Source organism: Arvicanthis niloticus, unplaced genomic scaffold (genome assembly GCF_011762505.2).
Source record: "Arvicanthis niloticus isolate mArvNil1 unplaced genomic scaffold, mArvNil1.pat.X pat_scaffold_615_arrow_ctg1, whole genome shotgun sequence".
Lineage (NCBI taxonomy): Eukaryota > Metazoa > Chordata > Mammalia > Rodentia > Muridae > Arvicanthis > Arvicanthis niloticus.
The window spans coordinates 1-64,768 of NW_023046232.1; the positions used below are offsets into that span (position 1 = coordinate 1).

At 47.5% G+C, this 64,768-nt stretch overlaps 1 long non-coding RNA gene across 5 annotated transcripts; it reads left to right on the top strand.

The window, feature by feature from the left end:
- Nucleotides 1-16,725: 16,725 nt before the first annotated feature.
- On the top strand, nt 16,726-42,201 carry LOC143433798 (uncharacterized). Of its 5 annotated transcripts, XR_013070348.1 has the most exons (7): nt 16,726-17,011; nt 20,529-20,582; nt 26,536-26,691; nt 29,504-29,607; nt 30,502-30,683; nt 31,165-31,240; nt 33,628-35,859. It is a non-coding gene; the product is annotated as an uncharacterized LOC143433798 (long non-coding RNA). The 5 variants fall into 5 exon arrangements; XR_013070346.1 differs by lacking the exon at nt 26,536-26,691; XR_013070347.1 differs by lacking the exons at nt 26,536-26,691; nt 31,165-31,240; nt 33,628-35,859 and adding an exon at nt 39,135-42,201.
- Nucleotides 42,202-64,768: the final 22,567 nt, after the last annotated feature.

Genomic DNA, 64,768 nt, shown 5'->3' on the forward strand with positions numbered 1-64,768 from the left:
GATTATTACAATTCTGGAAAAGATGTTCACTGACTGGGCGGGCGAGATGTGAGAGTGCTAAGTTACCAATGGAGACAGTTCCAGATGCTGACCCTGTTCCGAACCCCCACTGGGAAGCACTGCCAGACCCAGGGTCCCCAAGCTCATCCTTGGCTGATTGAGTTGGCCTAGACCCTGTGGGCCTGGTGCTGGTTCCTCCTCTGGTTCAGCCTGAGCCAGTAGCCTAAGGTTGAGAGCGGACTCGTGGTCTGCCCTCTCCCTGTGTGCTGTTCACGGAGTGTCCCCTAGCACAGGAGCAGCTCATGAAGATGGTCAAGTGCTCCAGAACTAACAGAACTGAGCGCTAAACCATTCAGGAAGTTAGTGGGCACTTTACAGGAAGGACAAGGGTGGAGGCATGTGATGGCGTCCGTTATATATCAGGGCAAGTGGCTGGATGGTGCTTTATGTAGGTCCCAGCCATCAAAGTGAATTCACCAGCTTATTCCACAGGGGACCTCTAAAGTCGGCTCTTCATATCCCTTGAGTGCTCCCCGAGAGGGCTGGCCTAGAGGTGGTTCCCACCGAGACATGTGAAGCCACCAAAAGAACTCAGGAGGTCACAGGAGCTTACTCACAAGAGCCTGTGAGATACTAAGGGTTTCCTTATGGTGACTGTCCAAAATACTCCTTCAGCCTGGCCCTCTGTAAGGCTTGGTTGCTGGGAACACCACAGGCCTCTGTCCTAAGAGGAGGTGCCATTAGTCCCAGAACAAACACCAAAATATGGAAGGATCTAGAACTTGCTCGTCTTGGCTCAGTAGACAGACTAGAACCCAGGCAGCCTTGCATTGTTGGTGGACTGGGAATCCTCTAGACCGACAGGACACTCTGGAGCCTCAGCCAACTCCAACGTCAGAGCAGTTTGGAACCCAGCCAACCCAGCATTTTGCTTGCTACACAGAACAGAACATTTGAGTTCAGCCGGGGAAGGGTGGCAAGAGAGTTCCCAGGAAGGCTGAGGTGTTGAATTTGCTGACTCACCTTTGCACGTGGCTCTGACCTCTTTCTTGCTAGAGCCTAGTGTGGACCCTTAGCTATCTGCCCTGGCACTTGATCTCCTGACTGAGTCACACCTGTGTCCAGGGATTCTGCGTGCCCCCTCACACCCCCACAGCTAAATGATCAAGTTTTTTTGGAGATCTCAAAGGAGCTATGGAGCTCAAGGGTTTCAGCAGGGGTAGGGTCACCAGGCAGTAGGATCCTGAGTTCTCATTGGTTGACTGGTCAGGGTGGCCTGCATGCAGGGGAGTGTCACATACCCCACCCAGAGACACAGAGACAGAGACAGAGAGACTGAGCGCCAGACACAGTGTCCTGGTATGGAAGGACCCTTGGATCTGCTCTCCCTGTGTCCTGGGGAAGACATTGTCACCAACAGCCTCCAGAGCCCTGAGGAGTTACATTTGTCAGTTGTACCTCTGGTTCTTCAGGCTCAGGCCTCCACACCCCTAACCACAGGCTCTGACCTGCTCACTCCCGTCCTTCAGGCAGCCTTACCCTTTATACTGTTCCTCTGGGACAGGCTGGGCTGTGTCCACAGGGTGAGAACAAGCAATGGCATTGCCATGAGAACATAGGATGGTATGGATTGGGAATACCTAAGAAGGGGAATCAGGGGCTCCAAACCTCTCAGCTCCTGGCAGCTGTCATGCATGGATGTGACTGGGAGTGGCCGACTTGGACTAAGCAGGGAGTGGGTGGCTGTAGGACCGGGAACAGGGGGAGGATTCTTGGAACGGGGCTGGGTAGTTGGTGCAGGCAGAATGAAAGTTGGACTCAGCTAGCTTGTGCAGGCCAGCATAGTCAGTCTCCTATCCCCTCATTACCCCGGTTCTCCAAGGCTTTTTTAGAAACAGCTCTCCCAGGGCTGGACAGATGGCTCAGTGGTTAAGAGCACTGACTGTTTTTCCAGAGGTCCTGAGTTCAATTCCCAGCAACCACATGGTGGCTCACAACCATCTGTAATGGGATCTGATGCCCTCTTCTGGTGGGTCTGAAGACAGCTACAGTGTACTCATATCATAATAAATAATCTTTTAAAAAAAAACAGAAAAAAAAGAAAAAGAAAACAGTTCTCCCAAACTCGGCTGTCAACCAGCCGCTGAAGGACACATGCTCACCTCTCTTCAGCTCCCAAGCTAGTTTCCTAGCTGCTTCCAACTCATTTAGGGCTCCTGGTTATCTAGACTAGCTTGAGATAGCTTAGCCTGCACAGCACTTAGCAAAAAACAAATGCTGCCAAGTGGAGGCACTAACCCAGGCTCTAAAGTCAGGTTCCTCCTCTGTGGAATAGGTAGGGAGAGGCATCAGGGACTCCCCTAAGGCCTTCCCACGGGCCCTGTGTTGTCTGTAGCACTGTCTTTCTAGGTAATTGTGTTCCTTCCCACTGCCAGCCTCTCACTGGGTATGCATACGCTGTGATAGGTATGAATACCTGACCCTGGCTTGGACCACATGATCAGGCCTTGGGGTTGTGTGCCAGCTTATAGTCCACATGCAAATACACACTCCCTCTTGATGTCTCTTCCTGACGGGTCCTTAAGTGAACAGCTACAGGGCACTTGTGACTTCACATCTCCCAGTTGCTTGCTGTGTTAGCTGGCAAGTGTCACTGTCTGGATCTGCCTGAGACTGTGACCTGTGCCTGTTGGCCGAATGAATGTGCTTTGTGTGTGATGTTGGTTGAGAACCTGTGTTCCTAGAGACTTGTTGGCATGCTTTTAGCAGGAGATGTGTGGCTAGGGGCTGGAGGGCTGGGTAGTTGACACATGGTTTGTTGGGCACGTCCTTCCGGCATGAGTGTGTGTGTTCAGCTTGGACCAGCTGGTTTATGTGGCTGTCTGTGTCTTGTCATGGTTTTCCAGCCCTGTGGGAGGTGTCAGTGGGCCATTGGACATAGCTGGATATGTCTCTTAGCTAGCTGTGGCTTGTGAATATGGCTGGAGTGTGTGGCACAAGGACCCTTATGTATGTGTGTGTGCTGGCAGTTGTCAGGCTTGGCAGGGTCTCAAAGTTACTGGTGGCCTCTTGCCCCTCCAGCTGAGTGACCCTAAGGAGTGGGCAGGGCAGGTACTCAGCCCTACCCTGCCCATATCTCCATCTTGCCTGTCTCTCCCAGAATAAGCCGTCTCTTCAACGGCACGGAGCCCATTGTCCTAGACAGTCTCAAGCAACATTATTTCATCGACCGCGATGGGGAGATTTTCCGCTACATCCTGAGTTTCCTGCGGACGTCAAAACTGCTGCTTCCAGATGACTTCAAGGTAAGTCCGCAGCCGGCGGCGGCCCCCTGCGCTGCCTGTGTCGTGGCATTACACAGGGGACGCTGTGACTTAATAAATGGACCCACGGTTGTCATGGCAACCGCAAAAAAGTTAACCGATGAAGCCGAGGGCTAAATCAGTTTTTCTAAACTCGTTTTGCTTTCTCACATCTTCAGCGTATTTATCAGGGTGTAACAACAATTAAGCTCTGGCACTTTACCCCAGGTTGGTGTTGGCTGTGCTTAGGGACTGCTGTACGCTGGAATAGAGTCCTTAGAGGTCCCAGTGTCTGTTCCTCGTTGGCAGTCTGCAGTGGGGAAAACCCCTGAGAGCCCAGGTGGTCACCCTTTAAACAAACATCACTCCCAGGACTCAGGGGGGGAGCTTGTCCTAGGTGGCTGATGTGACTCCCTGTGGGCCTGCATTGGTGCTGAGCCCCATTGAAATACCAAGACTCAAACTCAGGCCTGGCTCTCGCTGGCAAATGTCTGTCTGTCTGTCTGTCTGTCTGTCTGTCTTTGTGCTTCCTTGCTTTGAGGCTTCCTGTAGTGACCACTGCACCAGCAGCTCTGGGGCCCTTTTTCATCCAGCCTAGTTACTAAAAGGCAACAACTGAGTTTGGTCTGAAAATAGACCTACACAGGGGGAAGCCATAGGCTTTGCCCCTTCCAGTTTAGAAAATAGAGGTTGAGTCTGAATTGCATGGGGCCAGTACTTCAGAAATTGTGTGTACCTGCTGTGGCGGCCCATACCTTTATCCCAGGCCTTCTATGCTGTAGGCTAGCTAGCCTGGCCTATAGAGTAAGACACTATCTCCCCAAAAAGAGGGCAGGGCAGCATCAGCAAGTGTAATGGCACATGCCTTCATTCCCAGCACAGGAAGGAGGTAAAGCATGGCTGGGGCTTTGTAAGTTCGAAGCCAGCCTGGTCTCAAAACCAAGAAACAAAAACAAATAAAACAAAGTATAGTCAAATGATGGGGAAACCTAGCCTGGCTGGGTTTGAAACAGTGTTGCTCTGGGGGGTGGGGGGTGGGGCTGGCAGAAGAATGGTGTGGACTATGTGAGGAGCCTGAGGAGGGTCTGGGATGGCACTGGAGAGAATGTCTGGAGCCCTGGGTTTGTGGACCAGGAAGGGAAGGGGGAGGAGGAGGCTGCTGTGATACCTGGATCTTGGTGGGTGGTTCAGCATTTGGCACCGCTGAAAGTAGGGAAAGATCAGGTTTGCAAACCAGATCATGCCGGCTCTTGTGTGAGAGAACAGGGAACAGGGGCGGGGACAGGAGGCTGGATTACATATGTCACTGTGTTTCTGGTTTGCTGGGGGCAAGGCAGAGACTAACGTGTAGGAAGAGGGTGCAAAGGCTGTGAGTGTGGGTTATTGGGCCAGGAGGGTGTGCCCAGCTTGTAGCTTGAGCCCTAAATCAGTTAAGTAAAAGTCTAGACATGGAACGTTCTAGGCTGTGGGGAAAGATTTAGTGTAAAGATGTCACATAAAACTCTAGGAGCTGGTGAGAACAGGGAGAGCAGAGGCCTGGGATGGAGCCCCAGGAGTCTTTATGGAAAGCAGGCAGGCAGGGGTCACAGCTCACTGTGGGCCTGGATGATGGGTTAGGATCCTGGGCCTCTGGGGTCAACAAATAGAAGCACATTGGGCTTTCAGGGTAAGCTGTGCTTTGAGAGTTGATCTTTCCTGTCTTTGCTGCAGGACCCTCAAGAGTCACCACCTATAGATGCACTAAGCCTGCCTTATGAACCATGGGCACAGGCCACTTAAAACTGGGACTGTCGTTGGTGGGCATGGGGCTAGTGCCAGGGTCTGAGTGAGGGACAGTTGTAAGTGTCGTGCTTGGTAAGGAGTAAGCTTTGCTTTTAGTCCCGGGGACCTTGTTGTGTTCTCTACCTGCTGGGCAGGGACAGGAACTCCAGATCTTCTGTCCTTTAATCCTCACAGTGTTCCCTGTGGTCCGGTGTTTATATTCATTGTAAAGAGGGGAAGCTGGCCCCGGACAGGCCAGTACCAGGCTCATAGGCCTTGTGGCTGAAATGCACTCTATGAAGGTCTGCCTGGGAGCTGGGCAAGGGCACAATGACCTCAAGCCAGCTTGGTGTCGTCTCTGAGTAGATTTTCAGGAAAGCAGCATATGCCCGGCTCCTGCTCCTCTAAATTTAACTTCCAGCTCTTTCTGTCTCTCTCCTTCCCTTCTTCCTTCCTTGTTTCCTTCTTTTCTTATGTTTTTTTTGTTTGTTTGTTTGTTTTGTTTTGTTTTGTTTTAATCTGAGACAGGGTTTCTCTGTGTCACCATACCTGGAACTCATTCTGTAGACCAGGCTGGCCTCAAACTCAGAGATCTGCCTGCCCTGCCTCCCAAGTGCTGGGATTAAAAGCGTGCGCCACCACCGCCCGGCACCTTCCATCTCTTTCTGTGATGTTTCTGTTGGCCATGCAGTTGAAGATCCAGAAGAGAGTCTCGACAGATGCTCCCCAGCCTTCCTTTATGTTCTTTATGTTCACACTCTTTATGTTCGGGGACAGTCATTGGAGTTGTATTTGTTCATCGTACCGTGGAAATGCCCGTCCTTGTCCACATTGTGTTCTGGGAATTATGATGTCTGTGTAGAGGGAAGGTGCCCCGCTGGGGATGGGATGAGCCACCAAGATGGACTGCTGCCTGCTTCCCTGACACTCTGTGGTTTCCGGCAGACTTCAACTCCTGTAATGAGGAGGCAAGGTACTACCAGCTGCAGGCCCATGGGTGCGCGGCTGGAGCGCTGGCAGCAGGAGCAAGCAGCAGCGGCGTCGCAGCCGGGCCTGTGACTGCTGGTGGTGCGGGTCACCCCTGACCTGGGTGAGCGATCGCACTCAGTGGAGAGAAGGCCCTCATCGAGGAGGTCTTCCAGAGACCGGAGATGTCATGTGCAACTCTGTCAACGCTGGCTGGAACCAGGACCCCACGCACGTCATCCGTTTCCCTCTCAACGGCTACTGTAGACTCAACTCGGTGCAGGTGAGGGCCATAGGCTGCCACCCCAGGGTCCCCAGGATGCAAAGAGGTGGGGGGACACAGTCCCAGTAAGAGAATGGACCAAAGCATACAGAAAAGGCAACAATGTGTTGATGCATAATTTATGTCTTGCTCATAATTAAATGATGGTGCCTGGGGGATGGACTTAAAAAAATTGATCTGTACTTTTCTTTTCCCCTAAAAGGATGTTCTAAAAAAAAAAAAAAAAAAAAAAAAAAGGCCCAGTAGTATTTCAAACAGACCATGCTTCATTTAGCATGCAGAGGCTGACTTTGGATTCAAATTAAACCCAGGCACCAGGAAAGGCAGGGAGCCTTCCTATGAGGCTGGCCCTGGGGCCACTGGCAGGCTACAGCTGCCCAGAGCTCTTCTTTCTTTCTGAGACTTATGTGTCCTTTCTGGGTCTTATGTGTAACCCAGGCCAGGTGCAAATTTGAGCTCTTCCTGCCTCAGCCTCCCAAGTCCTGGGATTACAGGTTGCACCCACACACCCTACTGTTTATCCCTGGACTGGCTTTACCAGGGAGGTTGAGAATAAGAACTTGGAAACAAAAATGATGTAATAGCCCTGTTTCTGAAAGTGTTTTCCTGACTCAGAGGCACTTAGATTTTGGGCTTAAGACAGAAAAGACTCTTTAGTGAAAGCCCCCCTCCCCACTTCCTGAAAAGCTATGGGTAAGACTTACTAGTTACAGGACATGGATATAAGACCAGCCCTCACCTTCCCAGAGACATAAATTCAGGAGGCCATGTAGGCCCACAGAGATGCATACTCTGAGAGGGCTCCCCCTCTTTCCCTCCACCTAGAAGTCCTATGAGCTGATAAGCCCTCCGGCCTCAAACCATCTGGGACTCAGATCCAGGAAGCAGGTGGCTACCCTGAGGCTAGGGGGCAGGGGCTTTCCATTATTGGAGCAGGAGATTGAGAGAGGGGGTGCCTGGGGCTATGTGTGTGTATGAAGATGGGGTGGGACACACCCTAGATAACCCCTTTCCTTCTGTACTTCTCTGTTGTACACCCCTGAGAATAATTGTGGGGAATAGCCTGGGTGGAATAGCAGAACCCCATGCTGGGTGGATACATTAAGGGGTCCCTAAGCCTGACTGTGTCTGTCCCTCCTAGGGTAGGATCTAGCTGGTGGTACAGCTAGGACCTTTGTCAGTCCTGGGACTTTGTCATTGGGACTCATCAGAAGGTAGCTTGCTCTGTCTGGCACCCGATTGCCCACCAGGCCAGGCAAACTCTGGCGGCTGGCCACTGCTGACCTCTTACTCTTCCCCTGCAGGTCCTAGAAAGGCTGTTTCAGAGAGGGTTCAGCGTGGCCGCATCCTGTGGGGGTGGTGTGGACTCTTCCCAGTTCAGCGAGTACGTCCTTTGCCGGGAAGAGCGGCGACCACAGCCCACCCCAACTGCTGTCCGGATAAAGCAGGAGCCCCTGGACTAGGAGCTGCCTCGGTGCCCACCTAAGACCCCTCGGTCCTGGGGCAACCCCAAGGACGTGGAAGCAGTGCTGAGGAGTCCTGCCTGTTTGTGCTTCACAGTGGGCACAAGACTGAGGGCGGGAATGGAGGGTCTGAGCTCACCCCTGGGAATGCCAGATGCAGAGGCAATGGGATGAGGGGTGCCGGAGGCATGCCCACGGAAGGACTGTTGGTGTGACCTGCAGATGCTGCTGCTGCAGTTGTGCTGCCAGCTTCCCAACCCTCCTGCTCCTCGGCCTGGTACATCGTCCTCTGCTGGGCCAGTCACTCCAGAGCGGCTGTTTATTCTCCACACTTGGCAGACATATTTTTCTACAGTATTTAAAACAGAACTAACTGTCGCCGCACAGGTCGGCAAGGCTAACGAGGACCATCGCTGCTTTTACCTGGTGCTCAGTTCTCAGTCCAACTGTTCATCAAGCCTTGCAAAGGATGGGCTGCCGGCATTGGGGCCCAGGTGCCTGCTGAGCTGGGTCTGTGGGGACAGATGTGGGGGTGGCGGTGCTACAGGAGATGGGACAGGGTCCTCCAGGGGGCAGGGCAGCCGGGAAGAGGAAATGGGGGCTATGTGACTCTGTGACTTTTATCTGAGACACTCTGCTGCCACCCGTGTCCCAGACTGCACTTGGTGCACACCTGACCTGCTAATGCCCAGGGACTTCCAATCCCAACTGACTGTGCTCACATCTGGGTTCTTGGAGAAGTCTCCGCCCACCCAGTCAGCATGGGGGCCACAGCTTATCTCAGGAATGGGCCCTTCTACCAAGGGATCCATCTGTCAGCATCACTCTCTGGGTCCCCAGCTCAGGGAACCACCCTCCACCCTAGCTCTAGTTTTTCCATTCATATGCACATCAAGTGTTACTGAAATGTTCTAAACCAGCCTGTCTCTAAGGCCCAGACCTAAGCTTACCTAGTGCTCTTAACCCCAGATTTCCAACAAGGACTGGTCCCGAGAGGTCCTCACAGATCTGCTCTCTCCCAGACGACAGGCCCAAAAGATGGATACCCTGGCCTTGTCACATCTCCCCTAGCTCCTCCCAAGTGGAGGAACCACAGAGAACTGACAGATGGGGTGCCCTGGCCGGCACCCCCTTGTGTATAACGCCTGTAGACTTGTATATGACTCCTTTAATATTGTAAAGATGCCGATGTACAATTGTTCTGTGTTTGTGTAAACACACCGCGTTCCTGGTTCATGCCATAAAGGACGCTATAAAGCAAAAGACTGAGGCTCCATCCTGTGCAGAAGCTGCAGCCAGATTCCCACACTTGACTTCTGGAAGAGAGGGTTGGGGGCAGTTTCCTTCCTGGGTTCTTGTGGTTCAGATCGAGGAAGGAGCAGCTTTTGGTGGGAGGCATGGGGTCACAAGCTTGCTGTTATTACTGCGTTTGGGTGTTTTCATTACTTCTGCAGATCCCCTCTGGGCTACAGGGATTCAGAATTCTGATTCTTAGCCCCTAACCAGATGCAAAACTGAGAGGTAAGCAGGTTTCTGCGGGTTTCAGACCAGGCTCAAGGGTCTTGGATTTTCACGTGGTATTTTAACTGGAACTGAGTTGATGCTCCTCCTCCTCTTCTTCCTCTTCTTTCTCCTCCTTGATGTCTGGGTTTTTTGTTTTTTGTTTTTTGTTTTTTGTTTTTTGTTGTTTTTTTTTTTTTTTTTTGAGGGAATTTGCTGTGAATCCAGGCTGGCCTGGAACTCACTATGTACTCCTGATTGGCCTGAGACTCCTAAGTCCTGGGATTGCATCTGTTTGCCATATCTAACTTGTTCTTTTTAAATCTCAACACACGTACACAATGGTATGAGAATCTCGGGCCAGCCAAGGGACAATGACTGTGCAGCCAGCCTGCAAACAGACTTGCGTGATGTCCCCTTCCAGGGAAGGAGTTAGAACATGTCATAGAGGCGTCTGATTTTAATGAGCTTTTTAAATTTTTTTTACTCAAAGTCCTCTATGTTTAATAAGCTCACGAGGATTCATTTTACATGCTTGCCAAGGGCCACCAGCCACAGGGCTTGGGGAGTACACAGCACCCTACGTGGCCACAGAGCTGCCTTTCCAGTGTAGAATCTCATTTGCTGGTCAGACTTGTTAGGCTTCTCTGCTCAGCAGCATGCCTACAGCTGACACATCTGCATTTTGGCATCAGGCAGGTATCTGAGAGGAGGAAAAGGGTTGTGTTTGTTAGCAAGGAAGTCGTGTGGAAACACCTAATGCCCTGTGTGTTTACGGATTTTTTTTTTTTTTTCTGGCATAACAGCTAGCGTGAGTCCTGAGGGGTGGAGATTCTGTAGTTCTTTCAAGCTGTCTTTTTGTGCAAGAAGTTGGAGCAGGGTATGGTGGGTACTCCTGAAATCCCAGCAGTTGGGAGGTGAATGCAGGAAGATCAGGAGTTCAAGACCATCCTCAGCTACTTGGGAGACTGGGACAGAAGGATCACAGAGTTGAAGGTCAGCCTAGGCAACTTAGTGAGAGCCTGTCTTAAATGGTAAAGGGGGCTGGGTGTGCCCAAGGACCCTACTATCTCTCCTTGCTCCCCAAACAAAATAACAAAAACAGACAAGGAAGTATGATTTTTTTTTTTTTACAACAACCAAAGCATCTAAATTTCCAGGGAAATACTATGTTCCTATGGTGATCTTATCAAAATATCCTTAACCTACGTGATCAATGCACCCTCTCCTTAAAGCACAGACTGAACATCTTACCATAATCTCTCTATGAAATACCAGCACCACTCTCAGGGCTCCTCTGTAAACCTCAAAACTAATTATTCTCTATAAGCAGCTAGACAGAGAGAGCTGGGATCATGCCACCTCCCACCAAACCTCTGCTGCCAGAGCCAGGGAAAGCTATAGCAGGTGGCCCTACCACTGCCCTGTGCATGAACTCAAGTTCACAACATTAATAATACCTCTTGGAAAGTGGGTTTTTTTAAAAAAAGCTATTACTTGATTGTGTTCCTTAGAAACAATAAAAGATATTTTGTAAATGATAACTGCAACATTGTTTCCAGCCACTCTGAGGCTGGAAGGCTTGGGTTCTACAGAACCTTGAATATGGAGTCTCTGTTCAAATGCCAGGATTCCCGAGCTTAAGCTCCTGGTGGGAGTCTGGCCCTCAGCAGCTGTGGAGTCTGCCAATGCCAAGTGTGTGTTCTGCTGGCAGGTGTCACTGTGAGTGAACATCTCTGGTACCTTTCCCAGATCCCAGCCTTAGACTCCAAGGGTACAGGGACTGATGAGTCTCTTTATGTCTGGTATTGGTATGAAAGCAAAGGGTCTCCTACAAACATTTGAGTGCTTGATCCCAACTGTTGGAACTGTTACTTGTGGAAGGAACTTTAAGGACATGATGCCTAGCCACGTGATCAACTCACACTGCCCCCATTGCCAGGCCATGGTGGATAGTGCCCACGTGAGCCAAGATAACCTCCCTTAAATTGCTTCTGCCAGGTCACAGTGATGAGTAAAGTAACTAATTTGTGTGTGTGTGTGTGTGTGTGTGTGTGTGTGTGTGTGTGTGAGAGAGAGAGAGAGAGAGAGAATGTGTGTGAGAATGTGAGAGGTGTGAATGTGTGTGAGTGTGTATGTGTGTGTGTGAGAGGGTGCTTATGTGTGTGTATATATGAATGCTTGTGGATGTGAGTGTGTGTGTGAGAGAGTGTGTGTGTGTGAGAGACAGAGAGAGAGAGAGAGATCCAAGCCAAAAAGGGAACTGAGCAAGCCTTTGAGAACCAGGGATACAAACTACTAAACCCCCAACCAAGAGAAGACTAATGCAGCCTTCTACAGAGGCCCCAGATTTCCCCTTTGAGTTCTTTGGTGATGTCTGTTTGACAAGATGGTTCTAACTCGTCACCCATCCTGACTCTGGAGACAGTAAACACTTGCAGTGGCTCAGAAAGATACTGCAGGCCACACAAGATGCAGTATCTCCTGTTAGGTCTCGAAGACATCTACGACAAATCTCACTTAGTACCTGTGGCCCCTTCCCAACACTTCTTACCTCAGCCCCACTTCCCCAAACCTCTGAGGGCCTGGCCTTCTGCGTCCTTCCCCAAGCCTGGTCCCTATGTAATGCAGCCATTTGGGCCACAACAGGTGGCCTGTGCTCTCTTGGTCTGTCTGCCTCTCATTTAGTCTGCCTGCTTTGATCAGCCTGGACACTTTCTTCCCTCTGTCTTCTTTCTCCCTTATATCTGTAATAAAAAATCTCCAAACTTTAGAGTAGGCATGCCCCCTTCTTCTATTTCATGTTTGCATTCAGTAACTAAGTGATAAGGTGGGGCATACAGCTAGGCATCAACAGAGAAATGTCAGGACTAGAGGGACCAAATAATACAGGGCTCTGGATAAAACCAGAAGTGCAACATGGGCAAAGCTGACACATGATACCGATGGTCTTAAGTGTCCTTTCCTGTCCCTATGATAAAATAATCTTGACAAACGCAACTCAGGGGAGAAACCTTTCATTTGGTTCACAGTGCAAGGTTGCAGTCCAGAACAGTGGGGAAGTCAAAGCAGCCAGAACCTGAGGGAGATGCTTCTGTCAAATCCATAGTCACAAACAGATCTGATGAGTGCGTGCCTGGCCAATCTCAGCTCACTCCTTTTTATTCAGACCAGGGCCCTGCCCTAGAAATAGTGCCGCCCACGTAGAAGATGGGTCTCTCCACTTCAATTAAGCTAATTAAGAAAGTCCTTCATAGGCATGCCCGCAGGTCAACCCAATCTAGAATATTCCTCATTGAGACTCCCTTTCCGTGTGATTCTAGACTGTGTCAAGTTGACTATTAAAATAACAACCATAGCAGTTTTGTTTCATCTGTAACAAGGATGTGGCAGTCTTTTTTTCTGCCCCTCAACCTGCAAAGCAGAGAGAGGGCTTCTACCCTCTGGAATTTTGCCCAGTCCTCTGAAGATGGGCAGAGCTTAGTGACATTGAAAAATCTCAGTTACTAGAATTACAGAATCAAACAAAACTCAGGCTGTTCACTGCCACAAGTTTTGATGGGTTTGTTTGTTTTGTTTGTTTATTTTTTTGTTTTTGTCTCAAGATAGGATTTCGATGGGTACCCCTGGCTGACCTGGAACTCACAGTGTAGACCAGGCTGGCCTTGAACTCACAGAGATCTGCCTGCCTCTGCCTTCCTAGTGCTTGGATTAAAGGTGTGCGTCGCCACTGCCCCTCAACTGCTATGGAGTTTTAGATTGTCTGCAAATGGATGTCCTTAAAAATATTTGTAAAAAAAGCCAGGTACGATGGTGCACACCTTTAATCCTAGCACCCAGAGGCAGAGGCAGGAAGAGCTTTGTGAGTTCCTGGCCAGCCTGGTCTGCATATCAAGTTCTAGGCCAGCCAAGGATATACAGAAAGACCCTGCTCAGATAGAGGGGTTGCGATGAAGAAGAATTGTAACTGTTAACAACAAAGAAATGAACTCAGTGTAGTTCCTTTCATCTCAGTGCTCCCGGTAAAGGCAGGTGGATCTCTGTGAGTTCAAAGCCAGCCTGGTCTAAAAGAAAGAAAGGAAGGAAGGAAAGAAGGAAGGAAGAAGGAAAGAAAGAAAGACATACACAGAGAGAGATTGAGAGAGAGAAAGGGAGGGGGAGAGAAGTGAATGATTTTATTTTGAGGCAGGGTCTCACTCAGTAATCCAGGTTAACCTCCAACTCTTTAACATCTTAGTTTCCTTGATGCTGGGTTTAGAGTTGTGTGGGGCCACTTCCAGTAAGAAACAGTTTTAATATCTGTTCATCAAAAGCAGCTCTTGCCTTTATGGACACAAGGTTTCTCATTAGGCTGTCCAAGGTTTGTTGTTAGTATCCAAGGAAACCTTCAAAGATAAAGCTTTATCGTTAAACAGGAAACCCAAGACAATCTCCCTGCTTTATTTCATAACTTTGCCTGCATCTGAGGAGGAGAGTCAAGGGCACCTGCTCACAGAAAAGTATCAGCTGCATTTAGATGAAAATTGCTAAATTCACCAGCTGGCAGAGAGGCCTAGAGAAACTAGGCTCCCAAAAGGAGCTGAAAGGACATCCTGACAAAGCGCTGTGGTGACTTGGGTGTTCTCTGGAAGACTCAGGAGATGATGCCATGTGGAACAAGACAAAGATAAAGGTGTTGATATCACAGGGTTTCTTCCTGCCAGGAGTAAGCTCAGCACTGCTGTTCTCTCGGAAGCATCTGCATTTGTTTCAATGGTGGCCCAAAAGGGACACAAACCCAAAGATTTTCAAGTTAAAGAAAGATAGCTGACTGGGCATTTTATCTCATCTTTTTAAAGTAATGTATTTATTTTTATTTTATGTGCTTTGGTGTTTTGCCTACATGTATGTCTGTAAGAGGGTGTCAGATCCCCTGGAACTGGGGTTACAAACAGTTGTGAGCTGCCATGTGGGTGCTACGAATTGAACCCTGGCCCTTTGGAAGAGCAGTTAGTGTTCTTAACTACTAAGCCATCTCTCCAGCCTCTCATCTTGTGTGGGGGGGGGGGAGGGGGACGACATCCAGTTGGGTGGCTCAGTCATCACCCTCACGACCCTGTGAGTTTTCAGCAACAGTGAGACCCCAGCTCCAGGGCAGCCTGTGTGGTCCCTATTACGGTTTGCCCGTGGTGGAATGACTCCCACAGGCTCATATGTTTGAACACTTGGTCCCCAGGGGATCGTGATGTTTGGTGAGGTTGTAGAACTTTTAAGAGGCGGGGCCTCAGTGGAGGAAGGGAGTCCCTGGAAGGGATCTTGATGTTTGTAGAGAAACACTTGTTTGCAACTAAGCTTTCTACTTCCTTATGTACCTAGACGTAAGAAGAAGCCATACCACACAAGCTTCTGCTGCTGTGCCTTGCTCACCATGATGGGAATCCTTCTTTCCTTTTCTGTCATAATGATGACCCCACACACACACACCTCTACAACCTCCATCCTAGACTAAACCCTTAGATTTGCAAGCTCTGGATAGTGGCTCTTTTCCCACAAGCCTCAAAGCTTAGCAAACAAGTCACCAGTCTGATCCCCAGTGAGCTCCCCAAACCTCAGAGCCACTGTTTTGGACCAAGTCCTCAGTCCTGAGAAGGGCTCCTCTGAGGAGATGCATCCAGGCACGGCTGCCCATCAGTAACTGTTTATCCCTCAGAGGAAGGATGTGCTAGAATTTATGCTGTTTGAGGGTGAACCATTCAACTATAACTTGAAAAGTGGTGTTGGACATTAGTTATCAGAAGGGGACCCTGCTATAGCACAGACCTCTGTAATGCCTGTTATGGTCTGGATATGAAGCTCACACAAAAGACTCAAGTGTTAAAGACTGATAGCACTATGTTCTAAAGATGCAATCACCAGGGTATGGACTTCATCAACAGGTCAGTCCCTGGATGGATTCCTAGATGGATAGGTACAGCTTCGTGGAGATGGGTTCCTGTAGACATGACTTTGAAGGTTGTATCTTGTCCCTGGACTCTTCCTCTCTGGCTCCCTCTGCTTGCCAGGTGCCATGAGGTGAGCAACCCTGATTTTTTTTGTTTGTTTTGTTTTGTTTTTTTGAGACAGGGTTTCTGTATGTAGTCTTGGCTGTCCTGGAACTCACTCTGTAGACCAGGCTGGCCTCGAACTCAGAAATCCACCTGTCTCTGCCTCCCAAGAGCTGGGATTAAAGGCGTGCGCCACCACCGCCCTGCCCTAACCCTGATCTATTTTGCCCTCTTTGTTGTGACACTATGCCTCACCACAGGCCTGCAACCATGAAGGCTTGTCTTACGTGGGATTTCCATTGCTGTGAAGAGACACCAAGAGTTGACCAAGGCAACTCTTATAAAGGACAATATTTAATTGGGGCTGGCCTGCAGGTTCAGAGGTTCAGTCCATTATCATCAAGGCAGGAACATGGCAGTGTCCAGGGAGGCACAGCGCTCGAGGAGCTGAGAATTATACTTCATGATCGGACTGCAGCCAGGAGAGACTGCCTTCCAGGTGGCTAGGAGGAGGGTCTTTGTCAAAGCCCACTCCACAGTGACACACTTCCTCTCACAAGGCCACACCCACTCCAATAAAGCCACGCCTCCTAATAGTGCCACTCTCTGGGCTAAGCTTATTCAAACCACCACAGCGGTCACGTGGCTGTGGATGTGAAGTTTGAAATGCTCAGGTGAAGTGAAATTTTCTTCTACTGTTGGCCAGCTACTAGAGAAACGACAGCCCATGAAGCTAAGGGAAGGCATCTGTTTGTCCACGTGGATTATTTATTTCCCATAGTTTATCGGAGGTGGTATCAAATTATGCAGAAGAGAAACCATATTAGAGTTTTTAAATTTGACATATCACTCAACACAGATGATCCCAGATTACATGTGTGTATAAGACGAACAATCTCTCAGGCTCCAGGATTGGGGTGGTGGAACACACAAGAAGAGAGACTCCAGACAGGCTCCATTTTGGAATTTTGTCTTTATTTTTATCAGAACAGCCAGATGTGATCGCCACCCTTTGTGATCCATGAGGTTGTTGGGGGGATAGTGTTCCCTGATCCAAATCCATGACTGAAGAATTACAGTTGGTCATGGGAGCTGACTCCTAGGAGCCACTCACACAAAAATTACAAACCAGGCTGGGAGTGGCAGTTCCCAACCTGTCATTCCAGCACTTGAGAGAGTGAAGCAGGAAGGTTGACAACAGTTCGAGGCCAACCTGGGCTACATAGTGAGTTTCAGGCCAGCTTGGGCTACAGAGACCCCCGACTCCACAAAAGAAAACATGCCGAAACAAAACAGAGATCAAAAACCAGGACAAAAACTTCAGGAGTAGAGCTAGAGCCTGCACGGGCAAAGACCTGCACCTCTATGTTGAGGCTTTTGAGGGTGCTGATCCGATCCGGCCCACAGGAGGACACAGGCCATGTAGGTCGCTGGCTGAAGCTGCTGAGGACCAAGTAGACTGGCTACTCGAAGCCTCTGTCTAGGATGTCACCAGTGCATTCTCCTCTGTGTTCTGGATCGGGTCCAGAGCTCCCGAAGTGGCTGCGGTTTGGGACGAAATAGGCTGCAAGGGCTGGGCTGGGCGCAGGGCTGGGCGGCTACCCCTGCGGCGGACGCGGGCCACGCCCTCTTGGACGCGAACACACCCCCATTTCCCGGGGCCCAAGGAGACACGCCTGGCCCTGCAGACAAACAGGAGGCAGATTTGTACGAGTAAGTACAAGGTCCTGGAATGCTCGCCCTGTTACCACACACTATACCAGAATAATTGGGAGAAGGTTGTGCAAGAAGCTGGGGTGTGCAACGAGATCTCCAAGTTCCCATCCCCAGAGTTGGGGGGGGCGGGGCGGGGGCAGAAAAGGGGCAGCTTGGAACAACAGGGCGCCACCTTCCGGAAGCACAGATGCCTTGCTGTGGCAGGGGCACAGTGTGGCTTTGCGAAAGGCTATAGAACCCCGATCCCTGCTGAGAGTTGGTAGAGGGGACCACGCCCACCGCCCCCGGGTGGCTGTGGCTGCTGTAGTGGCATGGGGCCCCGCCTGGCTGTGCCTAATGAGGCATAAAACAGTCGCCAAGGCCTCCAGGCTGGACGCACACCAGGTCCTGGGGGCGGGAATGGTGGGGGTGCTGGGGAAAACCCCACCCAACAGACTCCAAAGACTGACAACCCCTGCCGCACCCCAGGGCCTATGCCTGGCCAGCTGGGCTGCATTTTCAATCCCACGGAGCCCCCAGAGGTGGGTCCAACCCGGAGGCCCAGTGACTCACTTCCCCAGGCCCTTAGGCCTCAGTGGAAGGTACCTCCCTCTCTTCTCAGGCAAAGCCTCCTTTGTTCTCTTGCTGGCTTCTCTTCACAACCCTTCTCCCTTCTTTGCCTTGCAAACTCAAGTCCTGCGGTGTTTCAGGGGTACCAGCTGTGATCGGGGTGGAGCTGGCACAGGCAGGCACCTCTAGAGTGGTCCCGCTTTGCAGAAGGCTTGCCTATTCCCTCTGTCCCCTTGGCTCTCCCACCGCCCCAGACACTCGGGAAAGCCCCCACCTCCAAACACAGGTTGTAGGTATGCAGCTTGCTAGGGAGCAAGGCTGCTGGATAGGGACCAGAAAGAGGGGGAGGGTGGTTTGGATAGCTCATCCCAACAGGCACCACCCGAGCCGCTAAACTGGCCTTGGCACTCATCTTACATCAGGGAGAAGTTTCGAGTGCCACCTCACTCTCCTGCCCCCATCCCCTCCCATGAACCTCCCCTAGTTCCCATGCTCTGGTGGAGGGACCATGTGGAAAGGCAGGCCTGAGAGGGGAATTCATTAAGTCACCTCCCGGATACACAGCCTCTTCTTCACTCTCACCTTCCAGTTCCCTTTCCCCTCCTGGCTATGTGGGAGGTTTGTATCCAGAAGGCTCACACCCATAGGGTGGTGCCCAGCTGTAGAGCTGACCAGGCCTGCACTAAGAGACGCTACCGGGACCTTGCCACCTGCCTGGTTTGATTTGAAGAATTAGAAGAAGACAACTTCTTCTGTTATTACTATTATTATTATTTTATTGAGAACCTCATATATGGTGTGATGGTTTGAATATTCTTGACCCGGGAAGTGACAGTATTAGTAGGTGTGGCCTTGTGGGAGGAAGTGTGTCACCATGGGTGTGGGCTTTAAGACCCTCATCCTAGCTGCCTGGAAGCCAGTCTTCCACTAGCAGCTTTGGATGAAGATGTTGAACTCTCAGCTCCTCCTGCACCATGTCTGCTGCTGGATGCTGCCTTGATGATAATGGACTGAACCTCTGAACCTGTAAGCCAGCCTCAATCAAATGTTGTTCTTTATAAAAATTGCCTTGGTCATGGTGTCTGTTCACAGCAGTAAAACCCTAACTAAGACATACGGTTACTCTTCCCATATTATCCCTCAACTCAAAATCATGCCCTATTTTATTTCATGTGCATGAATGTTCTGCCAGTGTTTATGGATGTGTAGTATGTGTCTGCATGGAGGCCAGAAGAGGATGATGGATACCCTGAGACTGGAGTTATACAAAATTGTTAGCCAAAATGTGGGTGCTAGGACTTGAACCTAGGTCCTCTGGAAGAGCAGGCAGCACTCCTGACTGCTGGGGCCTCTCCATCTCTCATGCCCTCACCTTTAATCATAGCTGTTACGCTCACACACAACACAGTGAGTGTTCTGTGTCGCTCATGCGCACACATGCTTAGGGCTAACCACTGGGGCCTGTGTAACCTCTCGGGCTCATCCTTAGAGAAAACCCACTCTCTCTTTCCACAGCCATTGGTTTTCTGTCGTTCCTCATCTAGGAGTGGGGCCTGTGGCATTCTCCTATCACAGGTCTTGTTTAGGCGGCCATATTGTGAGCATTTCACGGGGGGGGGGGGGGGGGGGGGCGCAGCTTCTCTGTCATGTCTAGAAGACACTGTTTCAGAGCAGGCATCTTGGTCCTCTGGCTCTTCTCTTTTTCTTTGATTTTCCTTGAGCCTTGAATGTAGGGGTCTTTTGCAGATACATCAGCCGGGGCTAGGCACCCCATGATGGAGGACTAATTAAAAAAAAAATTATATACATAAATACATTTTCAGTTTTATTTAGAAAAGTCAAATAGGGGGAGAGGTCCCTGGTGTCCTAAAAAAACAAGGTAGACAAAACTTTTATGAGCTAGAAGTTGCTGAGGGAGTGGTCACTCTTCAGGGATATTTAGTGTCTACATCAGCCAGGCAGTCACAGGTCCAGTGACTAGAAGAGACTCTACTGGAGGCTAGGAACTGAGCCATCTGGATGACACAAGTAGCCAGCTCCTTTTGTCCATACACTGACCCAGCCTCTCCCAACCTACAGGGAAAGAGCATTTAATAGTCTCATTTGTCTGGGCATGGGGAGGCACCCCTACAATCCCAGAATTCGAGAACACCCGGAGTGTAAAGGTTAGCCCAGGCTACAGAGGGAGTCTGAGGCTAGCTTAGATTACAGAGTGAGTTTGAGACCAGTCTGAGCTACACAGTAAGAACCTATCTCAAAATCAAACAAAAATAAAGCCAGAAAAAAAGTCCTATTTATTCATGAAAGCTACATCTAGAACAGCTATACAAGTGGGGCCTTTGAAATAGCTCAGCAGGTAAAGGTGCTTGCAGCTAATTCTGACAACCTGAGTTCAAGCCCTAGGACACACCTAGTAGGAGAAGAGAACCAACTCCTGCAAGTTGTCCCTTTCTTCTGTATGTACTCCGTGGTGCGTGTACAAACTCATGTACCTACCCACCCTGCACAGAATAATTGTCATTTAAAAAAGGCCACACCAAGCAAAAGAACCTGTTTTTTTTTTTTTTTTTTTTTTTTTTTTTTGCAAAGGCAAGTATGTTGGTGTCTCCTATTGCCTGAGACAGACTGCCACAAACCCTATGGCACAAAACAATGTTTTTGTTTTTTTTTTTCTTGTTCTAGAGGCCAGAGTATGAAATAGAACTCACAAGACTGTGAGCCATGCTCTCTCCTGGTGAGCTTAGGGTAGAAACTTTTTTTTTTTTTCTTTCTAGATTCTAGAGGTAGCCTGCAGTCCTTGGCTTGTGGTTTCTTTCTCCAGCCTCAAAGCCAGCAGCCTAGCATCCTTAAATCTCTCTGACTCTCTCTTTTCTGAACTCTTGTCATTACACTGGATCCATCCAGATAATCCAAACTAACCTCCTACTTTACGGTCAAGTGATAACATAATCTTTCCTATACACAGATGCCTAAGTTGAGGATATGTGGATATCTCCGTGTATTCTTGTGTCTACCACAGGTGAGTAGTAAATTTACTCAAGAACTCACAGTTGAGGGCTGGGGATGTAGTTGAGTGCTTGCAAGGTTCTAGGTACCATCCCAATATCACAAAATAATGACAGTGATGGTGGTGTGGTGGTGGTGGTGGTGGTGACTGGGGATGTAGCTCAGTGGTAGAGCATTTGCCTAATAGATGAAAGGCCATGGGGTTCATTCCCAGCACTGAAAAGAAAAAAAAAAAGGATAACAAGAAAACCTTTTGAGATTTATTTTTATTTATTTATCATACATTTATTTACCATACATTTATTTATTATTTATTATATTTTTTTTTAAAGAATTGTTTATTTTATGTATATGAGTACACTGTCACTGTCTTCAGACTCACCAGAAGAGGGCATCAGATCCCATTACAGATGGTTGTGAACCACCATGTGGTTGCTGGGAATTGAACTCAGGACCTCTGGAAGAGCAGTCAGCTCTCTTAACCACTGAGCCATCTCTCCAGCCCCATAATATTTCAATCATATAATAACATATTACTATGATGGTTTCTATATGCTTGGCCCAGGGAGTGGCACTATTTAGAAGTGTGGCCTTGTTAGAGTATGTGTGGCCTTGTTGGAATAGGTGTGTCACTGTGGGCATGGGCTTTAAGACCCTACTCCTAGCTGCCTGGAAGTCAGTCTTCCACTAGCAGCCTTCAGATGAAGATGTAGAAGTCTCCTGCACCATGCCTGCCTGGATGCTGCCATGTTCCTGTCTTGATGAAAATGGACTGAACCTCTGAACCTATAAGCCAGCCCCAATGAAATGTTTTCCTTATAGACACCTCATGGTGTGTGTTTACAGCAGTAAAACCCTAAGACAATTACTAATATAATAAATATATTGTTATATATTTATATTATTACTTATTATATGTTTACTTATATATATATTTATTTATGTGTGTCTGTGTATGTCACATGTGTGCAGGTTTCTACAGAGGCCAGAGCTGCAATTGTAGGCAGTTGTGAGCCAACTGACATGGATGCTAGGTCCCCTGCAAGAGAGGTATGAGTCTTAACTCCGAGCTCCACCCCCAGTGGAAGTGTTAAGAGATGCCAGGCAGTGGTGGCACATGCCTTTAATCCCAGCACTTGGGAGGCAGAGGCAGGCAGATTTCTGAGTTCGAGGCCAGCCTGGTCTACAGAGTGAGTTCCAGGACAGCCAGGACTACACAGAGAAACCCTGTCTGGGAAAACAAACAAACGAAGAAACAACAAGAGGCTAAAGAGGTGGTTCAGTAGTGAAGAGCACAAACTACTCTTGGAAAGGACCAGAGTTCAGTTCCTAAGACCCACCTACCCACCTGCAGCTCCAATTGCATAGGATTCAATGTTCTCTTTTGGCCTCTGTGGGTGCTCACGTGAATGTGGTGCGCATAAGTACATTTGGGTACACATAAAATTTATAACAAATACATAAATCTTTTTAAAAGGACAAACTCTTAGTTGTGCATACGGTAAGTTCCGAGTACTCGGTTACAGCAGTGAATGGGAACAAAAGAAACCCATGGAAACACCCCATCTTGACAGCACTGGTACCTTGTGAGAGGAGAGGGATTAAATAAAAGAGGCAAAGGAGCCAGAGGCTCCATCCTGCTAGCTGCCGGGGTGAACATGAAGCAGGAAGGTGGATGAATGTGTGTATATCAGTATTTGGTGTGCATTGCTGTATATTTGTATATTTGTATTTGGTGTGTGTCGCCTGTGGGGGTTGGGGGATCTCTATGATTTGCCCTGGCTTCCTGCCTCGTGCCTGAAGGTTGACAGTACAAACAGGGTAAAGGACTTCCCTACCCTCTGGCTTCTTGCTTCCTTGCCTTCTGGCTTCTCCTTGGCTGTAGCAGTCGGGAAGCACACTTGGGAGACTGGAGGGCGGAAGGCAGTGAGGTCAGCATCTTTCATCCATCCTCCAAAGGCCTCAGCTTCAGCAGGAGGCTCTTCCATAGGGCTGGTTCTGAGAACGTCTCTTTCTTCTCCTCCTATGGACTAGAGATGGGAATTGTGGCTGGCTATACCAGCCCTTCGTGCTCTCGTCATGTGTCATCTCTCTGGTTGCCCTGTGACTTTGTAAATAGTGCTTTAGTGTGTGTGTGTGTGTGTGTGTGTGTGATGTACATGTCATATACATGTGTGTGTGTTCATGTCCACGTGTGTTAGTGCTGGCATGCGTGTAGAGCTCAGCAGAGAGCCTCACGTGTTGGCCTTTGCTTTCCATCTTGTTTGAGACATGGTCTCCTCGGTGTTCACTGCTTTGTCTCCAGGCTGGCTGGCCCTCTAGCTTCCAGGGATTCTCCTGTGTCCACCTTCCATCTTGCCACAGGCACACTCATAATACAGACCTCATGCTAAGCTTTAAGTAGGTTCTGGGGATTCGAACTCAGATCGTCATGCTTGCATGACAAGTACCTTATCAAAGTGTCTTCAGATTTCCTTTTACCAAGGCCTTACTGAAATGGGGATGTTTAAATAAAGATCCCCAAAAGTCGAGGCTGGGCTTTGGTTACACTTTGTGTCCCTGTGACCAAAATACTTGGAAGAACAACTTGAAGAAAAGAAGGGGCGGGGGTTTGTGGTTTCCGAGGGTTTGGTTTGTGCTCACTCAGCCCTATGTGTTTAGATGGAATATCGCAGAAGGGAAATCTTGAACATGGGGAAGGCGAGGGAGTAAGAGCCCCAGAGAATCACGGTCAGCCAGTGTGGCATTAGGCAGGGTAGAAAGGTCTAGATATCTTCTTGCCTCTTGCATTTGTCAGTGGGAGACACGTTCTCAGTGTCCCTTAGATGCCCCCAGTGGGGAACTCAAGTTCCAGTTACCCTGTGGCCCCTCACTTAAACACACCTTGCGTTGCCTCCCTTCCTTTCTTCCCTGTTGTTTTTCTACACACACCTAGGAAGCATTCCACACGAACCATCTGCACTCAAGGGCTTAACATAGGCTTCTGCAGAGTCCCAGTCTCAGAAATCACTTTGAGCTGCTGCTGAGGGTCAGGCAGGGGGGTGACGGGGACACGGCTGGATGCTGCAGTGAAGGCCCAGAGGAGAGCTGAAGGTGGCTTGGTTTAGAGTGGAGGCTGCGGAGTTAGGAGAGGACGTTACTCGCAACATATGTACTCTGAAGAAAGAAGCCAACATCTGATGGTGAAGGGCTGGCTCAGTGGTTAGGAGCAGAGGACCCGAGTTCAATTCCCAGCACTCACAGGGCAGCTCACACCTGTCTGTAAACCAGGTTCCAGTGCATCTGAGTCTCTCACTCAGAATTATTTTTAAAATCTTTTTTTTTTTTTAAAGTAGACAATATCTTCTACCTGTCCAGATGTGAGGACCACGGGTGTCTGTGGTGACCTCAAGCTTCCTGCTTGAGCAAAGCAAGGGCAGAGTTGCCTTTTGCTGGGATAAGACCAACTGTGGAGGCAGAGTGAGGTGGGGAGGTCTGGCAGCTTGGCTGGAGCTGTTGGGTCAAGATGCCTGTCAGGACACAGGAGTAGAAAAGTTGGGGTGAAGGGAGGCAGTGTGTACCCAGGGAGGAGGCAAGGAGACAAGGTGGACTGTCATCAGCAGATCAGTGGTGTTTCAAGCCAAGACTGATAATGTCATTGAAGGAATGAATGCAAGAGGAGAGGAGAGGAGAAGAGAGGAGAAAGGAGGGGAGGGGAAGGGAGGGGAGAGGAGGGCAGGAGAAGAGAAGAGAAGAGAAGAGAGGAGAGGAGAAAGGAAGGGAAGGGAGAGAAGGAGAGGAGAAGAAAGGAAAGGACATGGGAGGGAAGAGGTTAGGAGGGGAGAGGGAAGGGCAGGGGAGAGGAGGGGAGAGGAGGAGAGTTCAGAGCTTTCAGTACTGAGAAGTCAGGGCATCAAGGGTTGAGACTGGTGCTTTGTGGGTAAATTCTTAAGCAGCAGGTGTGATACCCTGATTCCATCCCAAGCATCAAATAAAACTAGATACGGTGAGGTGAGCTTGTGACCCCAGCACCCAGGAGGCAAAGGCAGGAGAGCTGTACATTCACGAGCATCCTCTGCTTCATCGTGAGCTCATGGACACCCAGGGCTCCAAGGAGATGTTGTCTCAGAAATAAATAAATAAGAGGAACACGAAATGTCCCCAAGGAACAATCAGCGAGGCAGGGGAAGACAGGGAGAGAAGGCAGGAGAGACCTGCAGAGAAACAAGGAGGATAACATTGGATTAAAGGCGTGTGCCACCGCTGCTAGCTGGTTTGGGGTTTTCGTTTGTTGATAGGCTCTTGCTATGTACCCCAGGCTGCTTTTTGCTGGTTGGAGGTATTTTGAGATGACAGTGTCTCATTCTGTAGCCAAATCAGACGTAGAACTCAATGCATACCCCAGAAAGCTTATGTCTATCCTCCTGCCTCAGTTTCCTCAGTGCTAGGACGACAGTCAGAAGCTGCCATACCCAGCTGTGTTACTGATGTCTACAGCTGGATGTGGTTTAACTATGACCCCCTCCCAAGGGCTCATGCAAGGCGTGCTTCTTGGGCTGGCAGTCCTGGGGTAGATGGAATCCTTAAGAGGTGGTGATTAGTGGGTGAGCCCAGGGTCACAATGGTGTGTTCTGGGAGGAAGCTTCATGAATCTTGAATCATGAGATCCTGGAGTCTGAAGAGGATTGTACAAAAGGAGCATCACCTGTGTCACACGCTGACACAGCTCACACCCTGTGGTGCATCCCAAGATGGGAGCTAAATAGACCCTGTTGTCTTTATAAGTAGCCAGTGTCAGGCATTCTGTTATAGTGATAGAAAGTGGACTAACGCAGCTATGGTCTCCATCGATGAGGAGACTGAGATGCTGTGGTGCTGGGCTTGCCCTCCAAGAGGTTATTCCCCTTTGCTTTGTGATTCATAAAGACTAGGTGGGTGGACCCTGCTCATAATAGCCCCTCCCTTCACTTAGCTGTAGACCCCCCTGTTCTTTCAGCCACTTACATTCTCTTCCCACTTTTTCATGTCCGCTTCCTCCAATGGGGAATGAGCCATTGTTTGCACGATTTATTTTGAGGCTTCACTTACCCGTTTACTGTTGGCTAATCATGTCTCTTTTGATTAAAAACATTTTTTTTAAAGAACAGATCTTATGCTGGGTGGTGGTGGCACTTGCCTTTATGGGAGGCAGAGGCAGGCGGATCTCTGAGTCCAAGGCCAGCCTGGTTTACAGAACTAATTTCAGTATAGACAAGGGAACACAGATAGACCCTGTCAAAAAACAAAACAAAACAAAACCAAAAACAAACAAACCACAGAACAAAATAAAACAACAAGAGGTCTTAGGTACCTTAGGCTAGCCTTGAACCCACTATGTAGCTGAAGATGACCTTGAACTCCTCATCTTCCAGCCTCCACCTCCGCAGCTATCATACCTGGCTTTGCTTTGACATCCTTTGGTCATGCCACACTCTGTTTTTAAAAAAGTTTTTGTTTGTTTGTTTGTTTTACTTATGTGTCTATGTATATAAATGTATGTGCATACCGTTGTCAGAAATGGGGTTGGGTCCCCTGGAGCTGGAGTTACAGGTGGTTGTGAGCTGCCTGATGTGTGTGCTGGAAACCAAACTTGGGTCCTCTGTAGCAGTAAGTGGCATAGAGCCTTCTCTCCAGCCTCCCTACCCCATTCCGGCAGCCGAGTAAACCTTGCTTCCTGGTACACATCTTAGCTTGCAGTTGTCTCTTGTCTTGACCAGCCTCAGAAGCTGCCCCGCCTCGGATGAACTTTGATCTGCTTTGCTGGAGAACATTATTTAGGCATCAAGAGACAAGGTGGTGGCTATCAGGGTATCAGTTCCCAGTGGGAATATCCCAAGACATGTATACACATATGCTTGTGATTTTGTATGTATTTGTTTCTGTACGGATGTTTATAGAAAACGATGGGACTGTACTAGTGCTTCTAATTCTAAACTGACACCCCACAGCATGGCCCAGGCTCCTGGCTTCCTGGTTATATCTCAGCAACCTGTGGGAAACATGACTCCTGAATCCTTAAAATAGCTGCCTGCTGCCCTCTCTAAAATTCTCAGCCGCCTTCCTCATCCTGCTTGGCTCCAGCAAAGACACAGCCATTGCTCTGGGTAATAGTTCCCCACAATCCCACTTCAGCTCCAGGGGGTTTGATGCCTTCTTCTGGCCTCTGTGGGCACCCGAATGCAGGTGCAGACACACACATACACACAGTCACATACACATAATTAAAGTAAAATGAACCTGGAAAAAAAAATAGAGAGAAAGTAACAGCTTTCCATCTCAGCCTCAGCCTGGGCTGAGGAGGGAAACATGATTGCACGTAAGGAGTGGCTAAGACCTGGTGAGAGTAAGCAATCTTTGTAGTTAGCAAAAACCCTTTGAATGCACTGCATGGTTGCAACAGGAGATAATAAAAGAAAGCATAATTCCGGGAGAAGCAGAAAAGGAGCTAAAAGCCTAGAACTAAGATCTTTCCATGAGCCCTGGGTCCTAGAAAGTCCACTCTTGTGAAGAGGAATTCTAACACTGAGAAGACTGCTTAGGAGAGCGACTGGGATCCCTGATCCCTGGCTGGGAGCATGCTCGTGCATGCTGATGAGAGCAAAGACAGACACAGCGACAACAGAAAGGGCCTCAACATTCCTCCCGAGATCCAGAGCCAGGACTGTGTACCTATGTGTGAGTAGCACATCCAGGTGCACTCAACACACAAGACAACCACCCCGGGGCAAAGAGACATAAAAACAGAAACTTCAGGGCTTTCGAGTATTAAAGAAACCCACAGTTCTGGGCTAGGGAAATTATTCAGTCAGCAGAGTTCTTAATATACAAGTATAGGGACCAGTGCTCCATATTCAGGACCCATATAGAAAAAGCTGGGCACAGCCTCTAGTCTCAGCACTGAGAAGGGCAAGACAGACAGATCCCTAGGACCTGCTGACAGCCAGCCTAGTCAGGTCAGTAAAAGACCGGGCCTCAGAACATAAGGTGGGGAGTGACTAAGAAAGATATCCATTGCAGACCTCTGGTGCACATCCATGTACACCTGTATGCTCATGCACACACACACACACATACATGCCTGTATGCACATGCACACACACATACCTGTATGCACACACACATACACCTTTATGTACACATATACTTGTATACACACACCTGTATGCACACAACTCTGTATGCACACAACTCTGTATGCACACACATATCTGTATGTACACATACACCCCTATATGCACACACACCTGCATGCATATATACACACCTATATACACACACATGCATCTGTATGTACACACACTTGTATCCCTGTGTGTACACACACACCTGTATACACATACACCTGTATCCCTCTGTGCATACACACACATATGTGTATACACACAAACATACCTGTATGCACACGCACACACATGCATGTATGCACACATACATATACCTGTATGCACACACACTTGTATATACACACCTGTATGCATACAACTCTGTATACACACACACCTGCATGCACATATATACACCTGTATGCACACACATATATCTGTATGTACACACACATACTTGTATCCCTCTGTGCACACACACATACACCTGTATGCACATATACCTGTATGCACACATACACACCTATATGCACACACACTAGTCTGAGTGCACACCACATTCTTCAATTACTTAAAAAGGTGGTTTATAAGCTGGATGGTGGTGGTTCACTCCTTTAATCCCAGCACTCAAGAGGCAGAGGCAGGCAGATCTCTGGTTCAGGGCCAGTCTGGTCTACATAGTGAGTTCCAGGACAGCCAGAGCTACACAGAGAAAAAGATTTATTTATTTTTCTTTTATGTGCATTGGTATTTTGCCTGCATGTATGTCTATATAAGGGTGTCAGATCCTCTGGAACTGGAATTGCAGACAAGTTGTGAGCTGCCATATGGGTGCTTGAAATTTATCCCAGGTATTCTAGAAAAGCAGCCCGTGCTGCTAACCATTGAGCCATCTCTCCAGCCCCACAAATCATTTTCAAATGTATCTTTAAACTAGTCAGTTGATGAGGCTGGAGAGGTGGCTCAGTGGTTAAGAGCATTGCTGCTCTTGGCAAGGACCTAAGTTTGATTTTCAGCCCTCATAGTGCATGGAGCACAACCACCAGTAACTCCAACTCCAGGGGATCTGGCGCCCTCTTCTGGCCAACTCCAGGACCGTCACTCATATATACATGCACATATACAAGAAGCATGAACATATACATAATCAAAATAAATCTCTAAACTATTCTGGTTATTATATTTATTTATATCCCACTAAAGACGCACCCAAGGACCTCTTACATGTTAAGCAAGTGCTCTTCCACTGAGATGTGACCCCCAAAAGGTCATTTTTTTCCCTCAATCACTCAACGGGGAATAGATACATCCTAAGAAAAGGCAGCTGACTATAGCATGCCACCATCCTAGACACTGTAATAACCATATTTTAAAAGATACATTATGTAACAGGGACTGTAGAGATAAGGGTTAATGTGGAATTGGCAGGGATGAGGAACAGGGACTGTTCAGTAGTTAAGAGTGCTGCTGAGTTTGTGGGAGACCCAAGTTTGAGAGCCACCACCCATGCTGGGTGGCTCACAACCACCTGTAACTCCAGCTCCAGGGGATATAATACCCTCAAACTTCCCAATACACACACAAACACACACGCACAAATAAATCAAGAAGAAAAACACAATCTTTAAGCTCGGTCTGAAAAAGGAAAGGTTGATATTGCTGGGTATAGAATTGAAAGGTTGATACTGCTGGGTATAGAATTTCCAGGAGTTCTTCACCTCAAGAAGTGGTAGAAGAAGAAGAAAAGAAATGGTAAAGAAATCAAGTAGAGTCCATGAAGACGCTTTCTTCCTTCTCTGTGGTTTCTGTCAAGGAAATGCAAACCTTGAGATGGGGAGAGGAGGTTCTCCAGGCCGAGGGATATAAAATTGAACAGAAACTCAGATCAACACCAAGAAGAACAGAGAGGTGGAAATGGTAAGTAGGTGGTTAGTTATAAACACTTCTTTCTCTCATTTGTTGTTTGATTGTTTTGAGACAGGGTCTTGGGAATCTTCCTGCCTCAGCTTCCTGTGATGGGGAAGCAGGGGTCAGGCACAGCAGCACTCCCTGGGTGAGGCTACTCACAAATGGACAAACCAGGAAGCAGAAAGAACCAAAGCCTGATAAAGCCTTCTTTTCTTTTATTTAAAAAAAAAAAAACAGCACCCCTCCATGGTCTCTGCATCAGCTCTTGCCTCCAGGTCGCTGCCCTGCTTGAGTTCCTGTCCTGACTTCCTTCAGTGATAAGGAAACTTAGGACAAGTAAACCCTTTCCTCCTCAACTCACTTTTGGTCATGGGGTTTCATTGCAGCTATAGTGATCTGGTTTATTTTTAATTTGTTTATGAAAGAGGCTGAAGGACGAAGATGGCAAGTTCGAGGCCAGCCTGGGCTGCATAGAGAGACTTTGTCTTAATTAATTAATTATAAAATGCCAAACCCCAGCATCTGAACTGAAGGGGATTATTGCCTTCTGTTCTGATCTCAGGAAACTGATAAGTGGAGCCGACTTCCTAACTTCCCTCTGCCCTTCACAGCCGTCCTACATCTTCCAGTGCCTGAGAGCTCCTTGTTGACGGGTGAAGGGACTTCTGTGCCCCAGGCCTTTAAGTCAACCCAGACCCTGGGGATCTTTGACCTAAGAAGGAGATGAGAGGGGAGAATAAGGGGACACATGTGGTTTCCTTCAGGGGATGTCTTAGTCCAAGGCTCCTGCCCAGAGGGGCGATTACGAGCTCACACAACCAGTTACTTATAGTAGCCTACAAGGAAAATAAACTCATGCTTCCATTTTCTTAGCACTTTCTACCTTTCTTTCTTGTTTTACAGATTCAGTTACAGCATCTGCTTATGCAGCAGGCTGCTACACTCTAGGTTCTGGCTGATGAGGAAAGAGACTGCCTCTTAGGGGATCTTTGAGTCCAGAGCTGCAATAAATGACAGGCAGGAGGGCTTCAGACCCAGAAGCATTTGAACGGCGGCCCCTCAGGCTTCCTGCATACAATGACAAGGTGGAGTATGAAACTCAGGAGAAAAATCCTCATTCCTAAGTAAGACAAGACACCAAAACAGAGTGCCAGCCTCCCACAAAGTCCTTATTAGGCACCCCAGTGTCAGGGACAGGTGTGCATGTTGGGACACAGCCCCTTTCTTTATAGCTCAGAGTGTCTAGTCTCTAGGGGGAGGTCATGTGAATAGACATTCAAGCTGTTGAAGGGTTTCTGGGGGGCGGGGGGGGGGGGAAGCAGCCACTGGGCACTGGCAAAAACAGCCACAGGGCACTGGCAAATGCAGGGATGGTTCTGGAGGAAGATTCCAGGGAGACTGTCCTTATGTATTTACCAGAGTCTAAACAAGTATTTACAAAACAAAGTGGTATAATCTTAAGCCTTTCTAGTAACTAATTAGTTTCTGACCATGAATGGGAAGTAAGTACTAGAAAGTTCTCAGCTATGGGAGCCCAACCTATAGCACTCCTCTTTATTTTCCCAGGGGCCCACAGAAGCAACTCAGTGCAGAGTGATTTTTAATTTTTTTAAAAAGATTTTTATTATTGTTTTTTTAAAAGGTTTGTATTTTTCTCTCTCTCTGTCTCTGTGTGTGTGTGTGTGTGTGTGTGTGTGTGTGTGTGTGTGTGTGTGAATGCAGGTGCCCAGGGGGCCCAGGAAGGGGTTGATCCCTGGGACTGGAGTTACAGGCAGCTGTGAGCTACCTGATGTGGGTGCTGGGAACTGAACTCAGGACCTTTGGAAGAGCAGCAGCACTTCCTGAACCATCTCTCAAGCTTGTGAGTTTTCTTTCTTTCTTTTTGTTTTTAACCTCACAACTATCTACAATTTTAATTTGTCGATGTTATCTTGACAAGGCTGGGAGGTGGGGGGGTGCTTGAATATTCTCTTTTAGGGATCAATATGGATAATGTCCTATGACCCAGGAGTCTGTTTTAAGCATTTTCTTAATGATGTCATCTGCTCTTGCTGCTCAGGAGTGATGGATACAGGCTGCCTACGTTTGAGCGCCTGTCCTGTTTCTATTAAACCTGCAACAGTTTTAGGCATGACAGGAGTCAGATGGCAGAGACAGGAGGATCACAACTTCGGGGCCAGCCTGGACTACATAGCAAGACCCTTTGTCAGAGTAAAAGAAAATACCCCAACAGAGAAGCATCACAAGCCAGTCTACCAACAAGACCCCACTAGCCACCTGTCCCCGACCTTACAGCCACTGTCCCTGCCCCCTTCCAGGCAAGATTCTGAGAGGGAAGAGGACTGGGTGAGAACAGGCATACTTAGTCCCTAGGCCAGATGGAGTTTGGAGGGGCTGTAAGGAATAATAACAGTAAGGAGAGAGCATGAGTCGTTCTAGAAGCATCCCGTGTCTATAAGGTGTCATGTGACATGTCATACACAGTGCTGGGCTGAGCCCCCTGAGGTAGTCTCCATGCCATCCCCACTCACGATGATGAATGTGAAGTAGAAATGGATGGGCAACTGCCTCTAGCGACTACAGGATGTGCTGAGCATAGGTGCGGCACCGGGCACACAAGGGGTGCCACAGCAGGCTAGGAGGCACAGGAGGCCTGTCAGGAGGATCTGTGAGGAACTCTCTAGAGAGGGCTTCCTGGGCTCAGCAGAGGGGTCAGGAAGGCAGACAGAGGAAGAGGGGGTGGGGTAGAGACCAGAGAGCAGCCTCGCCAGGGCAGCCCTGTAGGCAGAAGTCGCCCTCCCACCAGCCCCGTTTCATTCACATAAAGCTGGGTTTGTTTCCATTTATCTGCTTGACTTTTCAGCCAAGACGCTGTTAGAAAAACATATTGCTCTAATTTAACCCACATGTGCAGACTCTGGACAGAGTCTAAAAGGAAACGTTAGGGCCTGATCCCAGAGTCCATAGTCTCAGACCCATGGATGGCAGGGCTCTGGCCTCACAGGTAACCCGAAACACCTTTCAAGGGCCTCCCTGCAATCAGCACCCTGGGTGTGGGATGGGGGTGTGGACTGAAAAGGACGTCATGGTAGCAACATAGTGGCTAGTCTCCTGCACCTGCTCACCGCCAGCACTACTGCTAAGGGAGGAGGTGGGGCAGAGCCACACTGTGGCTTGACTTCCCACCAGCTCCATCTAGTCTCTTCTTCAACATCAAGGTCTCCATTCTGAGTCTTGCACCAGTGACACACAATAATGTGACCTGTCACGGTGTGGGGGCAGGGGGTTCTGTCAGATGACCCAGCATCAGCCCAGTCTCAGTCCCATGCTTGGCTGTGTGTCTGATGAGGTTTAGGGAACTGCAATCTCACTCACTGGTCCAAATCCATCAGGGAACAATGTTGTGTGTGCTCATCCCAAGATGGTTCCAGGGCTGGACACATGGCTTAGCTGTTACTAGTACCTGGTGCTCTTCTAGAGGACCAGAGTTCAGGTCCCATCACCCATGTCAGGTGGCTTACAGCTACCTGTAAGTTCAGCTCCAGAGGATACAATACCTCTTCTCGTCTCTGAGGACACCTACTCTCACACACACACCTCCCCCAACCCCTCTGCCCATGCACACAGTGCATTTGAAAAAACTAAATAGGGGCTGGAGAGACGGCTCAGTGGTTAAGGGCACTGGCTGTTCTTCCAGAGGACCCAGGTTTGATTCCCAGCACCCACATGAGTGCTCAAAACCATTTGTAACCATAGCTCTAGGGGATCCAACTGCTCCTTCTGGCCTCCAAAGGCAGTGCACACACGTGGTGCACAGAAACACACATGTAGGCAAAACACCCATAAACATAAAATTTAAAAAGTATTTTTAAAAAGGTTGTTTTGAATATTTGCTTCTGTAATAACTTATTTCTAATCAGATCGTATTGTTTGGATGGATTGGTTGGTGTCTATAAGTGGGAAACAGAAAAGACCTGGCTCACAGCTTTTTTTTTTTTTTTTTTTTTTTTTTTTTTTTTTTAAATCCAGGACAAACATTGAAGGACAGAACTAAAGAGTATAGTTTTGATTTAAGATCTAAGGCCCCTTTGATGGGGTTAAGCTGTAATCCTGGCATGGTAGGCCACACGGAACAAGTCTCTTTCCTCATGTTTGCCACCCCCAGATTTGTTCTCCCCACTCCAAGATTACCTCGTCTGAGCAGCCGTCTTCTTCTTAAGTCGTTTTAGTCATTCTTCGTGAATTTCACATCATGTACCCCAAACCATGTACCCCAATCCCACTCATCTCCCCATCCCTTCATTCTCACCCTCTGCCCTTCTAACCTCCCAACAAAAGAAAAGAAAAGAAAAGAAAAGAAAAGAAAAGATATCATGGAAGCTGTGGTGTGTCCCAGTGTGTCCCACAGTGCACCCTTTTGTCTACAGTTTTTTGGCTTGCAAATATTCACCGCCAAGAGTCTTTGGTCTGGTTTGAGGCCTCTGGCTTCTGCTACAATATCAGTACTGAATTCTGGGACTGCTCTTGGATACCTTGTTGTTGCCCTGTGTCATGGAGATCCTGCAGCTTTGGATCTCTAGGGTGGGTACCTTCATGCACTCAAGAAATTCATAGATGGGGTAGATGTTGGGGTGGGCCAACTCAAAGCCCTGGATCTGGGTCTTGGTGGTAGCTGAGTTGGTCAGCCTACCAGCTCTCTCGTACCCACACCACCAGGGTGAGCTCTTCAGATAGCCCTGGCTAGCTCACCCAGTGCTGCAGCCCACATGAGCCAGGTCCAGCTCTCTTGCTCTTATGTCTTCAGGGTATCCACACCAGCAGGGCTCTATTGTGCTACCCAGGCAAGGTGCAGGGTCTGCTTTCCTAGTGCTGCATTCTTAAGGAAACTCATTTCCTTAAGCATGCAAAGGAAACCCATTGGTGCAGTACCCAAAGAGGCCAGAAGAGGGAGTAAGATACTGTGGCACTGGAGTTGCTGGCAGTTGTGAAGTGGGCTGCCTGAAGTGGGTACTGGGAACTGAACTTTGGTCCTCTGCAACAGCAGCAGACTCTTTTAACCATCTTGACAGCCCTGTGGTGATAGGGGTTTTCAGTGGTACTAAAATATATTGCTATCTGAACTGGCAAAGAGGAACTGTGGGTATAGTTCAGTGGTACAGAACTTGCCCAGCATGTGTAAGGTCCTAGGCTTGATCCCTTGCATGGAAAAGAAAGGGAGAGGAGAGAGGGAGGAGAGGGAGGGAGAAAAGAAATGATAAAAGAAATGCAGTCAGTGTTGAGAGTGTTGGGGTGCAACAAGTTCCCTTAGCTGACCCCCCAATAATACTCCTTGCTTGCATCTGGGACATGGCAGCATCCTTTGATTTGCTCCATCAAGGGCAAAGTAAGACTTTTTGAGTCTCCCAAGATGCTCAGTTTTACAGCCAGGATGTAGCTACCCAGAGTTTCCTCCAGGCTAGGAATGGCTTGGAAGGTTCTCCTGGAGCATGTCACATGCCCCTCTGGCTCCTCTCCCTCCAGATGGGCAAAGATAAGGAAGTCATGCTTGCTCTTGCAAGGTCAAGCAAGCATCTAGGCAGGTTTGGGGGTGGTGTGGTGTGGATGGTGGTGTTCTGGTCCTCTGGTAGTAAGTTAGCGACATTGTGACCAAAGCTTTGGAGGACCCCCATGTGGGGAAGCCAGCAGGCAATCACATAGCTGAGATACCTGGCATGAGCCCAGGTTGGGTGAACAGGCTGAGAACAATGTGAGGGTTCCAATAGCAGATCACAGATGTTCAGCCCTGAACTATGGATTCCAGAATGATTGAAATTCTGCAGCTGAGGGAAGGATGGAAGGCGAGGAGAAGGAACTACCACCCTCACCTCTACCAGCACAGTACAGTACCAAATCCAGTGATGGATACAGTTGCTACACACAGGTTCTAGGAAGTCTGGTCCAATGCAAAGGCAGTGTGTGCCCCTTAGCTGGGGCTGGTCCTAAATTTGCGCTTATCAGATTGGTCATTTGAAGTTCCAGCAACCAATTACAATGAAACTGCTTTCCATTAACAGGGCTGGTAATGGCTGGACAGATGTGTGCCTGATCCTAAAGTCATGGGCATCAGGGGTACTGTTGGCTGCCTCTCTTCCTCTGATGGAAAATTTCTTAGGGTTTAACAAGAATTTGATGTGATTTTTTTTCCCCTCCCACAAAAGCCTGGGTCTCAAGACACCAAGCCATACAGTAACCCTGTAATCTTGGGGCATAATCAAAACATATTCCTACAACCTATTCTGGCGCTCTGAATGAATGTTTATTTTATAGCAATTTGCTATGGTTCTTTATTTTATTTTATTTTTAAGGGGGAGAAAGGAGAGAATTACTTGGAGCCAGACTTTTCCCTGCCCCTAAGCAGGTCTTTCCACTCGAGAGCCTGTGTCAGATGCTCTGCGCCTAATTAGCCGCAGAGCCGTTTGAGGAGAAAGAGGGAAGGACGGGGCATGTGACAAAGAGTTAACAGATGTCATTTTCAGTGGCGGCTGGCCCACTGCTGCTGGGTCATTTGTTGGATGGGAGCCGATTTGACTGCTGTCGTAGACATAGAGAGGAAATAATTACATGCAGGCTGCATTAGCCATAACAGATTGGCCATAGAACATTTTATTAAAACGCTGCTTCTATCCCGTTGCTCTTGAGAGTCAGTGGAGATGACCCCTACCCCCTAGTTTTGAAAGTGGCCTCCAAAGGGCTTCATTGACTATCTCATAGGGAAATAGGTTAAGTACCACCCAGGCAAATTCTGCCAAGGTCTGGGGGTGACCTGTGCTCCTTACCTAAACCTTGCTTCAGCAAGCCAGCCCCATGCCGAGCCACAGCAACTCCACATTTACTATTTGAAAAATGAAAGAATTAAATTCAAAACAAACAACTTCAATTTAACACCAAACTACAGGATAACCAATCTTAAAAATGTCACAATGTAATGGGTCTTAATACCCATTGAAAATACCAAAAAACACTGGACCATTGTTCCCCAGCCATGCAAAGCAACCTCACAGAATCTCAGTGAAGGAGAAAGAAGGGAAAAACACCTTATTACTTCCAACCCCTGCGAGCCATTTTGGTCTCCAAAGGTTTTAGGCTGCCCGAGGCCGTGTGTCTGCACTGTTTCGGGAAATGACTTGCCTTCGCACGAATGCTGCTCTGTTCTGCAGCGAGGCTGCCTGCCCCGGAGCAGCGCCGCTCCATTTCTGGTTAACTCTTCCTTCCCGGGCCTGCCTGCCGCTCAGCAACAAGGCCCAGGGATGCCAAGGCCACTGCAGCCAGGCCTCCTGCAGGGTAGCAGGGGCTACCGCTCCTAGGACCCAGCAACTTCTCAACGGAGGCAGCTTCAGCGACCAGGCAGCTCTCTTCCTTTCTCTTAGGAGAATCTATTTTCCAAAGCAACTCATCAAAATACACATGCGCTGAAGCCAGGGGACAGAAGTGGGAATCTGGGGGCCAAGGATGGGCAATCAGATCTCTGGGAGCATTCAACAGAAGGCAGCTCCCATTTCGGCTCTATCCCCCATTCAGATGAAACTCTTTTGGTTAACAGCAAGCAAGGAGGATCTAGCCTGTTACCAGTACACACCTTGAGCCTGAGGCTTTTGCTTTTGTGTGTTTGTCTGGGGGCATACTGAGAATTGAACCCAGAGCTTTGCACTTACTGGACAATTGCTCTAGAACTAAGCCACGAGCCCCAGCCCCTCACTTGGGGGATTCTAGGCAAGGGCTCTACCACTGAGCCACAACCCCAGCCCCTCACTGGGGGATTCTAGGCAGGGGCTCTACCACTGAGCCACGCCCCCAGCCCCTCACTGGGGGATTCTAGGCAGGGGCTCTACCACTGAGCCACGCCCCCAGCCCCTCACTGAGGGATTCTAGGCAGGGGCTCTACTGCTGGGGAAATCTCCAGTTTTTGTTTTTGAGACAAGAGTTTCACTAAGTTGACCTGGCTTACCTCTAACCCCCTATATAGCCCAGATTGACCTTACAGTTATAATCCTTCTGCCTCAGCCTCAGGCCTGAGAATTTTCATTTCTCTCTAACACTGGATAAGGAAGGTCTGGTGGCAGAAGCCTGTCTGAAGAGCTGGAGAACAGCAGAAACCCACTTAGCACTGAAGAGGTTAATACGATTCCTAAGTGTTCGGCAATCACGGCGATTTAGTGCCATTTCGATTATTACACAATAAACAGACCATGTTGTCTGGAAGCAAATTTTTATGAGTATAGCTGAAGGGCCTGCAACTTATTTAGCTGCTGAGACTCAGAGGGAAAGAGTGTTTCTGAACACACAGGCCTCAGATCAAAACTACAGGTAAGCAGGGAAGGGTCTTAGGTCACCACCCCTGCAGCCCCACACCATGACCTTTAAACGAGGGTGTTGTTACAGGGAAACAAGGCTCACCGGGTTTTGTTGTGTTTTGTTTTTAACATGGGACCATTTTTAATTCAATATCACTGCATTCCAGAGTGAGGGGGATTTGGGAATTTCGAAGGCCATGTTAAGTTTGTGAAAGAACAGCATGTTAACACGGGCTGGCTGGGGGTATGTGAACCGGTTTTGGCTGCCTTGACTATCCATCTCCCCCTACCCCACTTCCCATCTCTCTCATACACACCATTCACAGACACCAGTGACTGTTATATTTTGTATTTTATAGACCTTTGGGCTCAATGATTACAAAGCCAAACACATTCCTAATATAAGAAAATTGAATGTTTGAAACTTGACAATGGGGGCTGGAAAGATGGTCCAGTGGTTCACAGCATGTATGACTGTCTCCTCCAGGAGACCTGAGTTTAATTCCTAACGCCCACGTCAGGTGGCTCGCATCACCTATAGCTCCAACTTTGGGAAAGTGGATGACTCCTCTGGTGTCCTCGAACACCTTCACTCATTTGCACATGCTACACACACACACACACACACACACACCAGACATACACATAATTAAAAATTAAGAAAGAAAACTTGACAACAGAAACGTGGAGAGGTACCGCAACTTTCAGGTCCTACCCTAAACTCTGAGAGTCCCATTTCCCACCCCTTTGTCCTCCAGACCTGACATTGGCTCAGCCTTAAGGACACGAGCATCATCTTGTCTGTACCAGGGAAGGAAGGAAATGATCCTACGTGTGCACTTTAGGGCTCAAGATTTAAAGGAGCATGTGTGAGCCTGCAGTACAGGCTTGTCGTTCCAATTACTTAGGAGGCTGAGGCAGGAGGGTGGAAGAGTGAGGTCAAGGTAAACTGGGTAACCTACATTCTGTTTCAAGGTAAAGGTAAAAAGATATTTTTTAAAAGGCTAGGGATGGCAGTTCTTTAGCTCAGTGATGGAGTGTTTGTTAGCATAGCAAGCTCGGGGTCCTAAATTTAATCCCTAGTACCAAATCAAATGGATGTAGAAGGTTTATGCTTGTATTTTTTATAACTTGTAGAGATCTCTCTGTCACAAGGTAGCTGCATAGTGAGACAAACTGGTTATCATTTTCACCCCCACTTTACAGATGGGACAAATGAAGCCTCCAAAAAGAAACTACACGGTTATTTACATCTCCTAAAGTGCAGGAGCCGCTTCCAGGAGGAAGAGACTGTGAAGAAAAAGGCCATTGAGACCTCCCCAAGAGAACTGGATGGTGTGGACGAATTCTCATACTTAAGGTGCAGGCCAAGGGAAAGGGAAAAGAGGAGAAGGGGGCCTTCACTCGGCAGGATCTGGGCAACACAGGGCCAAAACAAAGCCTTCTGCTGAGGGACCTGTGTGTGTGTGTATACAGTCACAAGCCAGGTGTGACTAAGTAAGAGAACTTATCTCCTGGAGACCAGCCAGCCTGACTCTTTAGAGAGCTGTGGTCTCAAACCTGCAAATGCACATGAAGCTCCCAGGGAAGCCTGGGTAAAACCTAAGCCTTGAATGAATGGGACACCTGGGGATTCTCAAAACAGGTAGACAGAAGAGCACACCTGGAAAAATCCTAATGCTGTGTTGCTTGGGGGCTGCACTCCTTCCATGGGTTATGAGAATTGGTTAACTGTCCTGCATCCATCCATCTTTCAGACTGGTCCCCTCCTTCCCACCCATTCCTCCATCTATAAGCCATCTATCTATCTATCTATCTATCTATCTATCTATCTATCTATCTATCATCCATCCATCATCTAGCTGTCTGTCTGTCTATCCATCTATCCATCCATCCATCCTTCCTTTCCATCTCTCCACCCACTCACCCACACACCCTTCCTTCTTTCCACTCATTACCACACACACATTCTTCTCTCAGCAGATCTTTCCAGCCCTCCTACTCCACGTGAAGTGTTGTTCTAGGTGCTGGACTGACAATACCCCAACAGGCACTCGATAGGATAGACCTTAAGGGAGCTGGTGGCTAGAAAAGGGAACGCCAGTGTGGGAGTCCCAGAGACAGCCAAGTCCACCACCAGTGTACCTCACTAAGCTGGTGGCCTTGGCCTCAGAGTTCCAGATGTCTGGGACACATAGGTGGGGGCACAGTTTGGGTTACCAAAGTGCCACCTGTGCCACCTGTGTCCTTATGGGGTCACCTTCTTCCCTCTCAGAAGGGAACATGCAGTTTGCCATTGTGAGTGTGACAGAGAAGACACATGGACTTTTAGGAATAGGGACAAGAATGACAATGGCAGCTACAGAGAAAATTCTGTACCTAAGGCTCCTTATACAAACCCAGGTAAGCCCTATTAGAAGCCACTGGGCTCAGAGTCTTGCAAACTGTATTTTGAATTCTCTTTGAAGTGTTTATAATTGGCCACTTGGAATAACCACAGTGCTTCTATAGAGTCATCACGCACAGGGTCCTGTCTCAGGGCAGGATTGCAGCTGAAGAACATGGTTCATTCTCTGAAAAGAATTTCAAAATAAGGCAGGTTCAACCCATGATCATCGTGGACCCTGCCGGAGAGACAGATGAAAACACTGCTCCTTAAACCTTCCCCGGGTTGACCTGGCCCTTGTCTGGATATCGTAGTGACCTGGACTTGCCCATGATTGGCAGTGTTTGTCCCCAGGTCCTGCCCTCATTGTGCTGTACTGAGAAAGTATCCATCCATAACCTGGGCTGGCATGAACCTTGCTGTACAACTAAGGCTGGTTTCGAACTCACCAACCTCCTGCATTGGTCTCCCAAGCATCCGAGATTCAGGCCAGCACTACCCAGTCCAGCTCCTCGCCCCGTCTCTGCTCTAACTGTGACCCTGCCATGTGAGGAGGAGCACTTGCTAGTGCTTTGGGGGTCCCTGGTAGTCTTAATCTGGAAACTTGAGACAAAACTATGATCCCATAGGTCTGTGGAAAGAGTTCAATGAAATATAAATAAAGCATTTAATAAAGGAATTAATTAAATATGACATTTCATAAGAAAATCTAAATGTAAAGAGGAAAAATAATTACCACAGGTTTTATCGTTTTTCAGAGAGATTTATTTTATGGGTTGAGGGAGTGGCTTGGTGGTAGAGCATGTGCCTAGTCCTCAGGTCAGCCTCCAGTGCCACATATACAAAAAGACACATCGTTTCCTACAAATGATTTTCAGTTATAAAATGGCTTTTTAGGGAGGCAGGGTGGAGGGACAGCTCAATGCTTAAGAGTGTTTTTGTTCTCTCTCTCTCTCTCTTTCTCTCTCTCTTTCTTTTAAAGATTGATTCATTTATTTAATGCATGTGAGTACACCACCATTGCTCTCTTCAGACACACCAGAAGAGGGCACAAGATCCCATTACAGATGGTTGTGAGCCACCATGTGGTTGCTGGGAATTGAACTCAGGACCTCTGGAAGAGCAGTGTTCTTAACCACTGAGCCATCCCTCCAGGCCTTAAGAGTGTTTTTAATCTCGCAGAGTGTTTGAGTTCCCAGTTCCCAGCACCCATACTGCATGGCACACAGCTACATATAGCTCCAGTTTCAGAGAACCTGATGCCCACCTTTGGCATGCCTGGGCACTGTATACACACATGTATATAGAATCTCTGTGTGTGTATGCATAAAAAATCAAAATGAAATTATTTAAAAAGATAAAATAAAATAGATTTTCTAAATTTGGAGATGGTGTTGCAATAATTTATGACAAGAAGAAGTAAAAAAAAAAAAAAAAAAAAAAGTCCCAAATTGCTATTCTGAGAAAAATAGGCTCCCCCAAATTCTGCATTTTTATTATGTAGGTCTGTGCTAGCATTTATGTTCTATTCTGAATTAGCAAACATCAAACGCTTAAAAATTACAAATGCATAAAAACAGGGGCGGGGGAAAGGATACACATCTTTAAAAAAAAATCTCAGTGGAGCCTACACAAACCTCCAGCCATAGCAGACATGCCTGGATTAAAACACATGGTAATTCCGAGACAGCTTGAATAGTGCACAACAGAAAAAGCCTGGATATCAGGCTGCTACCTCCTAATGAATAGCATTCTCAATAAAGAGCTCCTGGCTTGCCTCCTTTCTGTGTAGAAAGAGATCTCAAGTCTTTTTTAACAGAAACCCACAACAGAATTAAAAACGAAAGACCAAACTTTAAAAACCTGAATTACTATTGTTGTTGTTAGTGTTGCTATTATTATCATTATATGCTACTTCTAACTTGTTAAAATTGATCAAATAAAAAGCCGTGAAAAGAGAAAAAAAATTAAGCCAAAGAGAAAAATGTGACTTGGTTTTAATATTTTATAATTGCCAAGGGACATATGGAGATCAATGGATTTTTTGCCCGAGATGAATGTCAGAAAGAGATGTACTTCAGTCTTTTAGGGAACATCGGGCTATTTAATTCTTGTGTCTGATGCATGTGAAATAGGCCTGCCTCGGCCTTCTTTCTTTGCTGGGGGCATGGCTGGCGGCCGACATTATCAGGTTTAATAGGCCCTCGTCTGAGGAGTGGCAGGGGACCTGATAACCCATCTGCTCTAATAGATCTGCTGGTTTGTACACTTACACCTTTCCTCCTCCCTGGCTAATTTTAGTTTTGCATGCTCAGGTGTTTCACTTTGAATTAAATGAATAGAAACAAAAGGGGGTAGGGGAGGCTTCAGAGCTGATAAACAAGGGTTGCGATACAGATGGTATCGTCCGGGTACCAGGTACCACCATCCCAGAACAGATTTGCTGGAGACAAATTCTCCACTTGTTAGAGAAATTCACATTTTACCCATGTTTGAATCTTTATACAGAGAGGAAAATGAGACGATTCCAGTCGCTTTATATATAATGTTGTTTGTGGTAGATGTGAACCACTGGCCTCAGGCCTCAGACGTCCTCGTCCTCCGATTTCAGACATTGGCCAGTGACTTTTCCAGCCCCTGGGGGTGCCACCCCAGAGCTCTCTTCAGGGTCACACAAATGCCGGATCGCTTCGCTTTGTCTAACGAAAAATCAGAGAGACACAAGAAGGCTGTGCTAGGTGCCCTTACACAAAAATAACAAGGATCAATGATTTAAAGACATCTCTCCCACTAACCCTTTTTCCGCTGCCCAGAGAGCTTGAAGAAAATTCTAGAAACCTTTTAAATGAGGCTCAACAAGGTTATAAGAGAAATAAAGATGTCAGATTTTGGTGGTGGGGGTGTGTATGTACAATTTTTCTTCCTTTTCACGCTTTCAATATTGGAGATTGAATTTCGACTTGTTAGGCAAGTGCTCCTACCATTGATCAATACACTACCCCATCCCTACCCCCACCCCACCCCCACCCCAGTCTTTCTGTAGTTTTTAAAAATTTGAAACAATGTCTCACTAAATTGGTTATGTGTTCACTCTACAGCTGGGGCCTTGAACTTCTGCTTTCCTTGCCTCTGCACCCCCCCCCAAGATGTTGGGGTGACATTCCTGTATCATGGGGGCTGACCCCACTTGCAGAGCAAGTCATTTGGAGAAGGTTGTCCAAGAGTCCTGGATGAAGTGGACAACACCAGTCCTTCCGCCACCAAATCCACACAGAGCCAGCAATTTTGAGGGTCTCTACCTGGAAAGCTAGCCTCGGTGCATGGTGGTGCCTACTCTCAAAAAAATTTATTTTCCCTAGGGTGGGAAAAAGTAATGTTCTCCTCTAAGCCAGAAGGTCCCTTGCAAGCTGTTCAGCCTGGAAGGCACACTGTGTGGCCTCCTGGCAGAAAATGAAGTCGCTTTGCCACCCCGTCAGAAGAGAAGAAAATTCACACTGTAATCTAGAAAATATTGAGAGAATTTAGACTAGCCAGGAGAAACAGAATATGATCTGTCACTGAGCCAAACAAAACTAGGTTTCTGTAAGCTCTAAACAACTCTCGGGATGAAATCCTTTTAGACAAAACAATAGCTGGATACCCTCTCCTGCCCTCACTCGACTGAAAGATGGGATTTTCTTTCTTTTCTTTTTTCTTTTTTTTCTTTTCTTTCTTTCTTTTTTTTTTGGTTTTGTTTTTTAGACCATGCCTTGAAGCTGTAGTCTGTCACCGCAAGAAGAAAGCCCGAGGCATGCCAGCTGTATCTAGTTTCTTACTACGGATTTTCTTTTTCCTCCTTCATTCTCAATAAAGCCAGAAGCCAGTCTGCCTACAGTCCCTGCAGATGTTCTTAGACCCAATTCTTCCTCCCCCTCTCTCTTTCTCTCTCTCATTTCCTTTCTTCTTCCTAGGACAAGGTCTAGCTGTCTAGTATCGGCTCGCCTGCAACCCTTGATCCTTCTGCCTCAGTGTCTGGAGAGCTGGATTCATCATCCCGCACTGCACCGAAGCTCCAGGCTTGGACTTGAGGGTGTTTTTTAGGTGCGTCACCTTCCTAGTAACTCCCACACTACTCAGTGATTTTTTTTTTCTCACTCAGCGGTGGTGTCTTTCCTTCTTAGATTTGTGTGTGTGTGTGTGTGTGTGTGTGGGTGGGTGTGTGATGTGGATGCACATGGGAAACCAGAAGAGGGTGTCATGGATTTGGAATTTTAGCAGTGGTAAGCCACCTGAAGAGGGGGCTGGCAACAGCAGTAAATACTTTTTGTTTTTCTGAGATCAGGCTCTACATAGCCCAGGCTGTCCTAGAACTTACTGTGTAGACCAGGCTGGCTTGGAATTTACAGGTATACTCCTGTCTCTACCTCCCAAGTGCTAGGACTAAAGGCGGGTGTCACCACACCTAGTGCAGTAAACACTCTTACTGCAGAGCTGTCTCTCCAGCTTCCCACTTATCACCTTTTGTTCCACAAATACTGCTGGATTCCAAACACCACGCCCAAACTCTGGATTAGGTATTTCATTGTTCCCAAGGAGGTGAAAAGATACACTTCTACAAAGAAATGAAGAAAGAGCTGGGGGGATAACAGTAGGTAAGAATACCCACTATGCAAGCACAGGCACTGGAGGGATCCTTAGTACCTCCCCCCTAAAAGCTACACAAGGCAGAAAGTGCTTGGAATCCCAGTGCTGAGGAAAGACTATGGGGGGTGGGGGTGGACTTGCTGGCCAGTCAGCCTAGCTGATAAAACAAACAAACAAACAAACATGCAAACAAACACACACACACAGAAACACCACTCTAATTCCAAGTTCAGTGAGAAATCCTGTCTCAAGGTAGAGTTATACAACAGGACAGTCAAAGGCTTTTTCCATCTGCTGTGTGTACATATAGGTCACACACACACACACACACACACACACACACACACACGCACCACGAGTCTCATGTTCTTCTGAGCTATCTGGGATCATGCAAATAAAATATAAAATAAACTGTAGCATATAGGGCACCCTGCTCACTTCCCAACAGAATGTCATTTACACCAGCTTCTACAATGTTCCTCCCTTCCTTCCTCCCTCCCTCCCGTTCTCTTTTCTTCTTTTAACAATATTCAAATTACAATAAAGTAATTGTAAAGTAATAGGTCCACAGTGTGCCTAGGATCAAGCCCAGAGGTGGCTGCATATGCCTATAATTCCAACTTCTTGAGAGGCTGAGACAGGAGGCTCTGGAGTACAAAGCTAGCCCCGGGTTACATATTGAGACCCAGCCTTGAAATAAAGCAAAACAGGGCTAAGTGGAATTGCAGCTTAGCAGTAGAGGGTTTGCCTGCCGTCTGGGGGGGTGGGGGGGGGCTTGGGCTCACACTTCAGGAAAAAGAGAAAGAAGAATTGCCCATGGTGTACCCACTGCACGCACAAACCCCACGCAGTCCCAAGAAACTTTCCCCTGCCCCTCACCCCTACACCCTACCCCCAATTGCATGTGGACCTGGGCACTCACTCCCAGGCCCAGTGTGCAGAGCACACAGGAACAACAGGCTCACGTTAGAAGTGATTTACTTCATTAGCTGGGATTACAAGTTTAACTCACAAACCAGAGGTCAACATTTCTCATTAACAAGGGGGCCGTGAATCGCTGCAGGCTGTGGTTCAAGAGGAGACCACTCTTATTACTAACTACACATTTCAATCTGTCTTTGATGTTTCCTTCTCCCTCCTCTCTTTTATTTTTTGGCAGAGGAGCTGATTTTAATTGTGGCTCTCCAACAAGGCTCTCTCTCCATCCCAGGGAGCAGCCTCTTGTCTGCTGATGCAGAGAGAGAGAGAGAGAGAGAGAGAGAGAGAGAGAGAGAGAGAGAGAGAGAGAGAGAGAGAGAGAGAGCCGGGCTGCAAGATTGGGTGCAGTCCATCGCTCTGGGCACATTTTAATGGCTCCCCGTTCCTACAAGGCTTGGATTGTTTTCCACGTGATTCTGGTTAATTTAGCTGCGGGAAAGGGCATCGGTTTTCCTTGTGAGCTTCTGATCCGTCTGCCTGGGCGAGGTGAAATACATTAAAACAGGGAAGGAGGCATCATTGTAAGTTTCCAGATGCAAGGACCAGACCTCGCACATTCTCCAAAAACCCAGAACAGAGAAAGGAGTCCAATGGAGGTCATTAGGCTGTAAAGAAGCACTCTTTTGATAAACCAGCTTTGGTTGTTGACAAAATCCTCAAACTGTCTTCTCTGGCCTCCTTGCTTCAAAACCATTGCCAAGGGTTAAAAGAAGTAAGTCAAACGAAACAAAACCTTTGTGGAGCAGTCTATCTTTGGAATCTCAAAACACAACACCACAAAATCCATCCCCCAAAAGAACACCAGGAAAATATAGGGGATGCTTCAGAGTCTCGATTCCTTTCTTTCCTCTCCCTCCTCTTCTCCCTCCTCCTCCTAATTTATTTTTTGAAATAAAGTCTCACTATGTAGCCCTGGCTGTTGTAGAACTCACTGTGTAGACCAGGCTAGCCTAGAACTCACAGAGATTCGCCTGCTTCTGCTTCTACTTCCCAGTGCTGGGACAAAAGGTATGAACTACCGTAGCTGGCTTCTTTCTCCTTCTCAAGATAGGGTCTCCTTAAGTGTCCCAGGATGCTCTTGAACCCAAGGCTTGTCTAGAACTCTCCATTCTCCTGCCTCTTGAGTGCTCCGATTCTAGGAGTAAGCAACACCCTCCTCCCACCAAACATCCGACCCACCCCCACCCAATTTGTGCTTTTTGTTTCTGAGGCTCAGTGATCTTTGTGACAGAACCAGGGCTTCAAATGGAGTCAATAGGGATGATGTTAGTATCTACTAATTTAAAAGCAAAGAAAACTATTAAAAACAACTAGTTATTCTAGTCTAGTAAGGTCACACACAGATCACTCAAGCTTACAGCATTCCTTAGTCACTTCAGGAGGACTCATAGATGACAGAGATGGGTATCCACTGTCCAGTGGGGGAAGCTACCAGGTTGCTTCTATGGGAGAGAGGAGAGTCAGCTTCTAGAACCTGGACTAGTCCACTGTGCTGCACCAGCTCCCAGGCATGGTCCAGGACAGGCTATCTCAAGAGCAGGCCACAGAGAGCTAGGGGAGATGACTGCAAAAGCTGGCCCTCCTGGTTTCTGGTTCCCATATGGAGACCTGGGGGTTCCCATCCTCTGTAGAAAGGGAGCTGTTTCTGTTCTGTCAACACTCAGGGAAAGGCTCTGGTTTGTCGAAACAACAATATGTATTAGTACTAGAAGGGCATGGGGCTGGAGAGGTGGCTCAAAGGTTAGGAGCAAGTACTGCTCTTGCAGAGAGCCTGAGTTCCGTTCACAGCACCCGTGAGAGGCTACTCACAGCTGACTATAACTCCAGCTCCAGGAGATCCAAGTCCCCGGGCTGGGTTCTGCAGGCACCAGGTACTCCTGTGGTGCACACATCTCCATGCAGATAAAACACTCATAAACATACAAAGAAAGAATCAGCTTCGATGTCTTAGTAAGCACCTTAGTTAGCTGTTTGTCCTGGATTTGGGACCTGCCTGACCCATAAAACTGAAGATTAAAAAAAAAAAAATCTTCAAGAGGAATGGGGAAGAGCCATTCTGAGCCAATAATGGTCTGTGGCTCAGAACCAGGAATCCACAGGAGTTGTTACCAGAGGGACTGCAGCCATCAGTGCTGGAGGTCACATGGCACTATCCCATAACATTTCCCAGCCAGGCCAGGAAGTCACCTTATTGAAGTTACTGGGGTATCTTAGTCACATACTGGAGGAGGGGCATCTCCTCTGGCAACCTTTGAGTTGCCTCAGGGGGCTACATCAACACTGAGACATCCTAGAAAGGTTATTATCGCTGTCTAATTTCAAACAGGCTCCACAATGGAGGCCAGTCTTTGTGTGGGATTAATTTTCAAACCCCAGGATTTGATGTCGGTGGGAAAGCGGCAGCATGGGACTCCCTCTACAGCCTTCTCCCCCTTCCGGCCAGCGCCAGGGGCTCCATGGGAGATGAAAACCCTGACAAGCCCTTCAGTCAAGCTGAAAGCAGGCAGCGGTCCAGTAACACCCACAACCCCCCGGGGCATCCCGTGACCCTTCCGAAAAGTCACGTTCACTTTGCTCTTGAGAAAGGAAAAATATCGCCGGAGGCATTTTATTTTAAACCATGTGAAATGAGGAAACGTAAAGATGCGAGAATGAAGTGGAGAAAAAAAAAGTTCGAATTCATTTCCGTTCTTGCAACGGCTTAGAAACCAAACTGGTTCATTTTGAAGGCGTGTAAAAAGAGAATCTGAGCCATTCACCAGCAGGCAGAGACTACGAAGTGCTTAAGGTAAAATATGTAAATATGGGAAATTATCTCTTGAAAACCATCTCCTTTTGTGCTTGGAAGAATTTTTTTTTAAAGCATCTTTATTTCTATTCTGCATTAATATACCGTTGAATAGAAAAGTTGCTATTTTGAGCAAAAATAACAGAAACCAAGGTGTTGGGGAAATTGAGGCTTTCTAAAATGAAGTCCACAGGTAAGGAGGATTTCTGTTGTCCTGTGCACCTGGGTAGCATTTTTATTAATAATTTAAAGAATATTATTAAGATGATAAATTACAGACTCCATGTTGGGAAAGCGTTCTTTGACTTCCGGTCTCCGCTGTGATTTCTTTTGGAAATGGGGACTGTTCCTCCATTTGTCCCACCTCCATCTTTACTGGTGTCCTATCTTTACTGGTAGAACTCGGACTCTCAGGAGCGTGTTTGCACATGCCTTACAAATAACTGGCTACAGGTAACATCATTTTTCTATTTTCAGTTTTATTATTATTTTTAATATGAAGGTGGGCCTGAGGAGGTGACTCAGTCAGTAAAGTGCTTACCACACAAACATAAGAACCTGGATTTGATCTTGATATAAAAAGCACTAGGCATGGTAGCTTGTGCTTGTAATATAGTTGATGGGGAGCTGAGACAGGCAGATTCCTGGAGCTCCTTGGCCAATCTATTAGCTTAATCGTGAGTGCCAAGCCAGTGAGAGACTATCTCAAAAAAAAAAAAAAAAAAAAAAAAAAAAGGTGGATGACTCCTCTCCTGAGGATTGACACTTGAGGTTGTCCTCTGGCCTTCACACACACACACCACACTCCACTCACACTAAGATGCTAGATGCCATGTTGTTTTTGTTAGGGTTTCATTGTTGTGAAGAGACATTATGACCACACAACTTCTTTTATTTTCAAAGATTTTATTTATTTTATGTATGTGAGCACACTGTCCCTGTTTTCAGACACACCAGAAGAGGCCATTGGATCCCATGACAGATGGTTATGAGTCGCCATGTGGTTGTTGGGAATTGAACTCAGGACCTCTGGAAGAGCAGTCAGTGCTCTTAACCGCTGAGCTATATCTCCAGCCCAACCACAACTACTCTTATAAAAGAAAACATTTAATTGGGGCTGGCTTACAGGTTCAGAGTCCATTATTATCATAGTGGGAAGCATGGCAGCATCCAGGCAGACATGGTGCTGGAGAAGGAGCTGAGAGTCTTACATCATGATCCAAACACAACCAGGAGACTGTCTTCAGGCTGCTAGGAGGAGAATCTCATCTGCACTTTGGGCAGAGCCTGAGTATATTTGTCTGCCCCCACAATGACACACCTCTGTCACACCCACGTCTCCTAATAATGCCACTTCCCATGGGCCAAGTGTATTTAAACTACAACAGACAGTGAAGCAAGCCTATAATCCCAACATCTGGGAGGCTGAGGCAGGAGGACTGCACGTTTGATGATAATCTGAGCTATATAGTAAAGCTCCATAGAAACAAATGCGACGAGATAAATGGTTGAATAACCATTAGTTAGTCTCTAACTAATCATCATTCACTGGGTTGGATTTAAATATTGTTACAGTTTGAAGGTGGAATGTCCCCCATGGTCTCATATGTCTGAATGCTTGGTGCCCAAGACCTAACTGGCTAAACTTCCAAGCCAGGTTCTGAGATACTCAACTCCCAGGGAGACACTGCATGGCCTGGAGCCTGCATTGTCCAAACAGCTGTGAGTAAAGGTGACTCAAGTTAAAATGTTAAAATGCTATTCTCGGATCTACACATCTCAGAGACTTTCTGAGAGACCAAGGCAGAAAGGGAAGGGGAAGAGGAGAGGAGGAGGAGAGAGAGGGAAGGAGAGAGAAGGAGAAGGAAGAAGAAGAGGAGGAGGAGGAGGAGAAGGAAGAGAAGAAGAAGAAAGAAGGAGAAGGAGGAGGAGAGGAAGAAGAAGAGGAAAAGGAAGAGGAAGAAGACAAAGATGAAGACGACGACGAAGAAGGTGTTCTTAGAAATGCCTTCCAGGCCTACCCAGTCTTCTCGGCTTGCATTCCTTACCCTTGTCTCCGTGGTTTTAAAGTAAGTTCAAATCTCACATCATCCCAACAGGACTATCAAAGTGTAAGAAAATTAAAGCACACAGATACACATACAGTATTGTGATGAATACGCTTAGCCCAAGGGAAGTGATGCTATTAGAGGTGTGGCTTTGTCGGAGTGGGTGTGGCCTTGCTGGAGGAGGTGTGGCCTTGTCGGAAGAAGTGCATCATTGTGGGGGATGGGCTTGGAGAGACTCTCCTGGCTGCCTGTGGAAGACAATCTGTTTGTTTGTTTGTTTGTTTGTTTTCGAGACAGGGTTTCTCTGTGTAGTCCTGGCTGTCCTGGAACTCACTTTGTAGACCAGGCTGGCCTCGAACTCAGAAATCAGCCTTTCTCTGCCTCCCAAGTGCTGGGATTAAAGGTATTCGCCACCACCGCCTGGCAGAAGACAATCTTCTGTTTGTCTTTGGAACAAGACGTAGAACTCTCAGCTCCTCCTCCAGCACCATGCCTGCCTGGATGCTGCCATGCTTTCTGCCATGATGATAATGGACTGAATTGCTGAACGAACCTGTAAGCCAGCCTCGATTACATGGTGTCCTTTATAAGAGTTGCCTTGGTCGTGGTGTCTCTTCACAGTAATGGTGAACTTAGACAACTGTCTTCACTGTTTTTTGTTTTTTGTTTTTTGTTTTTTTTGTTAACTTGATGGAAGAGGACGCTTGGGAAAACGAACTTGAACTGAGAAAATGCCTCCTTCAGATTGCCAGTAGGTAAGTCTGTGAGCATTCTCTTGTTTAATGATTGACACGGGAAGGCCCAGCTCACTGGGTTGGTGACACCCCTGGGTAAGTAGTCTTGGATGGTATAAGAAATTAAGCTGAGCTGGCTAGGGGGGCAAGCTGGTAAGTGGTGCCCCTCAATGCTCTTTGCTTCAGTTCCTTCCTGGTCTGGGTTCTTGCCTTGAGTTCTTGCCCTGACTTCTCTTGGTGATGAATTATAAAATACATGCTGAAAAAAAACCCCTTTCTTTCTCAAGTTGCTTTTTGTTATGGTGTATGCCACAGCAACAATGAAAGCAAATTAATACATATATACATGTGTGTGCGCACACACACACATACACACACACAGAGTGGTGTGCAGAAGGGTTTCCTTGCTACTTGCCATGCTGGCAGAAAGCAGGCCCATGGGGCCTCCTTGCTTCTCCTAAGCCTGGCCAGATGTGCATCTGACCAAGGCCAGACAGGAGGATGTCAAGAGCCAGAGAACCTCAGAGAGATGTGCAGAAGTTCCAAGGATGAAGTATTGTTGGTGATGCTCTTGTTCATCTTAGATTTGGGGTGTGTAAGTTTTTATTTGTTAAATGGTACATTTAAAATGGTCTAGCTGATTGCTGGTTTGAGGGCACCTCCTTAAATGTTGCCCCAGCAGGCGCTTCTTTTGCCTCTCCTTGGACCTGGTCTTGCTGTCGAGATGTGTGCTAGGGCCAGGGTCCAGCCTGCACCAGCCAGCATAATCATGGGGACCCACTGTCCACTCTCTCACAGAAGAGGAAGACTCTTTACCGACCCTTCTCAGGCCATGGTCATCCCTCCTTCCTCAAACTTCATTTAAAGTAAGGTTCCAGCTTTAGGAAGCCCAAGGGAGAGATGGTTGTGGTGGCACAGGCCTGTGACCTCATCACTCACAGAGGCCAAGGCATAAGAATGGTGTGTGGGAGGCCATCCTGGGCAGTATTGCCAGATTCAACAAACAAACAAACAAACAAACAAATCAGCCACTGAATTAAATGAGAACTTTTCTTGCTTGTCAAACAAAAGGCAAATTATTCCCTTTAATTACAGTCAGAATGACATTCATATTATGAAACAGTTTGCTGCTCTGTTAAGATCTTGAATGAGCTGGCAGAGCAGGGCAAGGTGGCACATGCCTGCAACCTCAGCACTTGGGAGGTCAGGAGATCAAGGACTTCATCTTGGTTAAGTAGCAAGTGTGAAACTGGAGCTGAGGGCTCTCTCAGGTGCTTTATTCTACACAACTCCCAGCAACCCTGGTGTGAAACCCGAGTTTGCAAAAGTTACAGAATCCGGCCACAGGGAGAGGATGGAACATGAGGATGCCCCCAACACCAAGGAGCCTTGGAGTAATCTGCTTTCAATCTTTCTCTGGGTGGGGATGCTGGGTCCTGAGACTTCAATCCGGAGCCTCACAGTGAACCTGCAGCGGGTGGTTCCTGACATGGTAGGTTGTCTGTTGGTGTGAAGGAGCAGACTTGCTCCCCTGAGGCTTTCAGCAAAGGCCTGGGGAAAATCACGGGGCGGCTTCTTCTGGACCACACCTCAGAGGGCTCAGCAGCAGGAGCACTGAATGATTGATTGATTGACTGACTGGATTTTTATTTTTCAAGTGTGTGTGTTTGTGTTAGTGTTAGTGAGTGTGACTGTGAGTGAGTGTGTGTATATGTAAGAGTGTGTGTATATGTGTGTGTGAGTGTATGTGTGCACATATGTGTGTTGTGTGTGAGTACATGTGTGCACCTGTGTTAGTGTGGTGTATGTGAATGTGTTTGAGTGTGAGTGTATGTATGCGTGTGTGTGAGAGTGTATGTGTGTGTACACGCATTCGTGTACGTGTGCTTGTATGTGCGTGTGTGCGCGCGTGCACGTGTGTGTGCATGTGTGTGTTCCAGTGTATGTGCATTCCTGAGGAAGCCAAAAGAGGGCACCAGATCTCAGATCTTCTGGAGTTGGACTTACAGATGGTTGTTAGTTACCTGACTTGGGGGCTGCAACCCAATCTCTGGGTCTTTTGGAAGTACAGAAAGTGATGACTTCTAATCCCCGCACCATCTCTTCAGCCTCCAAAGTATTTCTTTCAAAAATACTTAAACTATATGCAAAGCCCATGTGTCTATCGCTCTTCAAACTTTCCCCCTGCCCCTCAGAGCTGCTTCAGGGTTTGACTGTGTGGGTGGTAAGAACAGTTTTTATGAAATCCGCAATCCACCGGCTCGAAACATTTGAGATCTGATGCAGTCCTGTTAGCTCTCTGCACTGCGCTGCATCGCCTATCTGCAGAACCTACTGTGCGTTTTGACTTTGAACTCTGACCACCACCTCCGAGCCTCCAAGCCTCTCCAGCCCCTGGCACCCTTGTTCTACCTCTGTGCCTGAGAGTTTGCTGATTTCAGATTCCGTGTATGAGATCATGCAGTACCAGGCTCTCTGCTCCTAAAGTCGAATAGCATTCTACTCTGCAAAGAAGCATTAAGGCTCACACCCTCACACGCCCCCACATGCATCTTGACTGTTGTGACTAATTCCACAATGAACATAGGATGTGGATATCTCTTTGTGATTTTAATTTAAATTTCTTTAGATGTTTGCCCAGATGTAGCACTGCCAGATGACATGGTTTTTTTTTTTTTGTTTGTTTGTTTTGTTTTGTTTTTCTGGAACCTCCATACAATTTTCCATAATATTTATATCAACTTATATTCCCACTAACAGTAACCCCAGAGTCTCATCTCTCTTTGTCTCCATTCTATTAATTTCTTTTATTTTTCTATTTATTTATGTGACTGTGTGACTGCATGAGTGTTTGCCAAATGTGTGGAGTGCCTCTAGAGGCTAGAACAGGACACTGGATCCCTCTGAGCTGGAATCAGGGGTGTTTGTGAGTCACCTAATGTGGGCCCTGGGAATCAGTCTCCCCAGATCTTTGAAAGAATAGCAAGCACTCTTAACCACTGAGCTATCTCCCCAGCCCCTACTTTTATTTTTAGTAATTGTCATGCTAAATATCTTAGGTCATATCGTGGCTTAGATGAGCATTTTCTCTGGGGGTTAGTGAGGGAAGAGTGCACATACATGAGGGTGGAAGGGTGATGCTGGGGGCTTCTCTACTTGCATCTGCTGGCCATTTGCATGTTATGAGTTCTGGTTTTAATTAGTTAGTGTGCACATGTGAGTCACAACACACGTGAGGTCAGAGGATAACTTGCTGGAGTTGGTCGTCTCCTTTTATCCTGTGGGTACCCATACTCCATCTCAGATTGGCAGGCTTGGCCTCAAGGGATCTTTACTTGCTGACCCATCTCCCCAGTTCCTCTTTCCCCACCAAACCATATGACTTCTAAGCCAAAGGCACATGAGATTACAAACTACCCTAGTCCTATCGTGGTTAAGCATAGCAGCTTTGGGCCACGTGGTCCTCACAGGTTCTTTCAGAGAGAGGGCAGATAATCCATCTTCTGGAAGCCTTCCCAGTGTTTCTTTGGAATCTGGGGACTGTGGATGCTGGAGCTGGCCACAGTAGGGGCTGGCATTACCAGGATCCCCCTGAAGGGTGACAACTCCAGCACACCCCCACCTCGGGCTCCCATCAGATGTAACTTGCTTATCCAGCTGTGCAGCTGTGAATGGGCTAGTCTCAGCCTTGGCCTTGACCTAGCACTTGAGACACTGTGGGGATCCACTAGCAGAAGGCCCCACCAGTTGTCACCATATGCAAGCGAAGTCACCATGTCCTTTAACCTAGTCACACTGAAAACACCTCCTCCCCAAACTGGAGTTGTGGAGGGTTTTGTTGTTGTTGTTGTTGTTGTTGTTGTTGTTAAGGAGAGTATTTATGTACTCCTGGCTGTCCAGGAACTCTCTCTATAGACCGGGCTGACCTTGAACTCATAGAAATCTGGCTGTTTGACCTCCTGACTGCTGCACCACCACCACTCCATGTGATGATTAATCTTGACTGTCAACTTCATGCAATTTAGAACCACTTAGGAGATCCAAGCTGGGTGCCTCTCTAGAGAGGGAACACTCACCTCAAAAGTGAGAAACACCATATCATGTACTAGAGTCCCAGAATAAACAAAAAGTGAGCAGGGCACCAGGATTCATCTCCCTCTGTCTCCTGAATTGATGTAATGTGACCTCATGCTCCTGCCGCCATGGCTTCCCCACCAAGATGGACAGTAATCTCAAACTGAGATCAAAACAAACCTCTCCCCCTCCCCCATGTTTATTATTTGGGAACTGCACATCATGTACCCCAATTACACTCACTTCTAGTCATCCCAGGTCCGACCTTCACCCTTATGACCTCCCCTGCCCCCCCACCCCCCAAAGAAGAATAAAAATGGGAGAAACAAGTGAATCCAATTTGTGTTGTGTGTATTCTCACTGGAACTGGTCAAACTCCCAGTGGCTGGTCCCTTAAGAAAAACGGAATCCTTCCCCATCTGCACCCTCACTAGAAACCATCAGCTGTGGAGAGCTACACTTCAGCCTCTTATCCCAACTTTTAAAAAAAAGATTTATTGGCAAGAGTCGGGTTTGGATTCCCTTCATCCTGCCTGCCATGAGCCTGGCTCTGAGCACCTGAGCCAGGCTGCTTCAGAAGTGCAGTCTTGTGCAGACCAGTGCAGTCAGGGTCAGCCATAGTTATTCACCTTCTCCCTATGGTCCTCAGCCCTTTGGATCCCAGAGGATGATGGGTAATAGACTCACATGCTTGGCATCTTCCCTGAACATGACATCACTAGCTGAAGCCTCAGGAGCTGTAGTGAACTGAGGGTCCTGAAGGTCAACAGATATGATTTGGGGCAAATTTTAATAACTTCCATGTAACATTCAATTTGATACTGGAAAATCCTAGTGACCTGATTCCTTCCTTTGAATTCCAGCCTTCTAAGATCGCCTATCTCTCGAGGTGATGTGCTGGTGGTATCTGAATTCATTACTTCCTGATTAATTATGCTACCTCCGTGTGAGGGGAACGGGTTTCAATCAGCTGTGGTTACTATCTCTGGCCCTGTTGCCTCAACAGGCTAGCCACTATCAGAGAACCTGGAGCCAGGAAACTGGAAAGACTGGCTATGTATGCTACCAGCAGGCAGAAGACTCGAGGTTTGGGGCATTGTCTAGCCATGCAATGGGGCATCTGGGGAGTTGAAGGAGGGTCAGTGAGTCCAGAAATGGAGGGTGGAGATTTCTTTTTGTGTGTTTGTTTCTTTGAGACAAACATGTAGCCTTATGTAGCCTTAGCTGTCTTGAAACTACATAGATCAGGTTGACCTTGAACTCAGAAATAGATCCTCCTGTCTCTGCCTCCCTATCACTAAGGTTAAAGGTGTGCTCCAACACACTCAGCTTTGTTTACTTTTGAGACTAGTTTTTGCTCCGTAGTTCAGACGCCTCACACTCATGATCCTCCTGTCTCTGTCTCCAGACTATGGAATCACAGGTGGGTACCACCATGCCTCACTAATCCACAGGTCTTGGAGTATTCTGAATCTGGGTGTCTCCCCCTCAGCAAGAGGCTCTGAACCTCAGCAGATGCTGCTTAGAGCAAGTGCATCCCTGGGGACACATGATTATTTTACCAAGTATGAAGGATTACTCTCCAGCTATCCAGGCCTACACAAGAGGCCCTTATGGTCAAGTAATGGAATCTCCATGGTGGGGGGAAAGGAAGGACAGGTAACTGCCAGCACCCAGGCACGGTGAGAGCCATTGGCCCTTAGCTGTGGACACCCAGGCATGGTGAGCACCGGAACTCCTTGGCTTTGTTAGTTCCTCCAGGGCTCCTGTCCTGCGCATTCTGCATTTGACAGTTGTCACACCAGCAGAGATGAAGAGTGACATCTTATTTCAAAGAAGATAAGACGTGATTATTGTCAATTATCACTCCTTGGCACTGGATTTGGAGTGTAGATCTGTAACCCCTGCACTTGGAAGGATGGGGATTCGGGGTCTAGAGTTCAAGGTCAGCCTGGGTTACATAGCAAGACCTGGTCCCCCCTGCAAAAAAAGACCTTCAAGGAATGGGATGGAATTCAGTGGCTGAGCACTTGCCTAGCATGTGTAAGGCCCTGCCCTGAACTCTATTTCTGGCGATAGACAGACAGACAGACAGACAGACAGAGACAGATATCACCCCTCTGTTTACCATTCGTGCCTGCATATCACATTTACAAGGACAAGAGATGGCACAGGCCAGTTGCGCTGCTCCTGTGAGCCTGCACCTCAGCAGGTCTGTTGTTTTGTTCACCGGACTGTGTGGTTCAGCTAAGAAAAAGCCCAAGTCCAGTCTGCTCAGAAAACCACCAGAAATCTTTGATCCATGAGAAGTTCTGGGGCTCGGACACCCTGACTTTGGTCCAATGTACAGGCCCAGTACCCTAGGTAAGGTAGGGCTGGTGCAGCTGAGCTCTACCTGCACCGGTGTCCATTGCAGTAGAACAGGTGAGGGCCTACAGACATGGAGTGGCTGTGTTTCCTGCAGAGAGATGAGAGAAATAGGAACTGAGGGAGTGACTGGCTACATCACTCCAAAAGAAATTGGGACCATCCCTGTCATAGTGTGGGTGTTTAAGCATCTCCCAAAGTCTTCTGTGCTACAGAACTGGTCCTCAGAATGGTGCTACTGAGAGGCTACAGAGCCTCTAAGAGGTGGACCTTGTGGGAAGTGGGGGAATGTCTGTTGGAAGGAGTGGTATGAGCCAGGCAAGGTGACAAACACCTTCAATTCCAGCACTCCAGAAGGAGAAGCAGGCAGATCTCTGAGTTTGATGTCAGCCTAGTTTAGATAGCAAGCTTTAGGCCAGCTAAGGCTATATAGTGAGACCTTGTTGGGAAAAAAAAAAAAGCAACCTTTTATACATATAAGTCAGCTTATCCAAGTATTCTGTTACAGTCACAGAAGGCTGATTAATACAGGCCTCTCTGAAATCTCCATGTCCAGTAGCTGGACGTACAAGTTCAATTTTGCATGTTTATAAATAAATTAATTTAGAAAGTTGAAAAGCTGCAGAGGGCATGTAATGACATGAGCTTTTCTGAACTTCTGGGTGGCTTGGACTTCTGTGTGTCTAGACACATGCTCAGATGAGGGCCCTCCCTCAGCTCTCTACCCAGCTAGGCTCACATAGGAAATAGTAGAGATTCCCCTTGGGAACATTTTTCTCAGCAGGGTAAATGAAGAGACCCTTTGCTGTAGAGCCTCTGAGGAGGATAAAAACAGATAGGAGAGCAAGCATTGGCCAGAGATGAAGGGACTTGTCTAGATAGGAAAAGGCCAGCTGCTAGGGACAGAAGTGCAGGTCCCCAGATTCATATGTTGGCACGCCATACCCATGTCTTGGTGACAGAGAGTTGGAGACGGAGCCTTTGGGAGGCAGTTAGATTTGGATGAGATGGTGGGGATACAACCTTCATGATGGGATTGGTGCCCTCATAAGAAAAGATGTCAGGATTCAAATTCTCCTCCCAGTGAAGATAAAACAAGTCAAAACCTTACTCGAAGCTGAACATATTGGCACATTGGCCTTAGGTCTCTAGCTTCTAGAGTTACACATTTCTGTTGTTTAAGCCACTCCGTCTGTGGAATTTTCTGGTAGCCCAGGCACACACAACTGAATGCTCTTTCTCCTCATCTGATACTGAAGCCATACTGCTGGCCCAAAGTACCAGGAGAGCGTCCTATAACAGCTAGCTATTAGACACGGGCTCCCTTCCCAATGGGTAGGTGCCTCCTAGTATGTTTAGTAAAAGCTACTTCTACATGGAGAACCACAGAATCAGTGTGATGATGTAAAGTGACGTTTGTACCAGATTTTCTCCTGGTTTTGTGAGCCAGACCATCTTAGTCTGGTCTACATGTAAACTATATCTTCACGAGAGCTGGCATTTGTTGTGGTTAAGCCTAAAATCCCCCTCACAGGCTTGTGTCTTGCTTGCTCAATCCAGATTGTAGAGTTGTCTTTAAAGCTGTGCAGTCTCAGGCTTTAAAAGTCCCTGGCTTGTGGAAGTAGGACACCAGGGGTGGGCCTTTGAAGGTCGCAGCCTGGCTCAGTCTGCTCCCATGCTGTCTGCCTGCTCTGACATTGTGAACAGCTTCCCCGGGCTCCGTCACCCACCACGGACAGATGCACTCTGTTGCCATGCCATCCCCACCCACAGTCATGAATGGAATCCCTCTGAGACTGTGAGCCAAAATAAATTCTTCATCCCTTAAGCTGTTTTGGTTACGTGGTTTGATCACAGCAACCTAAAACGTGACCAGCACAGTGGTCGATTGGCTTTAAACTTATTATGAGTACATCTCTTCAGGGACTCTATTCAAGAGCCCAGGATGTTATCAGGGTCACTCTGAGACCGTGGAAGCTTGTCTCAGCTCCTTTGCTATTCCTAGGATCAAACCCTGGGAGGGAGAGAAGACAACTAAATGTAAGGCTAATCTTTCTCCGTTTTCTTCTCCTCTCCAGGAATTTGTCCTCTCAAGTCCTTGCTGTCTGGGCAGTTGTCTGGTATTTTAGAACAGATTTTTTAAAATTATCTAGCTGTCTTCAAAACTCAAGGTGGGAGGTTTTCTTTGATCCAGGCTGGTGTTCCAGAACCAAGAGAAGATTACCCACATATTCCCTCAGCATAATTCTTCACCTATAATGATGGTTAGTGTGTGAATTAAAGCTTAGACTATTGGCTTCGGAGTAATAAATTCCATCTGGGTAGGTCAAAAAGACTATAAGTTGGTTATGCTGGTTGGAAAAAAAATACAAAATTAAAGTTTTCTGTTCAAGTAAATTATTCTAATTAAATTAGCATAAGGAACTTTTGAGCAGGCTTTGGAAACACACTACATCACAGGCAGCTTTCCAGTACTTTTTCCCACTGTAAAATATATCTCTGGTTTATAACAGCTCCTTGCCATGCTCCGAACCACCTTGCAGGATACTCGCCAGGCTCCTGAGAGGACATAGTATTTTAGTGACCCACATAGCCTTGGAAAAAATCTATCAACAAGTGCAGAACCACCAACATTAAAGATTCCTATTTTATTTATTGCTATGCTTTGATTCAGAAATGCCCTCTATAGGCTCGTGCATTTAATGCTTGTGTCCAGGCTAATTGCACTACATTGGAAAGTTCTGGAGGTAGAACCTAGTTGGAAGAAGTGGGTCACAAGGGGTAGATCTGTGAAGGTTGCTCCTTTGCTCTATCTTCATTCCTTCCTTCTTTCCTTCCTTCATCCCTCTTTGTTTTTATTTGAAATGAGTCTCACTATGCCAACTATGTCACTGACCTAGAATTCTTTATGTAGCCCAGGTTAGCCTTGAATTCACAGAGGTCTGCCTGCTTCTGCCTCCTGAGTGCTGAGAGCAAGGCATGAGTTATCACACCAGGCCGAGAGGACTGTATCTTGTCTGAGGTTTCTCACCCTCCTTCTCTCCCTTCTCCATCTCTTCCCCTTCCTCCCCATTTTCTTCTTCTTCCTCCATGCCGTTCCTGTTTCCTATCCACACTTAGGTAAACAGTTTCTTCCGTCACACACCCCTGCTGTCATGATTCTCCCCTCACATCTAACCAAGGGACCAAGGACAGAGCGCTCTGAAACTATGAGCCAAGAGAAACATTTCCTTCCTTAATTTGATTCTGCCAGGGACTTTGTCGAAGCCACATGAAGCCTGACTAATACGTTCATCTAAGTTTCATCCGTTGCTTTGTAGAATACAAACATCCAGGGCAGGAGGGCTGGCTCAGATGTTAAAAGTGCTCACTGTTCTTCCAGTGCTAAGTTCTCAGCATCCACATGGCGGTTCACAGTTGTCTATGACTCCAGTGCACACACATACGCAAAGCACTCATAAGCATAAAATACAAAACATATAAATCTTTACAGTGCAAACATCCATAGAAGCTGAAAACATGCAAATAATATAATACACAAAAATGCTGGCTCAACCAAGCAGAGAAGTGAGACAGCCAGCTACTTACTAAACGCCTGAGACTGTTACAGGCTCTTCCTCCACAGGTATGTCACACTTAAGAGCAAAAGGGCCATCGGAACGGAGTCAGGCCGCCTGTTATGGCAAAGCTATTGGGATGATCTAGTGAACCCAAAGGCTGGGCTGGGTTCCGTGTGTGTGACCTTGAACTATGTGCACTGACAAAAGAGAACAAAGGAAGGAGGTTGAGGGCAATGATTGTAGGCACACACACTGACACACAAGTGCGGTCGATTACCAAGGCTACATACTGAAATGGCTGAGGAAACTGGATAGACAGAAAAAAAAATCTATGAGCCCAAAGACATCACCTCCCAAGATGGCTGTGAGTCAGATGGCATGGTTATGTCTACTAATATAACCAAGAGAATCAAGACCAACAGCTCAAGTCAGGGCCGTTTTAGCTAACTACAGAATGGATGACAGCAGGAAGGCTGGAAGATCTCTTGGCTTGGTGCAGAAATAAGCACAGAGGAATGCATGCTCTCCAGAAGGCTATTCTCAAAGAATATTGGGTGTGCCCTCCTTGTAGATGAGTCTAACCATCTTGTTTCACAGAGCATGAACTGGCACTATGCAGGCAATCTTTCTATGTGTCAGTGTTGGTTTGAATATGCTTGGCCCGGTGAGTGACTCTATTAGGAGGTGTAGCCTTGTTGGAGTAGGTGTGTCAGTGTGGGGGTGGGCTTTGAGACCTTCCTCCTAGCTGCCTGTGAAACCGTATTCTGTTTGCCTCCAGAACAAGATGTAGAACTCTCAGCTCCTCCTGCACCATGCCTGCCTGGCTGCTGCCATGCTCTCACCTTGATGATAATGGACTGAACCTCTGAACCTGTGAACTAGCCCCAGTTAAATGTTGTCCTTTATAAGAGTTGCCTTGGTCATGGTGTCTCTTCACCGCAGTGGAAACCCTAACTAAAGACAGTCAGCATTCATGGTAAACAGCAGTTCTGCTGTTTGGGCCCTGCTTCTAGTTAGTAACTTCCTCCATTGTTATTTTTAATCTGATGTCCACATGTAAGCTCTGTAATGTCAGGAGGTCAAGCAGAGAGCCCTGGTGGCATTTGATGACTGTAGACATGTGGGAGCTGTGTACAGACTGTGGAGAGTCCCAGGTGTCTCAGGCCTTAGCCATAGGCTCCAACATGGGTTAACAAGTTGAAACCTGCAAGGCCTGGGTGTGGTACCACAAATTTATAATCCCATCACTGAGGTGGGGGTAGGAGATAAGGACAAAAAGACTGGGAGTTTGAGGCCAGCATGGGTGACACACTGAAGAGGAGGCAAGTTCAGTTTCCACACCCAATCAAGTGGCTCTCAACCTCTAACTCTTGCTCCAGGGGAATCTGACACCCTCTCCTGGTTTCCATGGGCACCTGCACTCACATATATAAAAACCCCAATGATCTGGAGCGGACACAGCAGATCACCGGGTACTGATTGCTAATGCCTGTATTTTTTCCTCTCTGTGCTTTTGTATCATTTCATCTGGAAACATCTCTAGCATGTATTTCTGAATGATGACTGGAAAATATAACCATAATGCTTCCACTATAAAAACAAAACAAACAAACAAAAACCCAACTAACAGTGGATCACATAACAATGAGTATCTCACCAATATTCAAATTTACAAGCAGACCATAAATGTCACTCTATACTTTTACCACTCATTCGATCTTGATTATTTCCCTTTTAAATCGTTGTTGAGGAAGTCATTTCACCAGACTTGGATTGCTTTGATCTACACGGCATTTAACACATTCCACTGCATTTTGTATTTCCTGTAAATGTGGTAATTGAACTAGATTAGCCGGTTTCAACCTGTGGGTTGAGACCCCTTTGCAGGCCGTAAGCCTGATATCCTGCATATCAGATATTGATATTACTACTCATAACAGTAGCAAATTTATGGTTATGAAATAGTAAGGAAATGATTTTATGGTTTGGCACCACCACAGCATGAGGAACTGTATTAAAGGGTAGCAGCGTTAGGAAGGTTAAGAACCAGTGGTCTAGAGAAATCTAGGTCAGATTCAGATTAAGATGTAGGTTAGTGGTTGAGCATTTGGGTTCAGGGAGAGGGGAGGGAGGGAGAGAGAAAGAGAGACATTGAAATACTGTGGGTTTCAGAGGTGCAGGCTGTGTATCACAGTTGGTTTTCTGAGTTTTGAAGATACAGTGTTAGCCTGGCATGGTGACACATGCCTTTAGTCCAGAACTTGGGAGACAAGCAGGCAGATCTCTGAGTGTGAGGCCAGCCTGGTCTACAGAGCAAGTTCTAGGACACTCAGGCCAGGACCTCAGCCAGGGCTACATTGAGAAACCCTGTCTCAGAAAACAAAAATAAAAACAAAATAAAACGACAACAAAGAAAGAAAGACAGGAAGAAAGAAAGGATGAAAGAAAGAAGGAAAGAAAGTGAAAAGAAGAAAAAAGAAGGGAAAAGAAAAGAAAAAGAAGACAGGGCTGGGGAGATGCCAAACAGGTATAGCTCCTGCTGTAAAGCATAAAGGTCTGAGTTCAAATCCCCAGCATGCACGTGAAAAGAACAAATATGCTGCAGGTGACATGCCTGCATGTACCCCCAGCAGTGAGAGACCCAAACAGGAAGCTCTCCGAAGCTTCCTGGCTGCCAGCCTGGCTCCAGAATCGTGTGAGAGACCCTGTCTCAAGAGAGTAAGACCAAGTCTCGAGAGATGGCTCAGTGGTTCAAAGCACTCGTTCTTGAGGAGGACCCAGGTTCAGTCCCCAGCACTCACATGGTGACTCACAACCATCCATAACTACAGTTCTAGGGGACCCAGTGCCACCTTCTGACCACAGCAGGCACCAGGCATGTACATGGTACATAGAAACACACACACACACACACAAAAGAACGATACACATACATACATCTTTTTAAAAACTTTAAATACATCTCACCACCAGAAAGATGGAGAATAAGACAAAGAATGAGAAAACGTGGCATCTGATGTCCTCTTCAGGCCTCTGAGTGCACACACACACACACACACACACACACACACACACACACCCCGAAAGGCTAGCTCTCTCTGCATTATCAGTGGATGTGATCACTCTTGGATCTGTCCATCCATTAGGGACACCCAACAGTGTCTCCCACACTACAATCCTTTCAGCTACAATCCTTTCAGGAGAACTTCCCCTGTGGATACCATTTGGCCACTGCAACACAGTTACAAAACAATTTAACCAAGACAGTTGTTTCCTCTCCAC